The 72,089-nt window shown below is 31.7% G+C and overlaps 2 protein-coding genes and 1 pseudogene across 2 annotated transcripts; 1 reads left to right on the top strand and 2 right to left on the bottom strand.

Moving 5' to 3' along the window:
• Positions 1-38,498: 38,498 nt before the first annotated feature.
• LOC149514664 (uncharacterized) lies at positions 38,499-39,403 on the bottom strand. Its single transcript, XM_089744232.1, has 3 exons — positions 39,252-39,403; positions 38,970-39,138; positions 38,499-38,855 (listed from the first exon to the last, which is right to left on the bottom strand). Exons 1-3 carry the CDS (start codon positions 39,401-39,403, stop codon positions 38,499-38,501), a joined length of 678 nt encoding a protein of 225 aa, XP_089600358.1.
• A 272-nt stretch (positions 39,404-39,675) lies between these two features.
• On the bottom strand, positions 39,676-40,297 carry LOC149514665 (uncharacterized). Its single transcript, XM_089744233.1, has 2 exons — positions 40,161-40,297; positions 39,676-40,072 (listed from the first exon to the last, which is right to left on the bottom strand). Exons 1-2 carry the CDS (start codon positions 40,295-40,297, stop codon positions 39,676-39,678), a joined length of 534 nt encoding a protein of 177 aa, XP_089600359.1.
• A 15,649-nt stretch (positions 40,298-55,946) lies between these two features.
• Positions 55,947-59,994, top strand: LOC149514666 (uncharacterized; annotated as a pseudogene).
• Positions 59,995-72,089: the final 12,095 nt, after the last annotated feature.

Raw genomic sequence — 72,089 nt, forward strand, 5'->3', positions numbered from 1 at the left:
ATCGGGAAAAGGTACTTTCTCAAAGCTTTATGTCCGTAATCGAGCTCCGATCAAGGAATTCTGTGAAAGTGGGTGGTCAGAACGAAAGTCTAAAAAGGAATGGATAACTTTCCTACAAAAATTGACCAGTGCCAAAGTGAGATGGTTGGCCCCATGGATAAATCATGAACCTATGTTGTATCAGTGTGGGAATAATATAATGGTCCCACTTCTGGGTTTATAGGGAGTGACAAATTATGCACCACTCCTAGTGAGAAGGCAGTTTGGGGCAGAACAGTTCATTCCTATGATGCGTGGGCTTCATTAGTTAGATTTCTCTTACAGTGAGCTGAAAGCATTTCAGAGGATGAATAAGATGATTAAAGCATAGAAAAATCCTTGAAGAGTGAGTCCTGGACCGTTTACTGATAAAGTCACTCTAGGATATTTGGTTTGGAGAGAAAAACGAAGACAAGAAATGGTATTCACTTATGAAAGCTTTTAACCACCAATAAGAGGAAAGCTTGAAGAGACACCATCAGAATTAGAGCTTGCGACAAAAGAATTTGAGTTTGAAAAAGGTAAGTTAAAGCAAGAAATCCAGAAGCTTCGAGAAAAAAATGACTAGTGGAAAGATAAAGCTGAAAATCATAAAGCCGGAGTTCGTAAGATTGCTAGAGAACGTGATATAGCTGTTGAAAACTTAGTGGAGCTACATCAAGAACATAAAAGGTTATGTGTGAGAGAAGGGCCAAAGAGATAACCATTGTTGAGCTAACTGAAGAGAATACAAGATTGAAGCAAGAGTATGCTGAATTAGAAGAAGAAAGTACCTAAGTACAGACAGAGAATAACATGTTGAATAGCTATCTAAGTAGGTTAAGACAAAAGTTGAATGAATAAGAAGACCATATTGCTGCATTGGTTAAGGCGTATAGAGAGTTATCATACCAAGTCTGGTGTGGTAAAAGAGAGAACTTAGGAAGATAGAAATACATTGAGCACCTAATGACCTAAATTTGTAAAAGAGTATGCAAGGCAAGAGCGATGGTGGAAGAGGCAAAGGCATTGAAACAAGTGGTGACCCCAGTAAGAGAGCATGGATAGCATCTATTAAACTTCATCCAAGAAGCCAAGGCCCAGTATGAACAGATCAAGCAATTTTATGATTATAATTCTAGGATGATAAACTCAATGTAAATAAAAGTTTTTTGGAATAAATGAAATCTTTTAGTTAAATACCATCTTTAAGGTAAATGTTCTTCGCATACATGCATTCTCATTCATTGCATTCTCATTCATTGCATTCTCACTCATTACATTTAACAAAGTAACCATGAGATAGTCATGCAAATTTACTAATTCTAAGATATGGTACTCAAGGTTCAAGGATAGCTCCATCTAGCGAGAACCCTATCCATCGATACAACACAAGAGCTAGAGCCAGACAAATGGAGCAAGAAAACTCTCATAGATTTGAAAAGCTAGAAAAAACACAAGAAAAGATTGAAAAAGAGTTGAATAAGATTCTAGATGCTCTCAATAAGCTGAACAAGGGAAAAAAAGTAGAAGAAAATACAAGCCAACAAGTTTCCCTATTATAAGAAGTGGCTGACCCTTTGTATCCTCCAGGTTTTGGTCCACCTCAAGCCCAGTCTACACAAGAGGTTCCACCATAACACTTTGCATATCCTACATATCTTGGAATGCCATCAACCTCTAATCCAGGGCATTACCATAGCTATGTAAATCCTGTCTTTACTGAAAAGGCAGTAGAACCAGTTCCTGATCTAGATGACTTAAAAAATAAGGAGAAAGTAAAAGTGGCAGAGTTTTAGGAAGATACGAAGATTAGTATGCTGGAACAAAAATTACGGGCCATAGAAGGGATTGGATTTTATAGTTCTATTGATGCTGCTGGGCTATGCTTAGTCCCAGATGTAGTCATTCCACCAAAGTTCAAAGTACCAGAATTTGAGAAATATGATGGTACGAAATGCCCCAAAACTCATATCACCATGTATTGGCGGAAGATGGCAACCCATGCTCATAATGAAAAACTTTTAATGCATGTTTTTCAAGTTAACCTTACAGGCTCTGCTACCAGGTGGTATGTCCAGTTGGACAGAACCCGTATCCATTCTTGGAGCGATATGGCTCATGACTTTATCAGTCAATATCGACATATTATCGATTTGGTTCCTGATCGTTTGTCTTTACAGAACCTAGAGAAAAAGGCAAATGAGTCTTTTAAAGAATATGCCCAGAGATGGAGGGATGTAGCTTCTCAGGTACAACCTCCTTTGACTGAGAAAGATATTATAGTGCTATTTGTTAGCACTTTGAAACCTCTCTATTATAAAAAGATGTAGGGAATGCAACCAAAAATTTTGCTGATATGGTAATTTCGGGAGAAATTATTGAGAGTGCCATCAAGATTGGCAAGTTGGAAGAAAGTGAAGCATCTAGCAAAAGAGTTTTGAAGAAAAAAAAGACTGAAGCTTAGGCTGTGGGCTTTGATAGATAGCAATTTGAGGGTTATCAACCCTACTCACCACAAGGATACCTTTTATATTACCCTACTGTAAATAACACTCCTTACCTATACCAACCATTTGTACATGCACCTTATCCTCAAACATATCAACCTCTTCTTAGGCCTCAGAATACCACATATAGTCCTAACACTTAGCCTACCCCAAGACCTCAAACTCGGCCAGCTAACCTGATGGGTGGTTTGTGGGAGCAACGAACTACTTACGAAAAACCTGTATTTGACCCAATCCTAATGACTTATACAAAATTATATCGAGAGCTTTACAACAGTCATTTGATTGCTCCTAGTAAATTAGAGCCCTTCAAGCCACCTTACCCTAAGTGGTATGATCTTACAGCCCATTATGACTATCACTATAGGATTACTGGTCACTCCATCAAAAATTGCACTGCCTTGAAACACAAAGTGCAACAATTGATCAAGGATGGGATGATTAGCTTCGATACAGGAAGGGTGACTGCACCGAATATTAGTGGCAATCCCTTGCCTAATCATAATGTGAATGCTCTAAGTGAAGAACAGGAGTGCCATTTGAAGAAAAAAGTGGCAGATATTAAGACACCTCTTAGTTAGCTGTTTGATATTTTATGGAAAGCTAACATGATACGACTAGTGAGTCCATACAACTATCATGGAATATATATAGCCAGCACTAGTTATAAATACCATAGTGAGGCTATGGGTCACTCTATCGAAACTTATGAGTAGTTCCACCAAGAGGTGCAAAAGCTCTTGGATTCATACCAGATGGAGGTCTACAAAAAAAGAGAAGACTTAGAAGGTGTTGAAGTGTCAATGACTGATAAGCCTGCAAAACTGTTTCCAAAGCTGGTGACAATTCATTGTGGGAACAAGCCAAAGTCTATCATAATCAAACTCATTCCCAAGTCGATAACTTTTAAAGTTTCGACTCCCTTCTCATATAAGGATGATAAAGCTGTACCTTGGAGATATGGTTACGATACAGTAGTTTAGGGGTAAGAAAGGGATGTCTCTAAAGCTGATGCCTCCAATATAATTGGTGTAGGAGGCATTACCTGAAGTGAAAGGTGCTACACTCCAGGAATGTTAGAGAAGGCTAAAAGAGAGAAAGCCAATAAAAGAGAAGGATAAAATAACCCTGAAGTAGAACCTGAGGAAGATCACCCGAAACCGATGTCAAAAAAAGAGGCTTGTGAATTTCTAAAGCTAGTAAAAAATAGTGAGTATTCAGTTGTTGAACAGTTGAACAAAATGTCAGTACAAATCTCATTATTATCACTGTTATTAAATTTGGAGCCATACTGAAACACCTTGCTGAAAGTATTAAACTAGGCAAATGTGGCACATAATGTATCTGTTGAGTATGTGAACCACCTGGCTGGAAATCTAGTCATACCGAATTACATTTCATTCAGCGATGATGAAATTTCCTCAGAGGAAAGGAAAAATGCCAAGGCTTTGCATATCACAGTCAAGTACAAGAGCCATATCATAGCCAAAGTCTTTATTGATAACGGCTTTGCTATCAACGTCATGTCTATATCAACTTTGGCAAGGTTATCCATCGACTACTCTCATATGAAAGACAGTCAGATGATCATGAGAGTTTTCGATGGGACCAAAAGAGAAGTCTTGGAGGATATCGAGATGCCCTTGCAAATTGGGCCATACATTTTTAATGTAAAGTTTCAAGTGATGGATATCTCTCCATCCTATAGCTACTATTGGGAAGGCCATAGATTCACGTGGCAGGAGCTGTGCCTTCTACATTGCACCAAAAGATCAAGTTTAATGTAAAAGGTCAATTAGTAATGGTAGTTAGGGAGGAAAACATGCTAATGACCTAATCGTTGAATGTTTTGTATGTAAAGGCTACCGAAGAAGTAGTAGAATGCTTCTATCGATCTTTTGAGCTAGTTAATTTTATAGGTGAAGAACTGAAAAATTAACCTTTTTCCAGGATAGTAATGAGCCAAGTCATCAATAAGGGCTGGTATCCAGGATTAGGGCTGGGCAAGAACTTACAGGGAATAAAAGAACCCTCGACAATGATAGACAATAGTGAAAGGTTAGGCTTAGGCTATAAAGTAGCAGAATAAGAGATCAAAAGAAGGCCAGCAGGAAAAATAGCAAGATAATGGTTATCTCAAACTTGTATGAAACTTTCAGACCTGAAGGATTTATTACCCAGATACAGGAAAAGTGTGGAAAGAGCTTTTGCTCAGTTAACCATTAATGCTATTAAAGATGAAGTGGGGCTTAATCAAGAGGGGTAGGTCCACCTTTGTCATCTAGATTATGAGCTGAACAATTAGAGTGCCATTAAAATGCTTGTGACTTTTAAAACTAATACAATGTAATTGTAACATCCCAATAGCTATTACCCAAAGCATTAGGGTGATCTTTCTTATTTGGGCCATTTATCTTTTATTATTTTAATAAAGATTAGGAAGGATGTATTTTCTTTCATTTCTTTTTGTGTCTTCATTATTGTCATTTTTCCAAACACATCTTGCCAACATATCCCATTTCATTCAATTTCAAGTCTTTAAATGAACATGAAGATAATTATGATAACAATCAAGAGGTTAGTTTTGAGAATTCAATTAACACTGATGAACTTGACAATGAAGAGAATTCTGAGGAATATGTTATGCCTCCAGACCTAATGAGATTGATTGAAAGAAAATAAGCCAATTGAGCCTCATCAAGAGATAGTTGACTTAGTGAATTTGAGAGATGAAGAGAATAAGAAAGATGTCAGAATTGGCACTTCACTTTCATCAAGAAATAGACAATGTTTGGCAGATCTACTTCAAGAATTCATGGATGTATTTGCTTGGTTTTACCAGGATATACCAGGGCTGAGCACGGAGATAGTAGAGCATAGATTACCCCTAAAGCCAGAATGTAAGCCAGTCCAGCAAAAACTAAGAAGAATAAAGCCTGAAATGCTACTAAAGATCAAAGAAGAGGTGAAGAAATAGTTTGATGCAGGTTTTCTACAAGTGGCTAAATGTCTAGAGCGGGCAGCCAATATAGTACCAGTTCCTAAGAAAGATGAAAAAGTATGAATGTGTGTAGACTATCATGATTTGAATAAGGCTAGTCCAAAGGATAACTTTCCTTTGCTTTATATTGACACACTGGTAGATAACACAACTAGGCATTCAATTTTCTCCTTTATGGATGGGTTTTCAGGGTATAATCAGATAAAAATGGCTGCAGATGATATGGAAAAAACCACTTTTGTGACTATGTAGGGAACTTTTTGTTACAAAGTCATGCCTTTTAGGTTAAAAAATGCTAGGGTAACATATCAAAGGGCCATGGTAACACTCTTCCAAGATATGATACACAAAGAGGTTGAAGTGTATGTAGATGATATGATTGCAAAATCTTGTGAGAATGAAGATCATGTCACCAGCCTCAAAAAGTTATTTGAGAGATTGAGAAGGTTCCAGCTCAAGTTAAACCCAGCCAAGTGCACCTTTGAGGTAAAGTCAGGGAAGTTACTTGGCTTTGTGATTAGTGAAAGAAGAATTGAAGTCGATCCAGACAAGATACGGGCCATTCAGAATTTATCACCTCCGAGTACACCAAAAGAAGTTTGAGGTTTTCTTGGAAGATTGAACTACATTTCTCGATTTATCTCTCAGCTTACCTATAAATGTGATCCCTTATTTAAGCTTTTCTGTAAGAATAATTCTAGAAAATGGAATGAAGAATGTCAAGTGGCTTTTGATAAAATTAAGCAATACTTGTCAAACCCTCTAGTGTTAGTGCCACCTGTTTCAGGAAAACCTTTAATTTTATATGAAAGTGTGTGAAAATTCAATGGGATGTGTGCTGGGGTAGCAAGATGAGTCTAGCCAAAAAAAGAGAGCTATTTACTATCTGAGTAAAAAGTTCACAGAATATGAATCCAAGTATTCTTCATTAGAGAAAATATGTTGTGCATTAGCGTGGACTGCCAAAAGACTTAGATAGTATATGCTTTATCATACCACATGGCTCATAGCAAAACTGGATCCAATTAAATACATATTCGAGAAGTCTTCTTTGTTTGGAAGAATTGCTAGATGGCAAGTAATGCTCTCAAAATATGATATTATATATGTAAGCCAAAAGATAATAAAATGGGGCGCTATAGCGGAGTTCCTTGCAGATTGTGCTACTGAAGAATATGCACCAATGAGGTTGGAATTCCTTGATGAAGATCTAATGACTACTTCCCAACTGGAGAAGAGAGAGCATGGAGAAAAATGTTAGAGAATGTATTTTGATGGAGCTGCTAATGCCTTGGGACATGGAATTAGGGTAATTTTGATCTTTTCAGAAGAACAATACTGCCCTGTAACAGTAAGGTTAAATTTCAATTACACAAATAACATCACTGAATATGAGGCATGTGTCATGAGCTTACAAGCTGCTATAGATAGAAGAGTGAAAGCATTAAAAATGTTTGGGGACTTAGCTCTAGTTATATATCAGTTGAAAGGGGAATGGGAGATGAGAGATTCAAAACTCATTTCATATTATAAGTATATTTTAGAGTTGATAAAACAATTTGAAGATATCAAGTTTGACCATTTCCTCAAGAAAAAAATCTAATTGCCGAAGCATTGGCTATTCTGGCTGTAATGATTTGAATTAATGAAAATACTGACATTCAGCCCATCAGGCTAGATGTTAAGGATATGCTAGCTCATTGCTCCAATGTAGAAGAGGAAAAAGATGGGAAACCCTGGTATTATGATATCTTACAGTATATTAAGGATTAATAATACCTAGTTCAAGCAAAAAAAAATGATAAAAGGATCATCCGAAGATTGGCTGAGCTTTTTCTTAGATGGGGATGTTCTGTACAAAAGAGACCATGATTAGGTATTACTAAGATGTGTAAGTAAGGTTGAAGCGAGGAAAATTATTGAAGAGGTACATGATGGAATATGTAGGCCACATGCCAGTGGACATATGATGGCGAGACAGATCACGAGAGTAGGATATTACTGGTTGACAATGAAGAGTGATTGCATTGACTATGCTCATAAATGCCATAATGCCAAATATATGCTTATAAGATCCATGCTCCACCATCTGTTTTACATGTTATGGAACCACTTTAGCCATTCTCAATGTGGGATATAGATGTCATTGGTCTTATCACCCCAAACGCTTCTAATAGGCATAAATTTATTTTTGTGATGATAGATTACTTCACAAAATGGGTGGAGGTAGCATCATATGCAAGTTTAACACGATCTATGGTTTGCAAGTTCATAAAGAGAGAGATCACCTGTAGATATAGACTTTTAGAGAGAATTATTTCAAACAATGCCTAAAATCAAAGGTAAAATTACAATTCTCTAAAGTGTTTAATCCTTTTTTTTTAGATTATCTAAACTTCTATCCTTTTTTATAACATTAATTTTTCTAACATTAATTTTTGTTCTAGGATTTCTTTTCACATCAAGTTAAGATTATTGAAATTAATGTCTCATAGGGGTAGTTTTATAATAGTTGCTATCAATGCCCTAAAAGTTTGCAATTGATTGATGGAAAATTTTATTATCCAAATGCAAAACATGGAGAACAACGTCCAAAACTTTTGTGAGAACTATTTGTTTTATCTCATTTTATTTATCTAAAACTTTACACATATATGTATTTTTTAAAATACTATATGACTTTGTCTTCTTTTCTATATGCGTTTTTTTCTTAATTTCATTAGTTGCAAAATCTGCATGACGCTGAAAATAATACTGGTGGAATAGAATTGATAGTTTTTTTTTTGTCTAAAAACCAAACAACTTATTGGCAAAACTATTGGATAGATAGCTATAGAAGAACATTTTGATAAAAGGTTCTTCCTACCATTATAAAGAATCTCATCAATCAAGAAAAAATTTTCAAGATGACCCTTACCAAACAGGTGATGTAATATGGTGTTCCAACATTTGAAGTCAACAAAAGTTTTTCATCAGTAAACAAAGATCAACGTTTGTTTCATCAGTAAATCCTACCAAACGTTGATCAGCTTGATAGGATTTACTTTCATGCAAATCTCTCAATAGTTTGGTGAGATTTTATTATGAAATATTTATAAAATTTATTTTTGAGGAAATTCATTAAATCTCCCAATAGTTTGGTAGGACTTAATTTAAGAAGTAAATCCTCTAATAGTTTGGTAGGATCAAATACAAAACTTTATTAAAATATTTTTCTTTTGAAAATTGATTTATGAAATTCTCCATTAGTTTGGTAGATTCCATAAAATTTTAAATCCATGAAAAATTCTCCAATAGTTTGGTAAGATTCATGATTTTATTTGGAAAAGAGTTTTTTATTTTTATTTTATTGTTTTCTAAAAATAAAATATTAGAAGGAACTTTTACAAAATATTTAACAAATAATAAATTACTCAATAAAATAATAAAAAATCAGTAAATAAAATAAATGAAAGTAAATTGAAAATAAAATAAAAATACTTAAAATATAAAATAATAAAATTAAAATTAAATTTTAAAAAAGTAAACCTACGATTGGGTCGGGTCGATCCACAGGCGACGCGCGAATCCTACTCTGGTTCACACGGATCCTGGGTACTTAGAAACGTTGTCATTTTGGAGCCTTATAAAAGCCAAGTCCTCTTTTTTTTCTTCAGAAGCTCTCGGTCCCCTTTTCCTCTAGCCAAAAGATCTTCTAACTTCTCTATAGAAAAACGAAGAACATTCAACTAAAAATTGGAAAATCAATCGATTTTTGAAAAATTTCACTGGAATCTTACTAGAAAATTCAAAGTTCATCAAAAAACTCACTAGAAAATTCAAACATTCAACCTCAAAACCCAAAATTTTCCAAAAATTTTCAGAAAATCCCAAAATTTTCCAAAAATTTAAACTTCAATCCAAGAATTCAAAACGTTAATCTCGACACTCCAAACCAAAAACCAAGAATCCCAACACATTTTCAGTCAGCAGCGCCTCGAATCCAAAAACTTCAAAACTAAAATCCCAAAAACCTTACAACGCATAAACTTTTCTCAAAATTTTAACACAAAGTTTTTATTTTAAAAATCAACAATCCTGCTCCTCTGGTCCTCTACTCAATTTATAGCCATTCTCAGTAGAAATTTTATGGTTCAAATAGAATCAATTTAGGCTTGAATCCTAAGATTGGATTTTGTCTAAGCAGAACCAATCCAGGCTTAAATCTTGGGAATGGATTTTTGTCAAATGTAAATTAGTCCTAAGCATGGCAAGTTTGACTAATTTGAGTCATGGTTTCATGCAAAATTGAAATCCTGATTTCGGCAAATTTAATCCTTGATTCAATCACAAATTATGAAGAAAAAAGGAAAGGAAATAAAGTAGTAGTAGTAGTAGTAGTAGTAGTAGTAGTAGTAGTAATAATAATAATAATAATAATAATAATAACATAGTATAAGATAATATAATATAATACTAGTAATAATAAATAATAACAAATAATAATACAAAAATTAGTAATAATAATAAAAATCAACCTCAATTAACCCCAGACACAAATAGGTGTCTATATTTGCCTCTCATTGCACATCTCCACTAATTAGGAATGATGCAAAGACTTGGACATCCACTCTACTCTGGTCTAAAAACTAGAGTCAAATCAGTGAGCAGAAATGACTGGGACTAAACCGTGAATAAAAAAATGATCTGGACTATGCTGAGATCAAATGATTGAGATTGAATCACAAGTCTAGAAAAATGATCTGAATCGAGCTAAGATAAAAGATGAATGATCAAGATTGAATTGCAGGTCTGAAAAATAAAATGATCTGGACTAAGTCGAGATTGAAATGAGCGAACAAGATTGAATTGTAAGCCAAAAAAATAAAGTTTAAAATTGCAACTTGAAATCCAAAGATTCATAATTTGGAAATTTAAAGATTTGTAAGGTTCCATAACAGAAGTTGAAAGATCCTAATACTCTAAATTTTACCAAAAATTCACAAAGATTTTTAGATTCGCAAGATTCCAAGTTTTATGGAGGTTCTAGATTCGCAGAGGTTTCAGGTTCACAAAGACTTTTGATTTGCAAAAATGGAAGATTCACAAGATTCCAAGTTTTGCAAAAGTTTTAAATTCACAAAGGTTTCAGGTTCACAAAGACTTTTAGATTTGCAAGAATGGAAGATTCATAAGATTCTAATTTCACTGAAGTTCTAGATTCGCAAAGGTTTCATAACAAAATTGAAAGAGTCAGAAAGATAAAGTGACCAAGATCGAGTCGAGATGGAAGTTGAATAACTAAGATTGAACCATCGGTTAGAAAAATGATCTGGATCGAGCCGAGATTGAAAATGAGTGACCAAGATTAAACCACAAATCAAAAAGAAAAAGTGACCATGATCAAGTCAAGGTAGAATCTGAATGATCAGCATCAAACTGTGAGTCAAAAAACTGATCCGGATCAAGCCGAGATCGAAAATAAGTGACTAAGATTGAACTGCAGTCAAAAAGACAAAGCGACCAAGATGAGTCAAGGTCAAAGATGATTGATTAGGATCAAATCATGAGTCAAAAAGATTATCTATACCAAGCCAAGATAAAAAATGAGTGATAAGTGATAATGTAATGATGCAAATGCATGCTTGTCTAGGATGCAAATGCAATTATCGAGGATTTAAACATAATGTACGTAATGCAGATGTTACTAAATTAATGTCAAGAAATTTTAATTATGGCAACAAGGTTCTCAAGACTCCACCATTCCTTCTTAGCTTCTCAGTACTAACAATCTTAGCATAAATTTTGTCGACTGATCCATGTCACTCACTCCATCTAGTAACAACTCATAGGTCATGTCAACCAATCTATCACTGAATTTGTCACTCCTTGTTTGCCTTTCTAAATCATTTTTTTGGGCTTTTTTCACTTCTTTCATCTTGGATTTCTTTTAAAAGAATAGAAAAATCTTTTACGAATAATGTCATTCATTTATTTACCATCATTCTAATTCATGACAAATATGATACATTTCCTTGATTCATTCATGGGATATACATTGGGTAAAGAATAAGAGAAATGGGTCTTTATTATTGAAAAGAAATATGGTCAATAACAAATCAAAGGTGAACAAAGGCAAAATACTGTGACTATTCAAATGGGACATTAACATAAAAAATAATAGTTGTTCAGACAATTTCTAACTTCAACTCAGAATTCTTTTTTAAAAGCACATTCCATCAATATCCTTAATCTTTGTGCTAATCATCTTCATTCTTGGGACCTTCACATAAAGTTGTTTTTCTATGTTTTCATCTTTACTTAAACTGTCTTTTCAGGTTTTTAGTTTAAGTTTCCCTTTTTTCTCTTTTTTTTGTTTTCTTGTTTTTTTGTTTTTCATTTATCCTTTTTTTTTTTTTTGCATACCTCTTTATCATCTTTTCTTTTCATTCTCTTTCCCTATTATCTATCAATGACACCTTGATCAAAGTCCTAAACAATCCAATAGCAAATCTGCCTTAATTCAATTCATGATTCTCTAATTCGAGTATCACATTCGATCAAATAAACTTTTAAGGGATGTAATGTACGCTAGGGTGAGGGATTATGAAAGAAATGGACAAAACAAGCTCAAATTGTATTTGAAGGGTTATTAACCTAGGATCATTTTTTCATGTAGAGCACCTTGACATGTTGCCCCATCAATTTCTTCTTATTTTTCCTTTCTTTCTTTTTTTTTTTCCTTTTTTTTCATTATTTTTCAAGAAAAAAATTTAAGCATCACAGGGTTTTACCCCTGAAATCACTAATGATAAACATGGTTCTCAAACTTTGTCCCTAGTATGGGGGTGATCCTTGGTTAGGGTTCCTTAAAAGAAATTTTCAACAAGCTTGAATGGGGTAGCAAAGGATAATTTTACTCTTTTTTTATTTTTTATTTTTTTAATGAATAAAAGAAAGATGGCCATTTCTCAACTCGAACATGAATACTATCAATGAAGAATATTTAGTGATCAAGAGTAGACTTGTAAATGAATAGTAACAAAAAATCATGTGTTGCATCACTTTCGAAACTCTTCACTAGATTTATCTTCTTTTTATTTAGTAGTTCCAATGAATCAATCATCTACATCTATCAATCAAGTCCTCATGAATGATGTAGACACCCCAATCTATGAGGGGGTCTACATTTGATTTTTGTTAAAAAAATAAAAAATTGAAAAAAGCTGAAAAAATGGGAAAAAGGGTGGTTAAATTTGGGTAGGACTGGGTTAAGGAGTTTTAGTTGGATTAAGGCTTGGAGTTAAAACTCAAAAGGGATTGAAATCCCATCTAGTTTTAGGGCTCTCAAATTTCACCTATAAATATCCATAAATCAGAGGCAGAGGGTTACACACAAAAAAGACATAGAAAAATCACAAAAACACAAAAACATGAAACACAACAAAAGAGAGAAAGGAAAAAAAATTTTGGACTTTTTTGGAAAAAAAATTTTTTTCTGGAAAATTTCCTTATTTCGACAAAATTTTTTGGCGCTAGTTGAATTTTTTAGTGAGTTTTTCAATGTCAGTTGAATTTTCGGTAGGCTTCCCAAAATTTGATGAAGATTTTAGTGAACATTGAATTTTTTGGTAACTGTTCGGTGACCCAACCCAGATTCCAACGGTATTCCCTATAATCTAGTTGAAGTTCAATCAAAGTTCATCCGATTTTTAGAGAGAGAGGGAAGAAAAATTGGGAAAAGAGAGAGGGGGAAGGAGAAATCTTAGGGGAAAGGTTGAATTTGGGCTATTTATACTGTCATTGAAATGGCATTGTTTTGGAGCTTAATAAACCCCAGGATCTGCACATTTTGCCAATGGGTGATCTGACCTGATCGTGACCCGATCCATTGACTTGCGTCCCAGCCAAAATTAGATGCTGAGTCGAGCCCAACCACACCCCTAAGCTGTTCCTCCAAGCCATTATTTGTGCCTGGAGCCGAGCTGCACCGAATCCCCAACCGAGCTATTTTTTGGGTATTTTTTAATTTATTTTATTTACTATTTTATTTATGTGTTTTTTTTTCTTAGTATTTTTCCCTTTTATAAATAAATTTAGGAAAAAATAAAAAAATTAAATGATAATAAAAATTTTAGGAATAAATATTAATTATCCAATGATGAAATTTATAGAAATTTCAAATGGTAAATTTTTATAAAATTCCTAGGTGAGAATTTTATCTAAATTTGTCCCAAATGGTGGAATAATTTAGATAAAGTTTCAATAACAATAATTAATATTTATTTTCCAACAAAAAATATAATAAAAAAATAAAATTATAAAAAATATAAAACATAAAATTATAAAAATTTTTGAATTAAATACAAATTACTCAAGGATGAGACTCTTAGAAATTTGAAATGGTAAATTCCTAAGAAATCTTTAGGTGAGAAATTTTCTCTAAATTTGTCCCAAATGATGGAATAACCTAGATGAAATTTCAATACAAGTAATTGTATTCTTCTCCAAATAAAATTTTGGTTGAAAATATGTGATAATTACCCAAATATGAGATTCTTAGAAATTTTAAATGGTAAATTCCTAAGAAATCTCTAGGTGAGAAATTTTCTCTAAATTTATCCCAAATGGTGAAATAATTTAGATGAAATTTTAAAAAAAATCATTGTCATATTATTTTCTTTCCAAAATAAAAGAAAAAAAAAGAATTTTTGAACAAGCCCAAATGGTGAAAAATTTAGAAATTCTGAAAAAAGAAAATATTTCTATATTGACCAAAATGTGGAACATTTATAAATAAAAAATAAAAAAAAAAGAAATTCTAAATAAGCCCAAATGGTAGAAAACTTAGAAATTCAAAAAAGAGAAAATATTTCTAAATTGACCCAAATGGAGGAAAATTTAAAAATAAAAAAAAATTTCAAAAGAGAAAATATTTCTAATTTGGCCCAAATGGTGGAATAATTAGATATATTTTCAATAAAAAATTAAAAAAATAGTAAATAAACCTTTTTTCTGAGATAGAGCCTCTTCAAGGAAACAAATAGGATTCTTGAATACTCTTGAGGTGAGAAAATATTTTTTAAGAGTTCTACCAGATTGATAAAAGAATCTTATAAATTATTTCTAATATTTAATATAAAAATTTGAAAATTTAGGACCCTATGATAAATTTAAAATAATATGGTTCCATCTTTCAAATCGGTATGTGGGGGTGCTATAACCTTCATTACATGTAACTGAACTCCTGAACCTTATTTTGGTTTATAGACTTGAATCTAATTTTTTTAAGGACCTTTAGTCAAGCTTAATAGCTCCTTAAGAGAATAGATTCCTTAGGTGGCCAATCACACCTAGATAAAAAAGATTGGTGGTGACTCCATCCATTTATCAAGTTTAGCTATAGATTTACGGATCTATATGTTATGACAAATGATGTTTTCAAAATTAAATCCTAAATTATCATTATGACTGTCTGAACATTCATTAGTTAGAATAAAGGAATGGATATGGGAAAAGGGTATGAGAAGTTAAAAGTAAATAATTAAAATGTATCAAATCTATCACTTTTATTAAAATGATGAAAAATAAGATGAAATCCAAGAACATAAAAGAGATCCATATTCTTAAGAAATCCTAAGATGATAATTAGTTTCAATCAACCTCGCCAAAATCATGCCCCTAGGTGATTGGGCAATGGGCCTTTATGGATATTCAGCTTCCCTAATTCATTGAAGCTCATAGAGCTTACTCGAATCAAACTTTGCACCTTATGCTTGAAAGCAAGGCAGGTTTCTATAGAGTGACCCATATTCCCATGGTAGTCATATGTGGCATTAACATTGTACCATTTGGGATAGGGTGGCTTCAATGGTTCTAAAATGATTGAGGATACTAGGTCATTCTTAACCAATTTTGAAAATAGCTCAGTATAAGTTATAGGTATAAGATTAATGCAAACACTTTCTTGATTGCCCCTGGATCTTTCCAAACCACTCACTTGATTGTTAGGCCTTGAAACTGGTATAGTAACAGGATTGGGCCCATATGCAGGTGCTTGAAAAGTTGGTTGAGGAAAACTTCAAGCAATATTGTTCATAGTTAGGAAATAAGGTTGGTAAGGAACTTGTGCAACATTATTGACTATCAAGTAGTAAGCAGGATGAACATATGGTGGGTATGGAGCATAATTTCTGAATCGTTGCCCTCAAAACTCATCGCTTGGGCTTCAGCTTCTTTCTTCTTAGGCATCCCATAATTTTTGGCATTACTGGCCTTTCCTTCCTCAAGCTTACCACTCTTGATGGCATTTTCAATAGTCTCCTCTGAGATCACCATATTAGCAAAATTTTTTCTCATGTTCCCTATCATTTTCTCATAATAAGGTGACTTTAAAGTGCTCACAAACAAAACCATTGTTTTCTTTTTAATTAAGCATGGATGCACCTAAACAGCTATATCCTACCACCTCTGAGCATATTTTTTGAATGATTTTGTCACATTTTTTTCCATACTCTATAAAGAAAGGTGATTAGAAGCCATAACTATAATATGACAGTATTGATTGATGAAGGAACATGTCAAATCTTTCCATGATCGAATGTAAATCCTATCCAACTGAGCATACCACCTTATAACAGACCCAGTTAAGCTATTCTGGAACACATGGATAAGCACTTTCTTGTTGCTAGCATGCACTGCCATTTTACAATAATACATCGTAACGTGTGTAATAGGACACTTAGTACCATCATACTTCTTAAACTCTGGCACTTTGAATTTTGGAGGTATCATCACATCTAACACCAAACAAAGCCCCATAGCATCCATGGACATGTAGAAGTAAATGCCTTCTATAGCCCATAATCTTTCCTCAATCATGCTCATTGTTTGATCAATCTTAAAGTCTTTTAAGGACTTAGCCATCTATAACTTGACTTTTTCTTTCACCTCATCTAGATTGGGGATTAGATTGGCTCGACTATTTTTTCAGTGAAGATAGGATAGTGTAACTATGAACATTTACTTGACTAGGTGCATAGGGCATTCTCGGGTAGCTGTAACTTAGAAATGTGGTTTGTTATGGCTAAAAGCTTGAAGTGGCTTGGGTTTGATGTGGACCAAAACCTATAGGATATAATGACTCAATGGCTGCATGCGAGATATCTTCCTTCACCAATTTTCCTTTGTTTATCTTATCTAAAGCTTTAAAGATCTTGCTTAATTTCCCATCAATTACCTTTTAAGCCTTTTCCAACCTTTCAAAATGGTTCGCATTATCTTGCTCCATTTTTTTAGCTCTTGCTCGGGCATTATACAGATGTTGAGCTATTCTTGCACCTTAGTACCATAATCTAGAATAAGTGATCTTGACATGATTTGACATGATGAATAAATGGTCATGAATGAATATAATGCAATGCATGTATGTTTATGAATATGCACAAGAAGAAAAGAAATAAACAAGCCAAGAAAATTGGTTAGTCATTTTAATAAAGAATAAACACTATAGAATAAGCAAAATAATAGCATGATTCTAAATTTTGGTTTAACTCTAAAAGGTGGAAAGACATGGCTTTGCCTATGGTTAGGCTTTTAAAGTTAACTATATGTGGTTTGGATTACTTCTAAAAGGTTCTCAAATTGTTCCTTACATTATTGTCCATCATAAACTAGTAAGGCACCCTAATTCTCGCCCACCATAACCTACAAATAGAAAGGGTTCAATTTGAGTGAAAGTGTTTGTAGGCCTATATGGAGACATGAAATCTCACGAAAGCATAGGTATTTCACTCCCTCTTAAGGGATAGAGCTCGGATGGAGAACTTATGTCATGCACATGCAAATAAATGACAGATATATCAAATAAAAAAATGAATTGCTAAACAAAATATAAGCAAGGGAAAGAAAGAAATAGGAAAGAGAAAAAATAATCTCAAATTTATTAAGCAAGGCTTGGATAGTAAAAAATCATTTACTGGCCTGACTTTCATTTCCCCAGTGAAGTTATCAGATTGTCATAGCATATAAATCTATGGACATATCACTAGACATGGTTTTTTGGAGTCACCACCAATCTTTTTTGTTTAGGTGTGATTGGCCACCTGATTAATCTATCTTATTCAAAGAAGAGTTCCAAGATTTACTTAGGTATCTTTAAATAGTAAATTTTAGTTCACGAAACCAAATTTTAGATTTAAGAGTACAGTTATGTGTAAGAAAGGTTATAGTACCCTCACAACACCCATCAAAAGATGTTACTAGTTTGATTTCAAATTATCCAAGCCTTAAAAATGTTTATAATTTACCAAAATGTTTAATATTGAAAATTAATCTTAAAATTACTTCAATATTTTGGAAGCACTCTAAGATAATTCTCTCACCTCAAGAATATTCATGGAGACTAGTGTCCCACTCTGAAGAAGCTCTATCATTGGATTTATTAATATATTTTATTCAAGAAAATTAGAAAAGTCCTCCAATAGTTTGATAAAATTTACTTTGATATAGATTTCCCAATAATTTGGTGAGAATTTATTACGAAATACTTATAAAATTTATTTTTAAGAAAATTCATTAAATCTTCCAATAGTTTAATAAGACTTAATTTAAGAAGTAAATCCTTCAATAGTTTGGTAGGATCAAATACAAAACTTTATTAAAATATTTCTCTTTTGAAAATTCATTTATGAAATTCTCCAATAGTTTGGTAGATTCCATAAAATTTTAAATCCATGAAAAATCCTCTAATAGCTTGGTGAGATTCATGAATTTATTAAGAATAGAGTTTTTTATTTTTATTTTATTGTTTTACGAAATATTTAATAAATAATAAATTACTCAATAAAATAATAAAAAATTTGTAAACAAAATAATGGAAAAAAATAAAAATACTTAAAATATAAAATAATAAAAATAAAATCAAAAAGGGAAAGCTTGTGATCACATCAGGTCGATCCACAAGTAACGCATAAATCCTACTTGGGTTTATGTAGATCTTGGGTACTCAAAAATGGTGTCATTTTGGAACCTTATAAAAGCCAAGTCTTTCATTTTTTTTTTTCAGAAGCTCTCAATCCCCTATTTCTCTAGTCTGAAAATCCTCTGACTTCTCTCTAGAAAAACTAAAACATTCAATTGAAAATTGAAAAATCTATCAATTTTTGAAAATTTCACTGGAATCCTACTGGAAAATTCAAAGTCTGTCGAAAAACTCATCAAAAAATTCAAACATTCAACCCTAAAACCAAAAATTTTCCAAAAATTTTTAGAAAATCACAAAATTTTCCAAACATTTAAACTTCAATCCAAGAATCTGAAACCTCAATCTCGACACTTCATACCAAAAACCAAGAGTCCCAACACTTTTCAATCACCAATGCCTTGAATCCATAAACTTCAAAACTAAAATCCCATAAACCTTACAACCCAAAAACTTTTCTCAGAATTTTAATACAAAGTTTTTACTCCAAAAAAATCAATCGTCTTACTCCTTTGGTCCTTTGCTTAATTTATAGCCATTCTTAGTAAAAATTTTAGGATTCAACTAAAATCAATCCAAGCTTGAATATTGGGATTGGATTCTGTCTGAACAGAACCAATTCAGGCTTGAATCCTAGGATTAGATTCTGTCAAACGTAAATTAGACCTAAGCATGGCAAGTTTGACTAATTTGAGTCCTGGTTTCATACAAAATTGAAATCTTGATTTCAGTAAATTTAATCCCTTATTCAATCACAGATTATGAAGAAAATATGAAAGGAAATAAAGTAGTAGTAGTAGTAGTAGTAGTAATAATAATAATAATAATAATAATAATAATAATAATAATAATATAGTAGTAGTAACAATAATATAATAATAGTATAATATAATAATAATAATAACAATAACAACAATATAGTATAATATAATATAATATAATAGCAGTAATAATAAAATAATAACAATAATAATAACATAAAAAATAGTAATAATAATAAAAATCGATCCCAATTGACCCGGACATAGATGGATGTCTACACTATTTGTTAAAAACTTTATTGATTCTTTATTTGTTTTTCTAAACTTTGGATTAAAAGAAGTAGTTGACCTCTTTTTTCCTATAGATGTTGACAAACAAGCCATTGGTGATGAACTACCATTGAAAAAAAAAGCTAAAATCCATGTTTTTCATTTTAAGATTCTTTTTAAAATTTTTTTTTATCAATAATAGCAATATTTAATTAACTAAAAAGAATCTCTCATTAGTATATCTTTTTTTGCTATTATTTTTTTTGTTTAACAAGAACCTTTTTATTCTTGGAAATATTTTTAATTCAACCATCGTTCAATTGTCAATTTTTTATGTTTGCCGGATTAAAGAGAAAATAAATCGATAACCTTTGTAAGGTTAATAAACAAAATCACTTCTATCCAAATGTAATATCAGGTTGATTTTGACTTTTTGACAAACATTTTTTGTTCATCTATTATGAAGAAATCCAAACATACAATACCATCAATTTGTTTGGTATATCATCATAATGTTTGCTTATTTTCTTTTTTTGTTTTTTAGCTTTTAATAGCCCAACCATGCTTGACAAAATTGCATATATTTATTACTTATGAAGTGACCAAATATATTAAAGTGGCAGTTACTTTGGCACATTGGCTACCTAACATACTCTTCTCCATCAAAAGTCACACTCAACAAACATAAGGTTAAATACTATACTTAAAAGACAATAATCATGTACTTTTCTTTTTTGTTAAACTATATGTGCATGTAGATGAGTGATGATATCTCGAATGTTATAATGCTTATGTGATATATTATTTTCTTTATTGTTCTATCTATATATGATACCTCTTTTTTTTTTTTACTTTATTATTCATAAAAAAATTATCATTTTGAAAATTGTGTTACTTGTTTGTTAATCAAGTATTAGCCCATTTGTTTAAAATACATTTTCTTTTGTTTTTTCAGTATTTAACTCAATCCAATTAAACATTTGATTTCTCTTATAATAATTATGATTCAACTTTAGTTTTGTTCATTCTATTACTATTTTTTTTACAATATGATATACCATTATAAGCAATCATATCTTCTAAAAAAGATTTAAAATTTTGTAAAATACTCATAACTTATAACACAAGTCTTTTAACATTTTGTCAATTTTCATCTGTTTAAAACAATTCATTCTTTTATGAATTTTAATTTTTTTATTTGTTTTTTCCTCCTACATTATTCTAGTAATGATAATCATTTTTTTATTTTTACTAATAAAATTTGTCCATGTCTACTTTAAATTATTTCCATCTCATTTATTAATGATTTCTTTTATAAATTCCATTTGCGTAATCCTCTTTTACCCTAACATTCTATGTATTATTAACTAATTAAAATTAAACCTTTACAAAAATCCAATAACAATTCTTTTAATCCATAACGTATTTAACCAAAATATATATTAAAATGCAAATTTCTTTTATTCTTTTTATTTCAAATCTAAAATACAAAAAAAAATCCATATCACAATATACTAATAAAATAAGTTTAATGACAAAATTACTTTCACAATATACTATTACAAACACCATTTGTTCACCCATCTTATACCTTTAGAAACCTTATAATTTTCCTTTACTAAAACTCCAAAGCTGTCGTTCCATAAAACCCTACTTATATCAAATTAAAATCAAATGAAATCATCTCATAAAATCAAAACAACCTCAGCGCATCCAACAAAACAAGATAAATCACCAAAGGGAGCCCATCAGCACAAAAGTGTTAGCGTATGTGCCTTAGAGTCAATCGGTTGGCCAATAGACATACAACTAAGTTACACTAAATCACAAATATTTTAGTGATTAAAAGGTTTTCCTTTATCATTAGCATGAGGATAAAGAGTTATTAAGGTGCTACTTGGATTAAGCTTATGGAACACAATAACTTCACAAAAGAATTATAAATAGTTACAATTATGAGATTCATATGCATCAAAGCTTGTACCTTAAACTATTTTTGGTTAATCTATTGTTTAGATGGGGCATCAACAATGCTTAAAGACTGTTACATGTTAAGCCTTTTTATTTGTGAGGTTAGTAACTAATCTCATAAGTTAAAGTATGGAGATACTTGAAGATAACATGTGAGTGCTTATTATGGAACAGGTTTACTAAACATGGCTTGCTATGAGAACTCTATTTGGTATTTCACTTAAGTGTCATGGAAATGTTGTCATATGTTAATCATGTAAATAGTTCTCAAACTTGAAACAGTAGGTAATCTTGTATGTGAATCATTGTACTTTGATTTTATCTATATAAGTAAAGGCACATGATGCCTAAAATGGTGCTTTTGGATCTGGTATGAAGCATGCGAAGGTGGATGAATGGTCAAGAGAGGATCCATCATCCTAAGTGATATGAAAAGATATATATCATTTTTTTTTATCTTTAGTTAATTTATAATGTCTTTGACCAAAGCATGATGATGAATTTAGATTAAATATTTTCATGTTAAATTCATACATGTTGACTAAGAGCTTTAAAAACTAATATGGATGGTCTTATGAGTAAACACTACACCATTCTTATAGCCTTTTTAGATATATGCTGGAAGAATTGAATTATACTGATAGACTAAACACTAAAAGTTTAGGTCAAGACTATCTTGACTTTCAAATATTTAGGTGGTCATGATACATTGCTAAATGTCGCTCATAATCTATGATATACGCTGTCATTCATGATCCATTTGATATGATATTCATTGCCAACATATTGAAAGCCTAATGGGTCACACTCTAAAGTAACATTCCCAAATTAAATTAAAATTGATCAATTAAGTTAGACTTAATTAAAAGGAAACCAAAATCAAGAGGAGTTAAAACATAAGTTTACAAGGACTTAATTGAAAAGGATATAAATGTTATGTCTTTAAGTGTAAAGATGAAAAATTGAGGAGCATTATAAATACACCTTTTATAAACCTTGGCCAAACATGCTAGACATTGTGTAATTGAGAATTACAAGCTTGTCCATAAGAAAAATAACATTTGGCAATAGCAAAAGTTGTTGCAAAATACTACTTTATCGTTGGTAAAAATTTTTTACAACTTTTTGTCATTGCAAGGTTGTTACTATTGCCTTTGTTGATAAAGAGTTAATGCCACAAATTTTATTGTCATTTCAAAAAGAGTATACTACAATAACTTTTAGTTGTTGCTGTATAAATTATGTTTCCACATCAACAAAATGTCATTGTCTAAACTTTATTTCAACATCCATGAATTTTGATCGTAAAAAGAATTTTAGGTAACAAAAATATTTTGATTGCGAAAATTTTTACGTAACAATAATATTGGGACTATCAAATAATATTTTGCAACAAGAATTATTTGGTTGCATATCATATTTCAAAATGATTAAATGTCATTGTTAAAACTAGAATTTAGCAATCATATGTTTATATATATTAGGTTGCAAAAAACCTTTTATTAACAATATTATTTTAATTACATAATAATATTTTGTAAAAAAATTTTATTTGGTTGCAAATCACCTTTAGCATCAAAATATTTATTATTTATTTATGATAATTAATTTTAATAACTATTATAATAGTTAAAAAATCTTTTAGACAACTACTGTTGTAGTTGCCAAAATAAATTTCAAACATAAAAAGGTTAATATTTTTATTTATTATATTTAAGACATTCTAACATTTTATAATTTAAATGCAATAATTGGCCAAAAAAGTTTAATGCAATAAAATTTATATTAACATATTTTTGTCATCAATTATGATATATTTTTCTTAAAAAATACAACAATAATAATCTTTTGAATATAAAGTACTATATAAAAAATCAACAATTTTTGTGGAAAGGTGTAGACAATGTCTTCTTTCCAAACTAAAAAGAAAAAAAACCAAGTTTAACCTCTTAAAAGCTTCAAATTTTTGTTACATCTCATCAATTTCAGCTTTTGTAACAACCAACCTTTATTGGGATATCGCTTTAACTTTATTAGCTATTTTAACATATAATTTCAAATTTTGCTCATCAAGACAGAATTTCAAACTTTGAACATGAGGCCATGCCTTATATTATGAATCTATCACATCCAAAATATTTTTGCAATCACAAAAAAAAAAATCATAAGATTCTAGAACTACACATTAAGTATAGAACCAAATCAAGGGCTGCAAGATCAAGTTTTATCCATAAAAGAAATATACTGAAAACCAACACTTGAATGCCCCTCTTAAGGAAATATCACCATAGTAACCTTGCACTTGCACTCTTTCCAATTTATTAAGCCCTCTCTCTCAATCTTTTTGTCTTTCCTACTTTACTTCTCTAACATTATGTTGGTAAATATTGTAGTTTTCTTATTTGCTCTATTTCCTTCTTTGTCAATCCATTTATATATATTTTTTAAAACCTTTTTTCTTAACTTAAAACCCCAAAACCAATATCCAAGATTTTGCAATAGTGCTAAATCAAGGTTAAAGACCTAAAAACATGCTAGAATCCATGTCAATAGTCGTAAAGGCTATGACTAGCTTTATCAAGAAAAGTCTTGCAAGCAGAACACCATTATAGAGAACAAACCTCCATTTAGGATTTTAGGTCCTAGAACAGATTAATCTTAGAAGGTAGAGGTAGAGGCAAATGCCCAAAAGAATGATTATCATCTCAAGGCACTACATTACTTCAACCATTAACAAGAAATAGCCTTAACCACAACATATTATATAGGGAAAAATGAAAATTATTGCATTAAGAGTTGATACAAATAACAGATAATCGATAAACTCAAAAAGCTAAATTAGAGCAGAATCTAACCAAGCTTAGTCCCACCAAGACATACCAAGGGATGTAGGGAAAATGTTACAATGACCCCATTCAAAAGCCATCTTAAAGTAATTGTAAAAATGTAGCAAGAACTAGACAATTATGGTTACCAAGTTAACCTCAATCAACTTTTTATGGGTAAGGGTTTCCATGTGACCAATGAAAAGATAAAAAAAACCAAACATTATAGCCATCACACAAAATTCATAGTTATACAGGTACCTTTAATGAAAAATCAATAAATGGAACTTTCTATCTGTAATAGATTCATACAGTATGGATTGCATAGCATGCTGATAAGTAAGATTTGAAATATATTAATATATATTATTACAAACAAATTAATATTTGTTGTATTTACTTAAAATAATCTCTTATGAGTTCTAGATTTATAACAAATTGTATATTTTAATTTTCATTGATATACATGTGATTTAAATAAATTTTATAATCTCTTTTTATTATACATGCCATTTAGAATAAAATGCTTTGTTTTTAATTTAATTAATATAATATCTTGTCATGTGATTTAGAATCAACATAATACAAATCATTTATATATTTTGTTTGCTATTGTTACATTATAATAATATCTTATCATGTGATATAAAACAAACTAAACAATTTATTAGTTAGCCTCTTATCGTGTGATTTAAAATAAAAAACATAAAATAAATCATTGATATATGCATCTTAACATAGAAATTTGTATGTTATATTATAATAATCTTTTATCATCTAATATGAAATAAATTATACAATATCTTGTCATTATACATGGTATTTATATTATTATTGTTTTTAATTTCAAATGTTTAATCTCTTATGACATATTCGTGATTTAGATTAATTTGATCAATGGTTTTAATGTTGAATGATGAAATGGATATTGACCTTTTCAATTTTTTTTAAATCAATAAAAGCATTTTTTTAATTTATTATAAAGAGTTATAGAGAACAAACCACACACACACACACACATATTAAGATATATACATTATACTAAAATAGCATGTATGTTAAATTGTCAATGTGTAGGTTAATAATTGCATCTAATGAACCTAAGTTCTTTATTAATTTTATTACTATACTTTATGTTTAGAATTTAAAAATCTTTTAACTTTTAAGAATAATTAACTATTTTAATTTTGTAATTAATTTTATTATTATGTTTCTTTAAATGTAGACTTGGTAAACTAAAACACAACACGGTGACACAACACGAATACAATATATAAAAAAGACACCAAATGACACAGTTTAAAATTTTAGCTATAACTTAAATGTGTATAATAAAACCAAAAAAATGTATTTCATGTTTTAATATCGGCACGAATACATAATTTTTAATATTTTATATGACACGAATACATAAATTGTCAGGTTTAATTTAAATGTGATAATTAAGCTCTTAAGTATACTATGTTTTAAGATATAAAAAAACTTTTTATAATAAGTCATTTTGAATTCAAAGATTGGTTTACTTAGTAAAGCTTTTAGCAATAAGGTGACTTGCCAAGATTCAAACCTTCCCACAAACATAAAATTAATTTATTAAATATTAATTTATTTTATACATTAAAATTGAATTAGGCAACAATTCTAAAAAGTTGTTAAAAAATTTATATGATTTTACAATAATTTTTTTGTTATAAATATGATAAAATGTTCTAAACGCTTTATTTGCCATTGTACAAAAAATGAATTACCCAACGATTCTAAAAAATGATTGCAAATTTTATACGCTTTTCTAGCTAATTTTTTATCATTATAAATATGATAAAATATTTTAATAATTCTTTATCACTGGATAAAACATTAAAAAATAGCAATGAAGAATTGTCACAAATATAACAATATTTGGCAACAATTTTTGCCATTACGAATACAATAGGAATCATAAGAATAAAAGTTATTGTTATATAAAATTTTAAAAAATTTTAATAATGTAGTGAATATGAAAAGTCATTGCAAATTTTATACGATTATTTTTTTATTGTTAAAAGTATAATAAAATATTTGTAAAATTTTTTTTTATAGTTGTATAAAATATAAAAAAAAAATTAATTAAGCAATAACACTAACAAGTTGTTGCAAATGTAAATAAGATTTGGCAACAAATTTTTTGTCATTAAGAATACAATAGGAATTTGACAAACAATAAAAGTTATTGTTGTATAAAATATTTTTAAGAAATTCAATTAAGCAAGTATTATGAAAAGTCATTGTCAATTTTATACAATTTTACAATGACTATTTTTTTGCCACACTACAAGAAAATGGAAGATTAATGGTAGTTTGGTAACGGCATTTCACTTACAAATGCCGCTAGCTTCCGTGGTTTTATAAAACTTAAGGCGTTTATTATCAAAACGTCACTAAATATTCAAATGGTGGCATTGTTACTTATAAATGCCACCCAAGACTTGATATTAACAGCATTTATCAACTAAAATGCCTTAAATAATCCTATCTTAAAAATTTGAGTGAATACTAAAGGCATTTTTGGTAGAAAATAGCTTGAATAATTCCATTAAAAAAATTGATAGGGAATTACTGAAGGCATTTTTAGCAGATAACGCCTTCTATAATCCCCTAATAAAAAAAATGTATGTGATTATTGAAGGCTTTTTCTATAAGAAACGCCTTTAATAATTCCACCAAAAAATTGCACAGGCTTATTAAAGGCATTTTTGGTCAAAAATGCCTTCAATAAATATCATATCAAATTTTAGGATTGTACGGATGATAATCATAAGGTGGCAAATTCGATCCCTCCCTTCAGCCATTTTTTAGTTTTTGTAGAGGTTATTCGTAATTGATTATTCTAGGCATTTTCTGGGCAAAAATGCCTTCACTAATTGCTTTAAAATATTTTAGAAAGAATATTGAAGGCATTTTTGGTAGAGAAACAACTTTAATAATCCAGATGATAAATATTGAACCGATTCTTGAAGGCGTTTTTGATTGAACTTGCCTTCAATAATCCAATCAATAAATTTTTTATTTGGATTATTAAAGGTGGTTTTTGTCAAAAATGCCTTCAATAATCCATACACAAAAGTTTGAATGGATTCTTGAAGGCATTTTTAACTCAAAACGCCTTTAATATTGAAGCTGATAATTTTGAATGGTCAGATTATTAAAGGCAGTTTTTTTCAAAAATGCATTCAATAACATTTTGTTGAGGATTATTCAAGGCGTTTTTGACTAGAGAAGGCAAAAAAACCCGAAATCGACAGGTTTCGATCTGACCCAATCTCTTAGGGTCGATTTTTTTTAAAAGATTAGGTATCAGATCGGGTGGCATAAAAAAAATTCGGGGTCAGGTTTTAGGCAAACCTAACCCTACCCGACTTGATATATATAAAAATTATTTTTAATTATTTATTTAATTTTATATTAATTTTTATATATATTTATATATATTTAATTTTATATTTATATATTAAAAATAATATTTTATTAATTTCAGGTCGGGTCGGGTCAGATACAATTTTATACAATGTCGGGTCGAGTTGGGTTTGAGTATAAAAATAATAAAAAAAAATTATCGGGTCGGGGTTGGGTTCGAATTTTGTGTATTTAAAGTCGGGTCATGCTCGGGGCGAGCAAAAATTCATCCCAACCCGACCCATTGCCATCACTATTTTTGACAGAAAAACGCCCTTAATAATCCATACAAAAAATATGGAACAGATTATTGAAGACATTTTTAGCGAAAAGCACCTTCAATAATCCATTCAATTAATTTTTGTTGGTATTATTGAAAGCGATTTTTTTAAAACGCCTTTAATAATCCACACAAAAAAGTTGGAATAAATTCTTAAAGGTGTTTTTTGCCCAAAACGCCTTTAATATTCCACACAATAAATTTTTAGGTAGGATTATTGAACGTGGTTTTGGTAAAAGATGCCTTCAATAACATTTTGTTAGGAATGATTGAAATTAAAGGAGTTTTCTTGCTAAAAATGCCTTCATTAATCCCATCAGAAAAACATTTTTAATATTGTATATGTCAAGTCAATTATAGGTTTATGCCCGAAAAACATTTGAAGTCAGTTGTATTTTTATGCCCAGAAAACATTTGGTTTATATATGTGATACTACGAATTACATTTTGGAATTTACATAATGAACATTTTTGTATTTCAATAAATTAACCACACATCCGATTTTAAAACTGATAACGTTGCCATGTTAATATATTTTTCTGAAATAATCATACTCAATAATATATTAAGTACACATAGTGTATTCATATTAAGTATACCAATAATATTAAACCAATATCTCAATCTACAAACTTAAATTTTCCATTCAGCATGGCATGTTAAAAACATTATAACAATGATAATATCGTTCCATTCATTACATAGTAATATCATTCTTTACATTCAGCCAACAATGTCTAACCTCAAGGTTTATCAACATTGATAAATGATAATACATACTCACACCATTTTTTACGAACTTCATCTAGTTCCTCTATCATGAAGCTTTCTTTACCCTCTCACTAAAAAAAAATCAAAAGTAAATATTAATAAACGAGAACATAATTTAGCTTTTTATTTTTTTAAAGATATAACGAGTTTATAAAATTTATACTAACCTTGAATGGTGTGGTCATAAAATCATATAAAACTATCTCCCGCATAAAATGAAGGACATAATATCCATATTCAGTATTATCGAGTTGACGAGGTACCTAAAAATTAAATTGAGTGGGTTTAGGAAATATTTATCTATACAAACTTAGCATAAAAGAATAAATTTTACATTTATCGGTAATGATGCCCATTTTGGTTTCTTTTTCTTCTTATCAAATGTAGATATTACCTTAAATTGAAAAGAAAAAAATTACTTAATACATAAATAAAATTACTTATGAAGAAACAAAAGATATATAATATAATAAAGTGTAATACCTCTTTATAAAAGTTTGAACATCAGAGTTAGGCATCACTGTTGGATTAACTAAATTAAAGAAGTATGGCATTAAGGATTTGGTGTCAATCACAATAAGCGCCTAATGACGACTGCAAAATAATAACAATGATATACTCAGATTACGTATCATATCAGATTTAGGTAAGGTTAGAATAATTAAAGTTGGAATATAACTTATTGCACATTATATGAGAGCAAATAATAATCAATCGATCTTTTCATGCATTCAATACATGATTAGCATGATAAGCGACTGTGCCACTCTGCCTACTAATGAAGTTGGGGTCAACAAATCTAAATCTGTTGGTCAACTGTCTCCCTTTGAGCTTTGTAAGTAGGAAGCTGCACAATAACAATCAATAATGCTAGTTAGTTTTACACCATAATATAGATTAATACATATTAAATATGCATATTATTTGTATTTGTAAGCTAACCTCATATAAGCAACAATCCAGTTCACAAAATTCTTTTACCTCTTCCACACCAATGAAAGAAAATGATGGTTTATCAAATAACCCTTCTTCAAACTCAATGGTTACGAAGTTTCCTCTAGATAAATGCTTCAGCGAATAATTAGATAACTCATCCATGGTAGCCTAAGCAAGGGTCATACTCTGAGTCCCAACATCTTGCTACAATATTTAATGAAATATAAGTATTAAAACCAAATCAATAAATATAATAAACAAATTAATATTAAACTTATAAACAAAATCATACTTCATGGGTGGTAATGGATGATGGGTTCGCTGCCTGACTTTCAACAGAAGCTTGTCCTACATGGACAATGCTATCAGACTACTGGCATGCTATGCTGCATTGCTACCAACATGGCCTCCAAATTAGTGAGTTTTTACTGTTGCTCATTAAAGCATTTCTAATGGTCATCAATTTATTGATGTTGTTGCTTAATGATTGCTTTATATTGTGCATTTCTCATTCATAGGATTTTGGGTTGATTACTAAAAAACTTTGATGGCAAGACAAATTTACCAACCCCACAAACTCGACCAGACCTTTTTTCAATGACAAATGCTAAAGAAAATGGATCTTCATCATATTAGGTTGCCAGTTCACCAGATTTGACTTTGGCACCATAATCATCCCGAAAAACAATAATAATATGGGCTGTAACAATAAATCTATACAAGCTAGTGTCATAATGTATAGATCCGTGGACCTACCACTAGACTTGGAATGAAAAGGGAGTCGCCACCAATCTTTTTTAGTTAGGTGTGATTGGTCACTTGATTGAAGCTGATATACAAAACAGAGGTTACATTCGAAAGTCGATTGCGCATGGGGAAGGTTGTAGCACCCTCAAAATGCCTATCCAAGGGATGGTACCAGTTTGATTTCAAATTATCCAAGCCTTGATCATTATCATTTTTTTTTTTGCTTTACCAAATAACTTATGAATTTTATTAGAATAGTAAAACTTTTCAAAAATTTTTGTTTATTATTTATTATTTTGAAAACATTATTTTCAAAAAAAAATTTTATTTTTTTTAAATATATTTTTCAAGAAGGATATCAGTGGCAAAAGTAATCTTTTTGTTGTTCTTTTTGATTCGTTTGTTTTGTTTTTTTTAAAACAAAAAAAAAATAAGAAATGGGTTAGAAATAAAATAAAATAAAATAAAAATGGAAAAAGAAAAACCTATGATCGGGTCGAGTTAAGATGTGGATCAAAGTATGGGTCTTTGGGTCGACGTGTGAATCCTAGCTTACCAAAACGATGTCATTCCAAGTAGCTATATAAGTCAATTCTAACACCTTTGCTTCAAAATCCCCTCTGCTTTTTCTCTTTCTAGACTAAGAAGCTATGCCTTCTCTCTAGAAAATCTATGCTAAAAACTTTAATAGGGATAAAAAAATCCACTGATTTCTGAAAAAGTTATCAAAAAATTCAATCAAAAATTGGAAAACCACTGGTTTTTGAAAAGTTGGCCAGAATATGATCAAAAAATTCAATCAGTCACCGAAAACTTCATTGAAAATTCGTACTTAGTTGAAAAATTAAACCCAACCCAGAAAAATCCAAAAAAATTCAAAAAACAATTCCAAAAAAATTCCCATATGGTTCTAAGCCTTCCCCAAACCTTCTAAAACCCTGAATTCACCCCAAAAACCTTAATTCACTCCCATAACCCACAAATTAAACCAAGACTTCAAGATCAAATCCTAGAATGCTTTTTACCTGAGAATTTCACAAACTTCCCCAACAATTTTCTTCCTATTTTCTGTGTATCTCCCCCTGTTCTTGCTTTGTAGAATAGGTCTAATTTATAGGCAGCCTAGGATCAATTCGAGAAATGGACAGAATCAATCCCAAGCTTGATTCCTGGAATTGTATTCTGTTCAGACGAGATTTTAGGTGCAAAATTTTAGCAATATTAATTTGATTCTGTGCTGACCAAAAACTATTGCAAACTTGATCTTCATTCATGTGCAGATTGAATAGAAAAAGAAACAAAAAAATAAAAATAACAACAACAACAACAACAACAACAACAATAATAATAATAATCTAATTGAACCAAAAAGGGCTGTAATGTGTCACGCACTAGGCGGGCGTGCCAGGCACATCAATGCACTAGCACGTGAGCTAGAGGTTGAGGCTCGCACACCCGATGCGCTGGCGGGTATTTGCTCACAAGGCCTAGGAGCCAAGGCCAGAACGCCCGCACAGCTTGCAGGCCAGCCCGTGAGGCCAAGGCCTAGCCTGCACGATGCCCGCACCACATCCAGAGGGGCCTAAGGGGAAAGATACGCAAGTTTTTCTAGAAGCCTACAGGATCTGTGGGAGCCTCCTGACAGATTTGGTTGACCTTAAAATTCAGGAGTTAGAATCCTGATTGATTGTAATCTTTGTAATTCTTTGATTTTAGCCTTGATTCTAGGGATATTGCCATTAAGTGTAGCTAGAGCCTCAACTACAAATAGAGGGTTGCTCCACCCTCATTTGTACACCATCATACACTTTTGTTTCAATGAATACAAAGCATATTCCAGTAAGCTATCTTGTTTTCTTGTTTCTCTCAAACTTATGCATTCAGCCCTTCCCATTGTTCTAGTGCTTGCACGCTGGTGTTTTAGGTTGACTTAGGCTACAAGGAGGTGATTTCAAGCCTGAGGCCACACGGATTCTGAATCTAAGGTCAGAGCCCATGACAGTTGGTATTAGAGCAAGTTCGGTTCTACATGTTTGTGTTGTTCAGGTTAGATCACAATCGGGGAGATGGCATCCCATAGTGACATTGCTAGCTAACAATCAGAGGCTCAGGAACAGGGGCATGGAAGAGGCAAGATGGCCAACTTGAGAGACATCTAGTCTACCATGGATGGTAGGCTAGCCAGGGTGGAGGTGAGCATAAGCGACATGCAAAAAAAGCTTGAGAATGTAGAGACTTATGTTGAAGTGCTAAACTCCATGAAAAGCTCAGTGGTGAGTTGCAAGCTGCTCTCAATAAAGGCATGGACGTGATCACCCAAAAGAATGAGACCTTGGAGGCTATGGTGGAGGCCATGAGCAAGAGGATAGAGGAGCTCACCAACGAGCTCATTGCTTGCAAGACTGCCATTGGGAATGGCATGTTTGTTGGAATGTCTAAGTCTAGGATGGATGTCCCAAGCCTAAAGAGTTTAAAGGAACTAAGCAGCCAAGGAAGTAAACAACTACCTATGGGGTATGGAGCAGTATTTTCAGGCTATGGGCATGCATGATGAGGCAATAAAGGTAAGCACTGCTACTATGTATCTCATTGATGTAGCCTTATTGTGGTGGAGGCACAGGTGTGAAGATGTTAGGCGTGGAAACGCCAAGATTAGAACTTGGGCAGAGTTCCAAAATGACTTCAGGGAGTAATTTTACCCAGAGTATGCCGATGATGAGGCACGGGCAAAGTTACGCAGGTTGAGCCAACAAGGGGACATAAGGGAGTATGTCTAAAAATTCTCTGAATTAATGCTACAGATCTCAGATCTAGGCAAGAAGGATGCCTTATTTGCTTTCATGGATGGGCTGAAGTCGTGGGTGAAGCATGAGCTACAACGGAGGGGAGTTCATGACTTGGCTAAAGCCATGACTACTATTGAGTCTTTAATAGAGTTTAAGCCTCTAAACAAGTTTGAGTCTTCTAGGCCCAAGGGTAAGGGCAAGGACGAAAGGGACCAAAAGAAGTAGTCCAAAGGGAAGGACCATTACCGAAAGTCTAAGGATGGAGATCGAGATCGTTCAACCAAGGATGGCGAGAGGAAGCCACCGGCAGGCAAGTGGAAATCAAAGGGGGATCGAGAGCCACTAGCATGCTACCTTTGTGAAGGGAGCCACATAATGCGTAATTACCCACAAAAGGGTAAGCTAGCTGCTGTAGACAAGGAGTTTGACGAGGAGCCAGAGTCAAGGGCAGCAAAGCTTGGGTCTTTGGTGCTTAATGCTATCTAGAATAAGGGAAGCCACAAGCTAAAGGGCTTAATGTTTGTGGATCTAATGGTTACAAGTCAGAAGCTGAGCTCACTGGTGGAAACAAGTACCTTACATCTTTTTATTTCAGGTGATGAAGCCCAGAAGCTCAGACTAAAGGTGCAGAAAGGGATTGGTACCATTAAAACGATGAACTCCAAGGAGGTTCCAACCATTAAAGTAGCGCAGGGAGTGGAGTTATGACTTGGAGATTGGAAAGGTAAGGAAACCATAGAGGTAATACCCCTTAATGACTATAAGTTTATGATTGGTTGGATTTTCTTGTTCGGATTAACACCCTCCTTGTGCCTTTTGCTAATTGCATTTGCATCTTGGATGCACGGTGCCAATGCCTAGTACCATTGAGGAGAGGGTATTGAGTTGGATTAAGGGTGGTATCAGCCATCCAATTTGCCAAATTGGTAAGCAGAGAAAAAGACACCTTCTTGGTAGCCCTGAAGTATAAGGAGCCAAGGGAAAAAGAAATTGTGTCACCCTTGGAGGTGCTAAAGGTGTTGAAGACCTTTAATGATGTGATGCCCATAAAGCTGCCTAGCCAGCTACCACCTAAAAGGAAGGTGGATCACAAGATCTAGTTGGTGTCCGAGGCCAAGCCACCAGTTAGAACCCCTTACCGAAAGTCCTTATCAAAGTTGAAAGGACATCTAATAGTATTCGAGAGTAAAAAGCTAAACGAGACTGAGCCTAAATACACAGTCCAGAAGAAAGAGATGACTGCAATGGTGCACTGTTTGTTCACTTGATGCCATTACCTATTCAGGTCGAGGTTTGTGGTTAGGACAAACAATGTGGCAACCAGCTACTTCCAAACATAGAAGAAGCTATCCCCCAAACAGGTGAGATGGTAAGATTTTCTTCCGAAATTTGATTTCCAAAGGGAGTACGAGCCAGGGTAGGTAAACCTAGTGGCAGACTCCTTGAGCAGGAAGGCTAACCTTGCTGCCATTAGCCAACCAAAGAGGTCACTAGTGCCGTACATCAAGGAGGGACTTGCGCATGGTCCTACAGGCAAGGTTCTTATGGAGTATGCCCAGTAAGGTAAGACTAGGCGATTTTGGGTGCAGGATGGTTTGTTGTACACCAGGGGTAGTAGATTATTTGTGCCATAGCATGGGAAGCTCCGCAAGGAAGTTTTGCAAGAGTGCCATGATTCAAGGTGGGCTGGACACCCAGGAGTGAGTCACACCTTGGCGTTACTAGAAGACCGGTACTAGTAGCTACATATAAGGGACAATGTGGAGGCCTATATGAAGACTTGTCTTGTGTGCCAACAGGACAAAGTGGAGCTCAAGAAACCAGGTTGTCTCTTGGAGCCATTGCCAGTGCCAGAGCAACCATGGGAGAGTGTTTCTCTAGACTTCATAGTCAGTCTACCAAGGTAGAGGGGTTTGGAAGCATCATGGTAATGGTGGACAAGTTTTCCAAGTATGGAATCTTTATTCTAGCAACCAAGGAGTGCCTAGCCAAAAAGGTAGCTCGATTGTTCTTGAAGAACATGGTTAAGTACTGGGAGTACCGAGGACCATTGTTAGTGATAGGGATAGGCATTTCACGGGTAGGTTCTGGATTGAGTTATTAAAGCTGTTGAGGTCAGACTTAAACTTTTCCACCACATGCATCCATAAATCAATGGGCAGATTGAGCGTGTGAATGGACTATTAGAGGTCTACCTCAAGCACTATGTAAGTGCCACACAAAAGAACTGGCCAAAGCTGCTAGATGTTGCACATCCTACAACTTACAAAGGAGTGAGGCATGAACCAGAGCCCATTTGAGGTTATGACAGGGCAACAACCACTAACACCCAGTTCAATTGCTACATGTTATAAAGGGCCTAATTCGGCAACATACAAGTTTACCAAGGCATGGCAGGAGTGAACTGACTTGGCCAGAGTCTATCTACACAAGGCGACAAAGAGGTCGAAGAAGTGGGTAGACCAGAATAGGTGGGATGTGCAGTTCCAAGTTGGAACTTGGTGTTGGTGAAACTGCATCCCATTGTGTGCCACAGAGGGCTACACAAAGGCCTAGTCTAGAGGTATGAGAGACCTTTTTGAGTAGTCAAGAGGGTAGGCAAGGCTACCTACAAGCTAGATATGCCACCCAAGCTGAAAGTACACTCGGTGTTCTATTTAAGCATGCTCAAGCCATTCTATGAGGATGAGGGAGATCCAGGATAGGCAGAGTCAAAACGTGCACCATTGGGAGCAAGGGTCTCATATGAGAAAGAGGTCCACAGCATCATAGTTGATCAAGAGGTGAGACAAAAAAACTACTAACCAAGACAAGAGTACTTGGTGCGTTAGAAGGGACTTTCAGACAGTGAGGCGAGCTAGGAACCAGTAGAGGACTTATCATAATTTTGAGACCAAATAAGGTAGTACCATGCAAAAGACGTAACGAGGGCATCATGCAATCAGGTGGGGGAGAATGTCATGCACTGGGCGGGCATGCCAGGCACATCAGGTGCACCAACACGCAAGCCAGAGGTTGAAGCCCGCACACCAGGTGCGCGAGCGGGTATTTACGTGCAAGGCCTAGGAGACAAGGCAAAAATGCCCGCACAGCTTGCAGGTCAGCCCATGAGGCCAAGGCTTGGCCTATAGAATGCCCGCACCATATCCAAAGGGGTCTACAGGGAGAGATACACAAGTTCTTCCAGAAGCCTGTAGGATCAGTAGGAGCCTGTTGGCAGATTTGGTTGACCCTAGAATTCAGGAGTTAGAATCTTGATTGATTGTAATCATTGTAATTTATTGATTTTAGCCTTGATTCTAGGGATATTGCAATTAAGTGTAGCTAGAGCCTCAACTATAAATAGAGGGCTACTCCACCCTCATTTGTACACCATTATACACTTCTATTTCAGTGAATATAAAGCATATTCTAGCAAGCTATCTTGTTTTCTTATTTCTTTCAAACTTGCACATTCAATCCTTCCCATTGTTCTAGTCCCCGCACGCTGGTGTTTTAGGCTGACTTAGGCTACAAAGAGGTGATTCCAAGCCTAAGGCCCTAAGGTCGCACGGATTTTGAGTTTAAGGTCGGAGCCCTTGACAAATGGGCCTAGTTCATCTTGACCAAAATTGGCCCAATTAGGCTCGAACCAAAATGGGCCTAATTAGGCCTAGATAAAAATGGGTGTCTACAGCTACCCTTATTTGCACATCTTTGTTAGACAATGGTGTTACAAAGACCTAGACACCCACTCTGATCACAAGTTTGAAAAACTAACCTAGATTGAGCCAAGGTTGGATGGTCGGGATTAAACCACAAGTCAAACAAAATGACTAAGATCGAGTCGAGGTCAAAAATGAATGATCGAGATGGAACCACTAATCATAAGAAATGATCTGGACTAAGCCAAGACTAAGTGACTAGGATGAAACCACAAGTTGAAATAAAATGACCAGGACTGAGTCAAAGTCATGAATAAATGATTGGGACGAAACCACAAGTCAAAACAAAGTGACCAAGATCGAGACAAGGTCAAGAATAAATGATCGGGATAGAACCACAAGTCATAAGAAATGATCTGGACTGAGCTAAGATCAAGTGAGTGAGATAATGCAAATGTATGCCTTATCTAGGATGCAAATGAATCATTGATTGTGGTACTAGGGCTTTTGTATCCTCATTTCTGTACACCTTTAGCAAAAAAATCATTGGATATTATCTTGCATGTTCACCTTCACCGTGCATTTTAGCGAAGAAATTCCCCTTCATATTTGACAAAGAAGCTATTTTCCATTAATTTGAAGGTGCATTTTGACAAAGAAACCATCTTTCATTAACTTAGAAGTATGCAAAGAAACCATTTTTCATCATCCTGGAGGCATTTTTGACAGAGGAATTTTTGTGTCTGCCTATTTGTTTATCCTAAAGAGAGCCATGGAAGTCAATTTCCTCTTCCTTTTTTTTTTTTATAGAGGCATTCATCCTTTGTTCTTATCTTCTTCAATTCTTCAAGGTAACACACAACTTCTTATGATTTTGTTCAATTATTAATCATTATTACAATTTCAAAGTGTGGGATGCAAATCATGCATTTCTTCTATTCATGGTAAGATATAAAGAGGAAGGACAATGTATAGGACTAAGAGAATGGCTTTCATTTATTTGGATAATAAATTACAAATGATGGTATAAAGGTAAAAATGAGGGTATTTAGGAGTAACTATTTGGGATAACAATGTCTTAAGACAAATGATTAGATAATTCTGACAATAAACCTTGGATCTCCTTTGAAAACTCAATCAAAACTCGATGCCCTAACACTTCAAGGCTCTTCAAAATTTACTATCCTTGATATGACAATTCTAGTTGCCTCTCAGAGTTTCGACCCTTCCTTTGCTTCTAAATTGCCCTTTCAAGTTTTTGACTTGAACTGCCCCCTCTTTTTTTTAGTTCAAACTGCCCTTTTGGGTTTTCGATTTGACCTTTCTTTTTTTTTCAAGCAAAGTACTTCTTTATCGTATCAGAATTGACAGGACTAGGAAGTTCATCTCTATTCATTTCTAACAAGATCAAAGCTCCTCTCGAAAAACCTTTTTTCACCATATAAGGCCCTTCTCAATTCGGGGTCCATTTTCCTCTATCATCATGTTAACTTGGAAAAATCCTTTTCAACACCAACTCTCCTCTCGAAATTGTCGAGATCTGACTTTTTTATCATGAGCTTTCATCATTCTTTTTTGGTATAACTAGCCATCGCACAAAGCCGTCAATCTCTTTTCCTTAATAAAGTTCAATTGCTCATAACATTCTGAAATCCATTCAATTTCCTCTAATTCTACTTCTCTTAGGACCCTTAAAGATGGGATTTCTACTTCCATTGATAGTACAGCTTCTTTCCTATAAACCAAAGAGAAGGGAGTTGCCCTAGTAGAAGTGCGTACAGAAGTTTGATACGTATGTAGAGCAAAAGGTAATTTCTCGTGACAATCTTTGTATGTTTCAATCATTTTCTCCAGAATTCTTTTGATGTTTTTATTTGCAGATTCCACTGGCCCATTCATTTTTGGGCAATATGGGGTTGGATTATGATGTTTAATCTTGAACTGAACACATATTTCTTGCATCATCTTGCTATTCAGATTTTTTTCATTGTTAGATATAATTCTTTCTAAAAGCTCATATCTATAAATTATTTCTCTTTTGATGAACTTATAAACCACTGATCTAGTCATTGCTGTGAAAGAGGTAGCCTCAAACCATTTGGTGAAGTAGTCAATCATCACAAAAATGAATCTATTCCCATTTAAAGCTTTTGGTGTGATGAGGCCAATGACATCTATGCCCCACATAGAAAATGTCCAAGGTGGTGCTATGACATGCAAAGCACTAGTGGAGCATGAATCTTGTCAACATAAATTTGGCAGTTATGGTACTTTTGAGCATAATCGATGCAATCTTTTTCCATTGTCAACCAATATTATCCAGTTCGTATAACCTACCTTTCCATCATATGTCCATTTGGATGTGCTCCGCATACATCACTATGTACCTCCTCAATAATTCTTTTGGCTTTAGATGCACTTACACAATGTAGTAACACTTGGTCTTTACCTCTTTTGTACAGAATTTCCCCATCTAAATAAAATCCCATGGCTAATCTTTTTAAGATTCTTTTATCATTTTCTATGGCTAGATTTGGGTATTGCTGGTTTTTTAAATATCGCATAATACCATGATACCAGGGATGGCTATCTTCCTCTTTCTTCAAGTTTACACAATGTACTGGTATGTCTTTGATCTCTAATTTGATAGATTAAACCTCTGCAGTGTCACCAATCTGTACCATTATGGTCAGGGTAGCCAAGGTATATCTGCAATCTGATTTTCTTCTTGAGACAAGTGTTCAAACTGAACTATTTTGAATTACTTGCAAAGCTCTACGATGTATTTATGATAAGGGATAAGTTTAGAATCCCTTGTTTCCCATTCGTCTTTCAATTGATAAATGACTAGAGCTAAATCCCCAAACACCTTCAATGTTTTAATTTTCCTATCCAGGGTAGTATGCAACCCCATAACACAAGCTTCATATTCAATGACATTATTGGTATAGTTGAAATTCAATCTTGCTATAATAGGATAGTAGTGTTTCATTAGAGATATTAAAACTGCTCCAATCTCGTACCCCACGACATTAGCGACCCCATTGAAATACATCTGCCATGTTTCTTCTTCATCGTTATCTTTTTTTGGTTTTGAGATAGCCATTAATTCCTCATTTGAGAAATCAAGCTTTACAGGCTCATAATCATTAGTGGCCCTGTTTGCCAAGAATTCAGCAATAGCACTACCTTTGATTATTTTTTGACTTACATATACTATGTCATATTCAGAAAAGCATCACTTGCCATCTTGTGATTCTTCCTGATAGTGAAGGCTTCTCGAAGATATATTTGATGGGATCCAGTTTAGCTATGAACAAAGTTGTATGGTATAGCATGTATTGCTTGAGCCCTTTAGCCGTCCAAGCCAAAGCACAACACATTTTCTCCAGTGATGAATACTTGGACTCATACTCTTTGAATTTTTTGCTCAAATAATAAATGACATTTCTTAAATAATAAATGACATTTTCTTTCTTATTGGATTCATCTTGTTGGCCCAGCATATATCCCATCAAGCTTTTATGTACTACGAGGTATAGAATCAATGGTTTTTCAAGAATAGGGGGTACTAATATTAAAAGGTTCAATAAGTACTGCTTGATCTTATCGAAAGCTTCTTGACATTGTTCATTTCACTCCCCTAGATTATTCTTTTGAAAGAGTTTGAAAATGGGGTTACATTTAAGAGTGAGTTGAGAAATGAACCGAGATATATAATTCAATCTACCCAAGAAGCCTCAAACCTCTTTTTGAGTACTTGGTGGTGATAAATTTTAAATAGCCTAGATTTTATCCGATCCACTTTTATCCCTTTTTGGTTGACTATAAATCCTAGCAACTTCTTTGATTTGGCTCTGAATGTACATTTAGCTAGATTCAACTTGAGTTGGAACCTTCTCAACCTTTTAAATAACTTTCTGAGGTTGACTACATGATTCTTTCCTTTTTGAGACTTGGTAATCATGTCATCCACATACACTTCAATCTCTTTATGCATCATATTATGGAAGAGTGTCACCATAGCCTTTTGATAAGTTACCCCAGCATTCATTAGCTCAAAGGGCATAACTTTGTAGTAGAAGGTTTCTCACATGGTGATAAAAATAGTTTTTTCCATGTTATCTAGAGCCATTTTTATCTGGTTGTAGCCAAAGAATCCATCCATAAAAGAGAATACCGAATGTTAGGTCGTATTATCCACCAAAGTATCAATGTGAGGTAAAGAAAAATTATCCTTAGGGCTAGCTTTATTCAAATCTCTATACTCTACACATATCCGCACCTTGCCATCTTTTTTAGGAATAGGTACGATATTAGCCACCCATTCAGGATATTTAGCCACTTGCAAGAAACCTACATCAAATTGCTTTTTAACTTCCTTTTTGATTTTCAACAACATCTCCGATTTTATTCTTCTAAGCTTTTGCTGCACTAATTTACATTTTGGCTTCAATGGTAACATATGCTCTACCATTTTAGTGCTGAGCCTAGGCATATCTTGGTAGGACCAAGCAAATACATCCATGAATTCCTAGAACAAATCTTCTAACTACTGTTGGTCAGCAACTGAAAGTGAAGTGCCAATCTTAACTTCTCTCTTATTTTTGACATCCCTCAAATTGATCAATTTGACCACTTCTTGATGAGCCTTAATAGATTTGTCTTCCTGTTCAATTAGCCTTATTAAATCTGGAGACAAAGTATATTCCTTAGAGTCTTTTTCAGTATCAAGTTCATCAATATTAATTGAATTTTCAAAGTTAAACCCCAAATCATTATCATGATTACCTTTGCATTCATTTGGAAACCTAAAAGTTAATAGAATAGGAAATATTGGCAAGAAATTTTGATGGTGAAATGAATGAAATGGAAAAAATGAACAAAATGCATGCTCTTATTTTTATTGAAATAATGAAAAATAAAAAGCTAAAACATAAGATTTCATCCTCATGCTTTTGGGCATCAGCGATCAAGAGATGTGATTACATTGAAGGAAAATAAAAAATAATAGGCATTTGGATGACCCTTCAATTTTGCACTTTATATCCTGATGGGCAAGGGTAAACCATGGCTTCTTTTTTTTGGCTTCCATCATCTACCATATGAATGGATAGTTTGGCAAAAGCATCATCCCACTATAGTTCTTTTTTGTGTCCTCTTCAGCTTTTGGAATCATGTATCCTTCAATAGTGAAAGTTTTATTTAAATGGGGAACAATTTTTGATTCATTCCTTATCCTACTGCTAAGGCTTGGTACTTCCTCCATCCCATAACCCAATCCTACTTTGTCGCTATTGTCCTTAAGCTTTGGGAATTATCTCATCCTTTGAAGGTTTTGCCCAGACCAAACCCAATACTCCAACCTTTGTTAACCATCTGATTAACCATAATTTGATTGAATTTGAGCCCTTCACCTACTACATTAACAGGCTCAAAGGATCTGTATGATCATTCCAATGATTTTTCTACTATTTTTACAAATAAGGCATTTATGGGTTGGGTTACTAGCAAATCTTCCTCCTCGACCATAACCATCAATTGCCTTTCTACATTGAATTTAATTTTTTGGTGTAATGAGAAAGGGATGACACTTAACTTATGGATCCATGGTCTTTCTAATAGACAGTTGTATGATGGAGAGATATCCATAACTTGAAATTTTATGTTGAAAACACATGCACCAATCTATATGAGTAGCTCAATATCTCCTAATACTTCTTGCCTAATCCCATCAAATGCTTGGACTACCATTTGACTGTCTTGGATATGAGACATATCAAAGGGTAACTTTGCCAAAGTGGACATGGGCATAACATTAATGGCTAACCCATTATCAATAAGAACCTTGGCTACTATATAGCCTTTACATTTAATAGTAATATACAATGCCTTGGTGCTTCTTCTATCTTCTGATGGAATCTCATAATCACTGAAGAAGATATGGTATGGCATCACTAAATTACCTGCTAGATGATTCACATCCTCTATGGAGACATTATGGGCCATATAAGCTTAATTCAATACCTTTAACAAGGCATTGCGATGCGATTCAAAATTTGAATGAAAGGATAATAGAGAAATTTTGGCTGGCATCTTATTCAATACTCACTGTGCTTGACTAATTTTAAAAACTCATAGGCTTTTTTTTTAGGTACTGATGTTGATGTATCCTTCCTTGAAATCTCTAGTTTAATTTTTTTCTCCTTTTTTTTCCAATTTATTCAAAGTCTCTAAAATGTACCACCTCCCACTTCTAGTTATGCCTCCTATTCCTGTTATATAGGCAGTTTTAGCTTTTAGCACATCCTTTTGCTGCCCTTGAATTGTTACCCTACGTTCATAATTCCAAAGTGCTCATTTGTTATCTTTGTAAGGAAATGTGTGGGTAACTTTGAGGGCTACTGATTTGGGAACAAATTTTTTCCCAGCTAATTATGGCTTCTCTTTACAGTGTATAGTGATAGGTTTTGGCACCCACTTGTCCGTCACAGCCACTTCAATGTCTCCTGAGCTCTCAGCACTTCATACAACTTTATTTGGTAGGAGTCCATCCATTTTTTAACTTTACCATGAAATTGTTTGCAAACAACAATTGAGTGACCTAATACCCTGCCATGATATTTACATGTCTGACTTGGGATGTGTTCTCCCACATAAGTGAATGGAACCACTGGTTGTATCATTTTGACTTTACATAAGGCTTCATATAGCTGGTTAAGTGGCATCTTAAGCTCTTCTACCCTCATTTTCACTATTTTTCACCTGTGTCAAAAGCATTGACTGTATGACTGGACAAAGAATTTCCATTGACATTAGGTGTAAAACTTTCACTAGTATCGAAGCTTATCAGCCTTTCTTTAATTAAACTCTGTACCTTATGTTTGAAAGGAATATAGTTCTTAGTAAAATGTCCAGCCACCTTGAAATGGTAGTTGCAATGGGCATTAGAATCATACCATTTAAGGTACAGAGGTTCAAGCTATTTTGCAAGGACAGAGGCTACCAAATGGTTTTTATAGAGCTTTTGATATAGCTCCATGTAGCTTATGGGTATAGGGTCAAAGGTTGTCTTTTCTCTAGTTTTGGTATTATTTGTAGTGTTGGCTAAGTGAGCAAAAGGTCTTGAAAAATATGGATAAAAGGGTCGAGTAGTTGATTGTTGTAGAGATATAAAAGTATGATTCACTGTATGGTGGGATGTAGGGTAGGTAAGTCGAGTGTAGCTTCTAAATTACTGTTCTTCAAGACTCACAGCTTAAGTCTCATTTTTTTTCTTCTTAGGTACTCTTTTAGAGGACTCATCTCCTTCAAGCTTACCATTCTTGATGGCATTTTTGATGATCTCTCTCAAAATCACGATGTTAGAAAAATTTTTAATCGTATTTATAATCATCCTCTCATAATAAGGTGACTTTAATGTGCTCACAAATAGCACAGTGGTTTTTTTTTTTTGTTAAAGCTGGTTGTACCTGAGTAGCCATATCCCGCCATCTTTGAGCCTATTGCTTAAAGGACTCAGATGCCTTCTTTTCCATGGCTTGTAGGGAAAGATGATTATGAGCCATGTTAATGATGTGCTGGTGCGGGTTAATAAAGATCTGGTCAAATTTTTCCATGTCTTGATGCGAGTCTCATCAAATTAGACATACCATCTTGTTGCAAATCCAGTCAAACTGTCTTGAAACACATGTATAATCAATTTTTTATTATTGGTATATGCCACCATTTTACGATGGTACATGGTGATATGCATGATAGGACATTTGGTACTATCATACTTTTCAAACTCTGGTACTTTAAATTTTGGTGGCATCATTACATCTGGTACTAGGCAAAGTCCCACTGCATCATGGATCCATAGAAATTTATTCCCTTTATAACCCTTAGTTTTTATTCAAGCTTGTTCATAGCCTGATCAATTTAGAATTTTCCAAGGGCATAGCTACTTGTGGCTTTTCCTTTTTCTTTACCTCTTTTACAGTAGGGAGTTAGATGGGCTCAGCTGCTTTTTTGGCAAAGAGAGGATTATCATAGCTTTGGACATTCTCATAACCTGGTGCATAAGTCATTCTTGGGTAATTGTATTTTGGATAAGTTGCCTGTTAAGGTTGGAATGGTGGTGTGATTTGATTTTATATTGGGCCAAAGTTTGGAGGATACGTCAAATTGGTAGCTTCTTGTGAAGTATCTTCTTCCACTAATTTTCCCCTATTTATCTTCTTTAGGGCCTTCAAAATTTGGCTAAGCTTTCCCTTTAATGCTTCCTGGGCTTCTTTTATCCTTTCAAAGCGACTTGTATTGTTCTATTCCATCTTTCTAGCTCGAGCCCAAGTATTGTATTGATGAAAAGCTATTATTGCACCTTAGTACCATAATTAAAGATTTAATGACAATGTTATGATAATGAATGCATGAATGAATGTGATGCAAATGAAAGAAAACAAAAAGTTAAAAAAAATATTTACCTCTTGAAAAAGATCTAACAAAGAGAAACTTTCATTTATTCCACAGAAGTCTATTTTACATCAAACCTAATATTGTTCCTCTATAGAAATGCCTAACTTACTCATACTAGTCCTTAGCTTCCTCAATTAAGTTCAATAATTTCTATCTATGCTCCCCTGCTGGTGTGATCAAAGCTCTCAAAGTCTCAGCCTTTTTTGCCATCTTGCCTATTTGAATCACGATCTTGCCTATATGAGCAGTGAGATGCTCTATGTATTTTTGTCTCCCTAACCCTTCTTTTTTATTGCACCACACTGGATAAGATAATTCCCTGTGCTTTTCTGTAAGGATCCTGACATTATTTTTCTATTCCTTCAACTTCAATGTCAAAGTCAGAATGTGGTCTGAAAGCTATTGGTTTTCCTGCTCAATCTCTATGAAAGTATTTTCTATGTGGTCACATTCTTTTTTTAGCTCTTCATTTTCATGAGCCAACTCTATATTGTTTATTTCTTTGGCTTGTACCTATATGCGTAACCTTTTATGCTCATGTTGTAACTCTTTCAACTCTTTTAGGGCATCATCCCATTCTCTAACAACTTTTTGGGCCTTGCTGTATTCTTTGGAAATTCTATGGGCTTGGACTTCTAGGTTTTTTACTTTGTTTTACCATTGGTCCTTTTCTTCCTACAGCTTTAAGACCTCTTGTCTTAGTTTCTCATTCTCCATCTCATGTTCTAATTTCGAAAGCTTTTTATCAAACTTTTGACCCATGGGTAAGTGATGACCTTAAGGCCCAAGTGCAATCTCTTGATCAAACCAAATACCTTTGAGTAACTTAATCAGTGAATGGCCCTAGGCTTGCTCTCTTAGGCTTCTTCCAGGCTTTAATTATGTTATCAATCTTTTGAAAGGTTTTAGGCTCCCCATATGAGTAGTTGAACTAGCCAAGCTTGCAAGTCATAGGAATAAATTGTTCAGCTGAATACTATCTCCTTACCATTAATGGGGCATAACTTGTTGACCCCCATAGGACTAGAAGCAACATCCCTGTCTCATCTCCACATTGGTATAGCATAGGTTCTCTACCCATCTATGGAGCTAAACATCTGACTTGACTAGTTGTGAGCCCCTGTAGCAAACATTTCCACTCTTTTTGAGTTTTTGCCTCTGGCTAAGTGCTCTGACAGAATTCTCTAATCAGACTCCAAGTATAGAAATAAAGTTTGGTAAAGGTACTTTTTTTACATTCAAAATGGCTTTTTATCCATATATATAAAAGGGCATGCAACCCATGAAGTGTGCTTTGTCCATCTACCTATAAAAACTTAGAGATCTGATAGTTTCTGCAAAGATAACTGGTGAAGGGTTATAGCCTCTTTCAATCTGTTCAAATAGATCCACCACTTCCAACCCATATATGGCTAGAGCGAATGTATTCATTCCTTGGTCATCATCGGATGCTTGTTAATGAAATTTCAGAAAACCCCTTACAAAATACCTTTGTGATCACCTTTCTCTCGAATGTATGAATCTATAGTCTCATTTCCCACCCCTAGCATCTGACTCAGCTTCTTATGACTCCCTGATTTATGTTTCTTCATGTATATTAGGCCAAGATACAATAGATGCATACCCATCAGAGTTGAGTACTCCTTAATGGTTGGTACTAGATCAACCTCATTAAAGATGAAACATCGGTAGAAAGAATCCCAAAACTGTACCATCACCCTGATAAGTGAGTAGTCAACTTCTACTGACAAGAGATAGGCTATATGTCCAAACTTCTCACAAAAAGCCTCCTACTTTGAAGCGATCATACCATTTCATATGTCTAATAAGCTTTTTAAGTTATTGTGCTTGAAGAGTAGGTGGACTTCTCCTAATAGTGTAGGGACATTACCAGATAGTAAAGAATCTCTTTCTTCTAGCTGCCTCTTATCTAATTCAATCTTCACCTATGTGGGAGAATCATAATTAAACAACATAGATGAGGTGCAAAGTTGACGTGCTATGGAATCCATGAGGGTTTTTTGTTGAAACAACTTTGGGGCAAAATGCTATGCAATCTGTAAATATGTTCATGAATGTGTGCAAAAAGAAATAAAAGAAGACAAAGAAATTAGTTAGTAATTTCAATGAAATATAGGGAAAATATAACAATTAAGATAACAACATGACTTAGAATTTTGGATTACCTACAGAGGGTGGGAAAATAAGGCTCTATCTATGGTTGGGCTTTTAAAGTCGACTATATGTGGTTTGGGCCATTTCTAAAAGGCTTCCAAATTGTTCCCTACATCATGGTCCTTTACAAACTAGTAAGGCACTTTAATCCTCACCCATTATAGGTTTCAAGCGAAAAGGGTTCAATATGAGTGGGAGTATTTTATAGGCCCATGTGGAGACATGATATGTCATGAAGGCATAGGTACTTCACTCCCTCCTAAAGGTAGAGCCCGAGTGGAGGGCTTATGTTATGCACATGCAAATGAATGACAGATATAATAAGCAAATATTCAGGCAAATATAAATAATAAATAATAAGGCAAAGAAATAAGCAATAATAAAAGCAGATATAAGCAATGAAAAGAGGTAATTTCAAATTTGTTAGACAAGTTTTGGATAATAAGAAATATTTTACTGGCTTGACTTTCTAATATTTCCCTAGTGGAGTTGCCAAGTTGTCATAACATATAAATCCGTAGACCTATCGCTAAACTTGGAATGGAAGAGAGTCACCTCCAATCTTTTTTGGTTAGGTGTGATTGGCCAACTGATTGAAGCTGATCTGCAAAACAGAAGTTAGATTTGGAAGTCGATTGCGCATAAGGAAGGTTGTAGCACCCCCAAAATGCCCATCCAAAGGATGGTACCAATTTCATTCTGAATTATCCAAGCCTTGATCATCATCATTTTTTTTTTTTGCTTTACCAAATAACTTATGAATTTTATTATAACAGTAAAACTTTTCAAAAATTTTTGTTTATTTATTTATTATTTTGAAAACATTATTTTCAAATTTTTTTTTAAAAAATATATTTTTCAAGAAGGATATCAATGGCAGAAGTAATCTTTCTGTTTTTCTTTTTAATTCATTTGTTTTGTTTTTTTTTTAAATAATAATAATAACAAAATAAGAAATGGGTTAGAAATAAAATAAAATAAAATAAAATTAAAAAATAAAATAAAAATGGAAAAGAAAAACCTACAATTGGGTCGAGTCAGGATGTGGGTCAGCGTGCAGGTCTTCGGGTCGACACGCAGATCCCGACTTACCAAAACAGTGTCATTCTAGGTAGCTATATAAGCCAATTCTAATGTCTTTGCTTCAGAATTCCCTCTACCTTCTCTCTTTCTAGACCAAGAAGCCCTGCCTTTTTTCTAGAAATCTTCGTTGAAAACTTCAACTGGGATAAAAAAATCCACCAGTTTCTAGAAAGTTGTCAAAAAATTCATCAAAATTTGGAAAACCACCAGTTTCTGAGAAGTTGGCTGAAATGTGATCAAAAAATTTAATCGATCGTCGAAAACTTCATTGAAAAATTCATACTTCATTGGAAAGTTCAACCAAACCCAGAAAAATCCAAAACAATTCAAGAAAATATTCTAGAAAAATCCAAAAAAATTCCTAAATGGTTCTAAACCTTCCCTAAACCTTGTAAGGCCTTGAATTCACCCCAAAAACCTTAATTCACTCATAGAACCCATAAACTAACACCAAGACTTCAAGATCAAATCCTAGAACCTTTTTTGCCCAAGAATTTCCCAAAACTTCCCTAACAATTTTCTTTCTATTTTTTGTGTATCTTTTCTTATTCTTGCTCTATAGAATATGTCCAATTTATAGGCAACCTAGGATCAATTCGAGAAACGAGCAGAATCAATCCCAGGCTTGATTCCTGGGATTGTATTCTACCTATACGAGATTTTAGGTGTAAAATTTTAGCAATATTAATTTCATTCTGTGCTGACCCAAAAATATTGAAATCCTGATCTCTATTCATGTGCAGATTGAATAGAAAAGGAACAAAAAAAATAAAAAACAAAAAATAAATATAATAATAATAATCTAATTGGACCAGATTAGGCTGTAATGGGCCTAATTGGGCTCAAAATAGGCCTAATTAGGCTCGGACAAAAATGGGTGTCTACAACTGGTATACAGTCATCATACAACCACAATGCCAATCAAACATGTTATTAAAAAAATAGTTATACATACAATCTTTTTTACCATTTTTTTGGTTACTTCATCTGTAAAGGATCCATCCTTCCGTAGATGTCCTTGTTTCCAGATATCCTATTTGGAAACTTCAATGCTAGAGTTTGCTGATTCCTATTAAATTACCAAAATATAAGAATCAGAATGTATGAAATAAATGTTCATAAATGATTTTTCTTTAATGAGTATAAAACAAGTGTGTGAATACGTACAAGCTCATACTTCACATTTGAATATCCATTTCCTACTATCCGATGGTGATATTGTTGTTTGACCCAAATGTTTCATTAGTTTTCTTTGATTGTCTACAAGAAAAAGAAATTATGTCAATCACCTATGAAGATCAAATGATATATTGCATAAAAAATTATAAACAAATTTTTTTGTAATGGGTTTGTGTATTGAGAAATCTTCTAAAAATTGATATTGAACAAAATTTGTCCAATCTTCAACACTTATTACATCTATTTATGACACAGGTGGAACAACCAATACATCACCTTAATCAGCTAGCAGTAAAATATATTGGGTTGTCAATCTACTTTTAAAGTCTCTGAATGCTTTCATAGCAAATTGCAACACAATCTTTTTATAGTCAATTGGGATGTCAAACCGTTCCTAAATAATTTAACACAATTAGTATGAACACATTGAATTTCAATTAAATGATCATTTAACAAATTTTACAAAATAGTTGAATAAACATACTACAACCGACTGGCATATATGATCCTTTAGATCATTAGGAACTTGTCGCCAATTGGTGTACGTCATTGAAATCCTACTACGAATGATAGCTCCAATATGAGTAGTCAACTTGGCAACTCTTTTAGACACAGGCTGCCTAATTTGATTGAAGTCAATATGAATTTTTATGTCACTCACTTTAATTTGTTTATTTGAGCTCCTTCTTTTTCTTTTTTGGCCTACAAGTATGTCTTATGCATGTTCACTAAAAGGAGAATGATGTTGTTTGGAGTGCATAATACCTATGATTTTGATCATAATTATATGAATTACACTAAATAACCATCTAAATTTAACACTGTATGTAATTAAATACAACCAATACCATACTATGTATAGAAATACCATTCAGCAAACCAATCAGCAATGTGTTTAGATACACTCTTTAGTAAACCATTCAGAAACACCATTCAGCATACGATTCAGCATACCAATATCATGCAATACCATTCAACAAAACAATATCACACAACAAGGCTCAGCAAACCACAATATTTAAAGAAAACTGCACATAACTAGCATACATACAATGAAAGGTGCTTGAACGACTATGCCTATGGTGAAAATAATAAATATATATATGCATATGTAAATGGTAAGGAATAAAAAAAAATAGCTCTATCGAATAATATAAATAATACAATAAATAAAGCAAAAAAAAAAAGACATCGATAAATAGAGAGGTGTGTACCATTGATTTGTTAAAGGTCAGTGGTGATGATAGGGATAAAGAAACCAGAAGTCTCATAGAAATGTGCTTATGGGTTTGGTTGGTTGATTAATGCAGCTTTTAATCATTTTGCATACTAACAGTTTGTGATTTCAATGTTTAAGACAGGGGAATGAATATAGAAATTATTATTAAAGACATTTTTCTAGGAAAAACACCTTCAATAATCCTTTTAAAATTTTATTTGGAGATTATTTAAGGTGTTTTTTACTAAAGACGCCTTTAGTAATCCAAAAAATAATTTTCAAAAGAAATTATTAAAGGCGTGTTTTGAGAAAAAACGCCTTCGATAATTCTGAACAAAAATTATTGAAGGCATTTTTAGTAGAAAATCGCCTTCACTAATATTCTCGTGATAAGAATGGAGGGAATTATTGAAGGTGTATTATGCAAAAAATACCTTTAATAAATTTCTTGAAAAAATTATAAAAAATTCCTAAAGGCATTTTTTTTGAAAAAACGCCTTAAAAAATCCCCTCAACATTATTGAAGACGTTTCATACAAAAAGATGCCTTTAATAATCTCAAAATTTTAGTAGTGGAATATTGAAGATGTTTTTTACTAGAAGACGCCTTTAATAATCCTAACTATTTTTAAACGGGAATTATTAAAGGCATTTGTTCTCAAAAGATGCCTTTAATAATTATGTAGAAAATTTTAAAGGAACTATTGGAGGTATATTTTTAGAATAAACACCTTCACTAATCGTCTTAAAATTTGAGCACTAGTATATTAAAGGCATTTTTCACTAGAAGATACCTTTAATAATCTAAAAAATTTTTAAAATGAAATTATTGAAGGGTTTTTTTCTCAAAAAACGCTTTCAATAATTACTTACATAAATTAAATGGAATTAGTGAAGGCAGTTTTCTAGAATAAACGCCTTCACTAACCATCTTAAAATTTGAGTAGTGGAATATTGAAGGTATTTTTCATTAGAAGATGCCTTTAATAATCCCAAAAAGTTTTAAAAGGAAATTATTAAAGGCGTTTATTCTATAAAAAAATACCTTTAATAATTACGTACATAAATTAAATGGAATTAGTGAAGGCATTTTTTTGGAATAAATGCCTTCACTAACCATCTTAAAATTTGAATACCGATATATTAAAGGTGTTTTTGACTAGAAGACGCCTTTAATAATCCTAAAAAATTTTAAAGAAAATTATTGAAGGTGTCTGTTCTAGAAAAACGTCTTCAATAATTATATACAAAATTTGAAAGGAATTATTAAAGGTATTTTTTTGGATTAAACGTCCTCATTAACTATCTTAAAATTTGAGTACTAATATATTGAAGGTGTTTTTCATTGAAAGATGCATTTAATAATCTCAAAAATTTTTAAAGAAAATTATTAAAGGCGTTTGTTCTCAAAAAATGCCTTCAATAATTATTTACAAAATTTAAAAAGAATTATTAAAGGCATTCTTTTTTGATTAAGTGCCTTCACTAACCATATTAAAATTTGAGTACTGGTATATTAAAGGCATTTTTCACTGGAAGACGCCTTTAATAATCTCAAAATTTTTAAAGGAAATTATTAAAGGCATTTGTTCTAAAAAAATGCTTTCAATAATTATGTACAAAATTTAAAAAGAATTATTGAAGGAGTTTTTCTAGAATAAACGCCTTCACTAACTGCCTTAAAATTTGAGTACTAGTATATTAAAGGCATTTTTCACTGGAAGATGCCTTTAATAATCTCAAAAATTTTTAAAGGAAATTATTAAAGGTGTTTGTTCTAAAAAAATGCCTTCAATAATTATGTACAAAATTTAAAAGGAATTATTAAAGGTGTTTTTCTAGAATAAAACACCTTCACTAACTATCTTAAAATTTGAGTTTGGGTTTATTGAAGGAAATTATTGAAGGCATTTTTAGTAGAAAACCCCCTCCACTGATATTCACAGATAAAAATGAGGGAATTATTGAAGGCGTATTACGCAAAAAATGCCTTCAATAAATATGCCATAAAAATTAGATGAAATTAGTGAAGACTTTTTTAAGGTGTAAACGCCTTTAATAATTTGAAACAATTCTACTATGACTCTGTTGAAGGTGCCTATAATATATTCAAAAAATATTTAGGAGGAAATTATTGAAGGCGTTTCTCTTAGTAAACACTTTCAATTATCCGGTCTAATAAAATTATCCCCAAACTTAATGCATCCAATCACCAACTTCAAGCTTCATCTTCATTATTTTACTATTTCTCTTTCCAGACAAACTACAATTTACTTTCCCTTTTCTTTAGCTTTTAGTATTCGAGTATTATCTTTTAGATATTTTGACTATTCATTAGTTATTTACTTTAGCTTACACTTCATTCGACTATTCCTTCAACTTTTGCAAGTTGTGATTTTTTTTTTGGTTTAAATAATTTTCTCCAACACCCACTTTACTTAAATACCCATTTGTAACCCATCATCCACTTCCCTTTCCCTTTCATTTTTTTCTTTTGTTAGTTTCCTTTGTACCTATTTTACCTTATTTCAACCCCAACTACAAATTCTCTTAGGTACTGTCTACGTTAGCAACAAAGTTTTAACTTTCATAATATCAGGTAGCTAATAAAATACTTCACAATAAGGAGTTCTTATTTTCTGTAAGTACTGGTCTTGTTATTATCTTTTGTTTAAGATATAGTAAACTTAAGTATTTTACATGTTCATTTTCATATAAATTATTTATATACATTTGGTCTAATAATATAGCAAGTACTAAATGGATAAGAGTTGGATAAAAAAGTCAAGATTAAGTCAAGAGTACAAAGATGGAGTGGAAAATTTTCTTAATTTTGCATTTGAGAATACAAGTGAAGATAATATGATATTATGCCCATGTGTGAAGTGTGCTAATATTGATTGGCAAATACGTCAAGTTGTTTTTGAACATTTAATTTGTATTGGATTTATCTCGGGATATGTTAATTGATATTTTCATAAAGAGTCTGTATCGTTAAGGTCTTTCACTAGAGTTCTTTCAACTTCAAGGGCTTTCTAACACCAACATGATCCTTTTATAGCAGATGACATTAAAGGCATATTGCGAGATGCTTTTAAAATTCATAACTAACATTTATGTAATCCTTCTCCCCAAAATGATGGATTTAATTAGTCCAATGTTGAAATGAATGAATTTGGTAATCCTGGGATAGGTACACGTGACCAACAACCTAGAGAAGAAGCATCAAAGTTTTATAGGTTGCTTGAGGATATGAATGAAGAACTTTATGAGGGATCGAAGCATTCAAGGTTATCTTTCTGTGTTCATCTTTTTCACTTAAAATACTTATATGGATGGATGGGAAACACTCTGACTTTATTATTAGAGTTTATGAAAAAAATGTTTCTTTTTACAAAAATCTTTGAATCTTGTATGGAATCAAAGAAGATGATCAAGGATTTAGGTCTCGGATATGAAAAAATTCATAGTTGTCCCAATGATTGCATGTTGTATTGGGATGATAGAAAAAATCAAGAATCTTGTCATTTGTGTGTTATTTCTCATTGGGTGGATAAAAACCTCGATGAAAGGTTGAATGAAGATAGGGATGAGGTCTGTGTAAAAAAAAAACATGTAAAGGTTTTATGTTATTTTTCATTAATATGAAGACTTTAACAACTCTTTATGTCTTTCAAAACTACAGATTCAAGAGGTGGCATCATGAGAAACGGACAAATAATGGATCATTGAAGCATCCTATAGATTCTTTGGCATGGAAATCATTTCATTCTAGGTTTCCAAACTTTGCATCTAATCCTCGAAATGTTATGCTTGGACTAGCATCTGATGGATTCAACCCGTTCAAAATGATGAGTACTTTTTATAGTGCTTGGCCAATTGTATTGATTCTTTACAATTTGCCACCATGGATTGCTATGAAGCAACAATCATTTATATTGTCTATGATAATTCTTAGGGAAAAAGGTCTGGGTAATGATATAGACATCTACTTAAAACCTCTTATTAAAGAGTTAAGGCAATTATAAGAAGGAGTTGAGACCTATGATGCATAAAAAAAAGAGAACTTCAATATATGTACTGCTTTATTATGGACTATCAATGATTTTTTTGTTTATGCGAATTTATCTAGTTGGAATACAAAAGATCGTTATGCTTGTCCATGTTGTGCTGCACAAACATGTTTGAAGTGGTTACCTAATGGTAAGAAGTTCTGTTATATGGGACATCATCAATGGTTAGATTATAATCATCAATTTAGATTCCAAAAACATCTATTTGATGGAACTAAAGAGTTGAGAATATCGCCTTTACCCATTAGTGGGTCAATATCTTGTCAAAGTTAAAAGATAACAATTTTACTTATAAAAAAATGACTCCATCAAGGAAAAAAGTGAGGGACATCTTTGCAGGATTCTAGCCTTATATTATGAAAGTTAGTGACACTGATATTGAAGTTGGTGATCTTGATGTTCAAAAGTAATAAAGAAGATGATGAAAAAGATGACCGCAATGAGTTTGAGTTTTGGAAAAAAAGAAGTATTTTTTTGTTATCTTATTGGGAATATAATTTATTACACCATAACCTTGATTTGATGCACATAAAGAAGAATGTTTGCAAAAATTTTATCGAGACAATTCTCAATGTGAATAGAAGATCAAAAGATGACTTAAAGAGTCTGCTTAACCTAGTTTATATGTGGATTCGCCCTTCCCTTTATCCGAAGTTGCTTCCTAATGGAAAATATCGATTGCCTGCTACTTGTTTTAGGATTTCTAAAGCTAAGAAAGATGTGTTTTGCAAGGTTTTGAAAAATGTCAAAGTTTCAAATGGCTATGCATCAAATATATCGAGATGTGTAAATTTGAAGGAGCAAAAAATTTTTTCATTAAAGTAACATGATTATCACATTTTGATGCAAGACTTACTTTCAATTGCTTTACATTCATCAATGTCAAAGCAAGTCACTTCTATGGTAATTGAATTGAGTAACATATTTAAATCTCTATGTGGGAAATGTATGAATGTGGAAAAGTTTGACAAACTTCAAGATCGAGCCGCGATTACTTTATGCCATTTAGAAAAGATTTTCCCTCCAAACATCTTCAATATTATGATGCATTTCGTTATCCACCTTTCATATGAAACAAAAGTCAATGGGCTGGTTTATTATTGATGGATGTATCCTATTGAAAGGTATTATTGTTTAATAGATTGATTAGGTTTTTATTGATGATCATGCCACTCTAGTTAAAAAGATATATGACTAATGTTTTATGCGATAGGTTTTAGGGGAAGTTAAAGTCTTATTGTCGCAACAAATACTATCCGAAAGGTTCTATTGTTGAAGGGTATTTAATAGAAAAGTGTATGACATTTTGTTCTCATTATTTAGAAGATGTTGAAATGAGATTTAATAAACCATTGAGAAATGTTGATATGGAGCATATTGACTCTGCCTATAGTTATCTTTTTCAAAGGCTTAGACAACCAATAGGCAAAGCTGAAATGGTAGAGTTAGATGATAAATCTTGGGCACAAGCACATCTATATGTTCTTTTTCATCATGACTTTATTGAATCATTTCGCACGTAAGTTTTTTAGCAAGGAAATTATTCATTACATTAAGCATAATTTATTATATTTTTTTCTATTGTTAATACTTTATCATGATGCTTTGTAGTGAGTATAGAAATAATTTGAGAGCTCCTACACATTATCGATAATCAAACCCTCGAGAGCTTGATAAGTTATTCATAAAAAACTTTCATGAATGAATAGGAGCAACTGTAAGTAATGCCATACTTCCCATTACGAGAAATCTAGATAGATGCTTACAGTATAACTAACATTAATAACATATATATATTTATTCCACTTTTATAGGTTTGGAGTGGAAAGCTTGTTAGTGAAGAAGTGAAGTGTCTTTCACAAGGTCCAAACAGGATTATGAAATGATACAAAGGTTTCATCATTAACGGATTTAGATTTCACGCTAAATCCTATAAGAGATTTAGAAGTACACAAAATTCAAGAGTTGTTGTTACTTCATCAACTACTAGCTATGCCAATGCTAGGGATACAAACCCTTTAGATGGAAATGTTGACTATTATGGCGTGATTAATGACATCATTGAGTTGAATTATTATGGCAAGTGGAAAGTTGTCTTATTTTGGTGTAATTGGGTTGATGTGAATAATGCGAAGGGTATTAAGAAAGATCAGTATGGATTTATACTTGTGAATTTTTCTTGATTAATTCACATGGACAACAACTCATTGATGAACCTTATGTTTTTTCATCTCAAGTCAAATAAGTTTTTTATTCTCAAGATGCCAAAGAATTGGGTTGGTTTATTGTTCTTCAAAACACACCTAGAGACTTATTTGATATTGGGTTAGATATAAGAGATGATGTTGAATATGGAACTGAATGTTATCCTTTTGCTAAATAAAACTTGGATGAAAATATCTCTAGTACCTATGCTTAATGGGTCTGCAAAGATGTTAATGAAGACATTTATGAACCATGATGGATCATCTATATTTTGTAATTCGAGTGTTTAAGACACTATGTAGTAAATGATTGTATGTAATTAATGTCACTTCACTATTGTATATTTATTGTATTGTAAATCATACATTATCTTTTGATTTAATTAAATTGATATGTTTTTTATATATTGTAGGTTATGATTTCTTAACTTCTCAATGTCTTTATATATGTTCTAAACTAATATATTTTATATATTCACTTTTATGATGTAGGTAAGCTACAATACGAAGGAATAGATTAAAAGGAATACATATCAAATATATTAGTTCAAAACCATTTGCAGTGCTTGTTGATATTGGTGATGGATTGAATCCTTTGGAGGGGAATGAACGTACTGTCGGATCTAACTTAATCATTTATAACCTTTCAACTGATATTGGATCTGGTAATATGGGAGGTCCAAGTTTATATAGTATCTCGTCAATTGATTATGCTTTAAATTTGAATGTAGGTATCAGATACCCCATATTTAGAATTCGATTATAATGATAAAAATATTACCATTTTACAAATTTTTTTTATTATTTTACAAATTTTTTTTTATTTTTTGCAGTTGATAACAATGGTCAATGAAGGACCAGAGGCTAGACAACTTTGAAGGAATTGTTTGCACTACTTCTGAATTAGCGTATTGTAGTGTCTGCAAACTCTAATAGGCAACCAATTGATGAAAAGGCTCAACTATTGGTTGGATTTCTAGGCATGCTTGCCCGTAATGGAATGAAATTGCCTATTCATCATGAAACATGGCATAAAGTTCTAGTAGAAGTTAAGGCTGATGCTTTAAACTTTATTGAGGTATTAGGATAATTAATTACATATAAAAAAATTAATTATTTTAAATTTGGTTTATTAATAAAAACTTTTCTTTTTGTATTATTACAGTCAAGATTTATACTTGAAATACCAACTTCATTTGTGCTTAAGTCATTGGGAAAGAAATGGAAAGATTATAAGCATAATTTGAAGAATAAGTATTTCGATCAAAATACTACTGTAAAGGCGACGATAAAAAATCTACCTTATAATGTGATTAGGTGGTAATATGAACAATTAGTTAGATTTTGGTTCTCAAGAAAAAGAAAGGTACTAATTTATAACTTTGTATAGTAGAATGAAATAATGAAAGTGTTTAATGGTTTAAGTTAGTAATATTTATATTTTTACTACATATGTAATTATTTTCTATGACAGGAAAGAGAATAGATTGGGATTGGTAGCAGAAAGCAATAGAAATATAGCCACACAAGTGGATAAAATTTTTTTGCAAGAAAGCAAAAAAAAATAGTAAGTTTATGATTTTAAACTTATTCCAATGAATAAAATTTTTCTGCTATTAAAAGGTAAATATGCAAATTAACAGTTATTGTTTTGTTTTAATAGTTTTAATAGTTTCAATACATGATATTAAACTTATCGAAAGTTTTGAACTTAGTTGACACGAATGATATGTATGAAAAAGTTATTGTTTATGTCTATTTAGGTAAAAATACAAATTTGTTGTTATTATTCTATTTAAATAGTTTGGATAGCTTCAATACTTGATATTAAACTTGTCCGTTTGATTAAACTTGGTTTCTATGGTTGATATGGGTGAAAAAGTTATCGTTTATGTCTATTTTGGACTATTTTTACCTTTAAAAGACAAAATTACAAATTAAACTTTTGGAAGCCTTTCAATAGTTTGAATGGCTTAAATCCATGATATTAAACTTGTCCAACCATGATCGATATGTGTGAAAGGCCAAAATGCTTTTATTGTTTGCATTTGTTTAAGACTATTGTGTTCTAAAAGGGCCAAAATATAAATACATGATATTAAAATTATTCAAAAATTTTTAACTTGATTAACAAGCATGATATGCATGAATAAGTTACGGTTGATATGTATCATATCAAATAACATATTTTTTGGTATAAGAGAATGAGATGGGTAGTAAAATTGGACGTGTGAAACTTTTTTGCTTAACACACACAAAAAAGATGAATTTTACATAAATGTTGAAACACAAAAAATTATGGTAATTTGTAACATCTATTTTAACAGAAAGTAAATATTTACTCTTTTTAACATATTATCAACTAATCATTAAACTTGATAGTTGTATATACTAATTTACAGGAGAAAGTGAAAAAGAAAATGACTGCTGAGATTGAAGTAGCATCTGATGGTTTTCTCGACATGCAAGAATTGGAAAATTGGATATTCCTAGAAGTTGCTAGAAAAGAAAGGCATGGATGGATCCAAGGCCTTGGATTAAGTCCAACACTATCACTTACTATGGATGTAGCTCTTAGCAAGTCAATCTTCATGAGACATTTCGATATTGAGAGAGGAGTTGCAAACTATGCAACAACAGTTCTAGTAATTAGAAGCAGAAAGAGAATAGAAGTGTGCAAAAATTGAGGAAGAATGTGCTAGAATGGAGCAAGAATGTGCAAAATTTCAGTAGTTGCATGATCGATTTGATCATTTTATGAATTTTGTGCAACAACAATTTCCAAGAATTGATCTCGGTGGTCCACCAACTCAGGTATTATATTTAATAAATATTTATATTTTTTAATATAAAAAAAGCTTACAATGAAGTGTTAAAATTTGTATGCTATTATTCAGTAGGTTCTTGAGCATGCTAGTGACCAAGGTGGAAACATTCCTTCATCAATTGACAGCCTTCAAAATCTATACAGTCATCAATTTCATACATTTTAATTTTTATTTTATTAATATATTAAAAAATCTGAATGTTATTATATTAATTATTAAACTTTGTGTTAATTAGATGTGTATTTGAATGTGAATTATGTTTATGTTAATTTCAGTTTAAGAATTTAAGCTCATTTATGAAAATAATAAATATTAACAGAAATTTTTTATTTTAAAAAAATACATTTCTTAACTTCGTGGCATTTGCGTTCAAGAATATCACTAAATAAATAACTTAGTGGCGTTTGTACCATAAAATGCCACTAAAGTTACCGATGATCTTATTAGAAAACACGTTAAATTAGTGGTGTTTTTTGATATAAATGCCACTAAGGTAACGATGTTTTTTTGATAAAAATACCACTAAATTAGTGGCATCTTAAAGATAAAAATGCTACTAAAATAGCGGCATTTTCTAGATACAAATACCACTAATATGAGGTGTTTTCCATATACAAACACCCCTATATTAATGGTGTTTTTTAGATTCAAACGATACTAATATACTGGCATTTTTCAGATACAAATGCCGCTAATATAGCGGCATTTTCCAAACAAAAACACCCCTATATTAGCAACATTTTCTAGATTTAAATGCTGCTAATATAACGGCATTTTCCAAATACAAACGCTACTAATATAGCGACGTTTTCTATAAAATGCTACTATTTTTTATGACGCATGTATAGCCAGCACTCTGACTGGCATTTTTTGCAAATGCTGCAAATCTTTTAGTGGCGTTTATAAATGCCACTAAATATTAAAAAAAATACCACTAAAAAGCTAAACCCCTGTAGTGCCATAACAAAACTGATAAAATATTCATAACTTTTTTTTGTTGTATAAAACATTAAAAAAATAATTAGTAACGACAATAAAAATCATTGCAAATATAACAAGATTTGGCAACAACTTTTTTGTTGTTACAAATATAATAAGAATTTGCAATGATAAAAGTTATCATCATATAAACTGTTATAAAAAGTCAATTAAGCAACAATTATAAGAAGTCGTTGTAAATTTAACAAGATTTCGCAATGATATCTTCAATTGTTACAAGTTGGGGTTGCTAGAAGTCTATTTTCTAGTAGTGCTTGTGAGATAAGAGAACTTTGACTAAACTAGGGTTTTTCTTAAGGTTAGGGTCGAATTCTTTCTCATTAAGAAAAGTGCTTCCTTCCTCCTCTTCCTTGATACTTTGAGGCCTATAACCAAGATAGAATCAATTTTTTACTAAAACACTTGCTAAGATGAGTTTAGAATCCCTTTTTTAGAAGGTTTCGATAATAGTTACTATGTGAATCATAATTAAAGACCGATAGCTTGAGTGGCTAAAGCCTTGACCTATTTCGATTTCAAAGGCACACAAAGTCTGTTATTAATTCTTTATTACAATATCTTGAATTTTGGTATGATTTTAAACAGATGATTGCTTTAAATTTATAAATTACATGTATAAACAAAAGTATAATCTTATGATTGTCTCGATTTTGAATATTTATTTATTTTACTATGTTTTTCTTTATACGTGTGATTTATGCTTAATGATAATTATTATTCACAATGCCAAGACAAACTGCAAAAAGAAATCAGAGGACTGAATGATATCCCTAAAATTTTTAAAGTTATGCTATGCTCCGCTATAGTTGAAAACTCAATGGTAACAAATAACAAACCACTACTTAATATTTTTTAAGTATTCTAATCTTATTTGTTTCCTAGTTTAAACATTCAATCTTAAATATATCAATACTACCTTATATTAAAAGGATCCCTTGAGGATCCTAATGATGACACATGTAATGTTTTTTTAAAAGGTTTTGCTATGGAAGTTTCACGATGGCTTTTGTGTTTAAAGAACAAAAACGAGGCAAATAGACACGTGTATTAAACTACTTTTTTTTTTTATTGCCAAGAGTATTAGACCTGTGTTTTTTGAAGGTTTTTTTAGGTTTGTTTTCTTTTGGATTAATTCTAGTTTGAAAGAGTCGAATGCTGCTACAAAACAAAGTCATTGCTATGTTTTTTTTTTCTTTTGTTTTTGGTTTTTTTTAATGTATTTTTGGGTCAATTTCTTAGGTTGTTTTTGTTCTTTAATTGAATGTGGGTTTTGTTTTTTGTTTTTTTCTTTTTTTAGGAAGATTTTGGAGTTATAAACTTTAATTTTGTTTAATGGTGATGAATTGTTGAATGGGATTTGGAATTTTTTGATTTTTTGTTTTAGGTTTTTTGTTATTGAATTTTTTTTTTAATTTAGTAATTAACAAAGTCCAAAATAAATTTTGAAAATAGAAGAGAAATTGTTTCAAGGTTTGCATGTTAGTGTTATTTTAATTTAGGGGTTATCTCGATTAGCGGTTGTATGTGTTTTGTTGTAAGGTTTGTATGGTGGTTTTTTTTCTCCTAAATATTTGTCTAAGATATTTGTTATATGTTGTATGGATGACGGTCTGTTGGGTTTTTTTGTAGATTGGTTTTTTATTTTTGTTTAATTATGTTTTTTTATGCAGGTATTGTTAAATTGTTGTTCTAAATTTAGTTGCAGGTTAGTAGGTGTTTTGTTTTTTGTGATTATTTTTGTGTATGTTTAAGTTGAGTGGTTTTTTTTTATTGTATGATTTTGATATGTCCTGCTTTGTTTTCATTTAAAACCAATGTCAAAAACTTCAAAAAAGTAGGATATTCTTTGTAACTGTAAAACCATTTGCCTTATTACTCATGAAATCACTTTTGCCCTAGCACCATTTTTTTTTAATTTTTTCTAATTGTTTATAAATAATATTCAATGTTGAAGACTTATTGGTCAAATAAAAAAGAAAAAAAAAAGAGATCAATATCCAGGACTTAAAATTTAATTGGTTAAGATATAACAGCTTGGCATTTTGTTAATTCTTGAGAAAATCCATTGTTGACTATATATGGAAATGAAGCGCACCAGTCCAATGATTTTCTTCATTGTTTAATTAAAATGGTAGCAAATGCAAAATAATTTGTTTATTCTAGACAACCTGTTTATTATAGAATAAACAAATTCTTGAAAAACATTAATTGTTAACTATATGGCCTTTAGGAAGAACAGAACGAGGCTTATATTGGAGATTTGTTGAAAAGAGAAATAAAGTAGAAATATTGGGCATGAAGAAGAGAAATAAAGGCAAAGAAGTGTTTGGGTCGACGCTTTTTTCTTTTTCTTTTAGGTAAAAGTTTTTGTCTCTTTTAATTGTTCAATTGAATGTGCATTTTTCTTGTTTTATTCGGATGGTTTTCATTTTGCAAGGTTCAATTTGGTTTTATGGAGCTCAATTGTTGACTAGGGTTTAGGTTTTTATTTTTCAATTTTTTTGTCACTTATTGAAGAATATTTTCTCAATGTTATATATATTTTTTATTTGTTTAAATTGTTTCTTCTGAGGTTTGCATATTTTTTAATTCTCACTTAAAGTGATGTAAAGATGTACTATTTGGGATTAATTGCATGGATGGAGATTGAAATGGAATTTCTTTGAGGATTGGTTTCTATGTTTTATTTTATTAGTTTTTTTTTTTGGACATATATTGTTCAGTGCTATTTTATGATTGAGTTCAAGGTGAGTGGATGATTTTTTTTTAATTGTCTTTTTTATATGTTTAAGTTGAATGGAATTTTTTTCGTTAATGTAATGTGGTGATAGTTGTTTGAGGTGTTTTCATTTTTAACTTGAAAGTTAGTTTGGTTTGAGCTTTGTGTATATATTGGTTGAAGGTATAGTTTGTAGGAATCAAAAGCTTAGATCTTTCATGCCAGTCCTTTCGATTGGTAGCCATTTTTAAATGAAGTGTTCGGGTCCATGCTTTTTTCTTTCTCTTTCAGTTTTTCTTTTTCTTTTAGGTAAAAGTTTTTGTCTCTTTTGATTATTCAATTGAATGTGGATTTTTTTTGTTTTATTCGGATGGTTTTTGTTTTGCAAGGTTCAATTTGGTTTTATGGAGCTCAATTGTTGACTAGGGTTTAGGTTTTTATTTTTCAATTTTTTTGTTTCTTATTGAAGAATATTTTTTCAATGTTATATATATATTTTATTTGTTCAAATTGTTTCTTCTAGGGTTTGCATATTTTTCAATTCTCATTTAAAGTGATGTACAGATAGTACTATTTTGGATTATATTGCATGGATGGTGATTGAAAAGGGATTTCTTTGTGGATTGGTTTCTATGTTTTATTTTATTGGTTTTTTTTGCAACATGGATTATTCGATGTTATTTTATGATTGAGTTCAAGGTGAGTGGATGATTTTTTTTAATTGTCTTTTTTATATGTTTAAGTTGAATGGAATTTTTTTTTTGTTACATGTGATGTGGTGATAGTTGTTTGAGGTGTTTTCATTTTTAACTTGAAAGTTAGTTCAGTTTGAGCTTTGTGTATATATTGGTTGAAGGTATAGTTTGTAGGAATCAAAGGCTTAGATCTTTCATGCCAGTCCTTTCGATTAGTAGCCATTTTTAAATGAAGGTTAATTCTTTCACTTTGTCACTCTTGGATTTAGGTTTTTTTTCCTAGGAATTTTTTTTTTTTGCTTTTTATTTAGGATTGGGCTGCATAGAGGTGATTGAGAGGGGATTTCTTTGTAGATTGGTTTTTATTTTTTATTTGATTGTTTTTTTTTTTGGATATGAATTGTTCAGTGCTGTTTGTGATTGAGTTTAACGTGAAGGGATGGTTTTTTTATTGTCTTTTTATGTTTTTAAAATGGAATTTTATTTCGTTACATGTAAGTGGTGATAGTTGATTGAATTGTTTTTATTTTTTACTTCAATGTTAGTGCAGTTTGAGTTTTGTGTATATATTTGTTAAAGGTATAGTTTGTAGGAATCAAAAGCTTGGACCTTTCACACAATTCCTTACGATATGTAACTGACTATTAAATCAAGGTTACTTCTTTTACCTATCACTCTTGGATCTTAGTTTTTTTTTTCTTGGGAATTTTTTCTGCTTTTTAATTACCTATGTTGGATTAATTTGTTTTTTATGGTCTTTGCTTGATCATATACTTGACCCAAAGTTTTTTAGTTTGCTATGTGTTCCAACGCTAAAACACAACAACTCCCATCACACCATTGTGTTTTAGATAGTGCTTCAACACTGGAATTAGTTGTTTATGACAAAGTCACTCAATGATTGTTGTTCTATTTACTAAATGAGCTTAAAATACTATCACCTTTAGTTGGCACACATTTTTTAGTATCAAGAATTCCAACCTCAAGTCTACCAGGGTCATGGTTTGATTTTTTTTCCCTTTTGATTCAAAGTGCTATGCATTTGTCAAAAGATGTATTTTAAGAGATTCTTAAGTTTTGGATTTCAAAAGTTGATTGCGATTCAAGTTTTACTAAAGTCTTGAGGAGAAAGTTTGACCATAAGAAAGCTAGGAAGAAAAGGAGTAGCAATGTAAGTATAGATTAAGTTATTGTAGGTAAAAGTATCGTAAAAGACAAAAACAAAAGATCAATTACTCTGCTAAATTTGAATTTTAGAAAATATTCTAATGTTTAACCTACTTGCAAGAATGTTGAGCTAATTTTCTTGATTAGTTTGGATAAGAAATGATTTTCTAAAGTCTTTCGCATCCATTGTTTAGCATCAAACAAAAGTTTATATATTTTTCTAGCCAGCTAACCTTCCTACAACCAACATTGGCATTCTAAATGCATTTTTTCCATTTTTGTTCTTTCCATATTTTAGTATATTTTAGATTCTAATTTTTTTTTCCTAAGTCTTGCCTTCAACTAGTTAACAAAGGAGATCCATTTTATTTTACTTGTGGTTAATGTTTTATCCATACTTTGCAGCCTTCATTATCCACTATGGTCTTTTTATGTCTTTTTGATTTGATTTTGGATGTTATACTCCTTTCACTCTTTGATATGTTTCCATAACTTCATCCATTTCTCATATATAATTGTCTTCATATGTAGGGATATTTTAGGTCTCGGGAATGATGTCCAACCAAGGATTTAGTGACTTTGATTGAATGAGGCATATAATCCCAATCCCATGGCTTCTTCAAACCTTATGTCAAATGTTTCTAGGACAAGATTAGATAGCTGGAATAGTCTTCTTCAAGAGGAAACTATTTTTTAAAATTTCATTTTAGCACTACCATGTGATATTTGTCTAATATTGTGAAATGACTAGTATACCTTTGCACATTATTCATATTACAATAACCCATAAAACAATGGGACATTTCAAATGCATCAATGTTTTTACTCTATATACCCCACTTTTTTTTCAAAGTTTTTTATAAGTAAAATTACTAAAATATCTATCTCACAAATTTTATAACTTTTGAAAATTCATTTCGGAAAGTCATAACACATCTCGAAAATTTATTTTCAAAAAGTTATAATGCTTCTCAAAAATTCATTTCTTAAAGTGTTGGAATCAAAATTTTATAAAAATTAAAAAAAAGGGAATTTTGTTAAAATTATTTGTAAATAAGTATAATGAAAAGAAAGTTATTATAAAAAAAATCATAAATTTTAAAATTAATAAAAAAATATTTTTACTATTTTAATTTTAGAGAAAGAATAATATCTTATGTGATCCTAATTAAATTAAAAATAAAATAATAAATATAACTTTTTATAAATTTAAAATTTATTATTTTTTAATAAATATTTTTATGCATCGATTATTAAAATTTTATAATAGTTTTAATTAAACTAAATTTTTAAAAGAAATCTCTCCATCCACTTATCACGATTAATATATCTAATTAACATATTAGATTTTGATAAAATTATATAATATTTAGCAATATTGCTTATATTGTTACTTTATTCATAAATGTGCAATGTTGATTAAGAAAATTTTTAATTTCGATTTAGTGCTAATTTTTCCAACATCCTTCCTATCGGTTGTCAAATTTGTATGAGACTGAACACATGTGACTAGTGATTTTGTAGCATTTTGATAAAATTGTATCATATTCAGAAGTATTACCTATATAGTTTTAAAGAATTCCAGTTTTTATATGTAGTATTACTTAATCAACATTCGTAACATTAGAAAATATAATAATTAATTAAAACCTTAAAAAATTTTATTTTTTCTGTAAAATTAAAATAGTAAAAATAATTTTTTTATTAAATTTGAAATTTATGATTTTTTTATGACACTAATTTATAAATAATTTGAACAAATTTTTTTGTAATTTTTCATAAATTTTTTTTTTTTTACTTTTGAAAATGTATTTTCGAAAAATATTACAAAAAACAATTTCAGTAATAAATGAAATAGAACCAAGAAGGCATAATAAAAACACCAAAAAATATAGCCTTTAATTCAATCCATTAACCCTTTCAAGAGAAGCTTTTGTTTTGTCACCTAAACAAAATTAAATTTCTAAAATCAAGCTCCAAAATATCTATATACAACAAACACATGAAAACTGAACCTAAATACAATTAAAATCCCAACTTTGAACCTGCCAACCCCATAAAAACCCTTCTTTTTTACACCAAATTTCAAAAAGCTCTAAACTTTTAAGAAGTTTTTCTTTTTAATCGTCAAAACAGACAGTAACGAATCAAAAACAAAGTTTAAAGCTTTCATGGGCAACAATACATCAAACCGAAACCAAACTTTTGAACCTCAAAATCCTTTGTGACCCTTTCTTTTCCTTACAATATCTATTGAAAACTTTTTAAATTTTGAAGTAAAATTTCCATTATAACTTGAAACCATAAAAAAAAAAAAAACTAAGTTTTTGACGAACCAAAACAAAATGTAAAGTGGTGGAAATGAAGGCCGTGAAGAGAAGATTAACATAGTATTAGCTCACGATGATCAAATGGCAAAAAATGGCAGAAATGAGGGTAGGAAGCTACATGCTTGACTCTTAGATCTAAGATAAGTGGGAGATTTTTTGGGAAAAATTAATTTGACATTAGTGTAAAGAAGACCAATAGGTTTGATGGGTGGAATTGGGGTGATTTCCAGCACCAGCGAGGGGCGTTGACAATGGAGAATGGTTGTGGTAACGGTGGCCATTGCCAAAATTTTGAATCTGGATGCTGATTGTCTTGTTTTTTTTTAGAGTTTTTTAGAGAGAAAATGTGACATTTAGAAAGAAAAGTGAAACGAAAAAAAAAATTTATATTGAAGCAAAAAAAAAAAAAGATTTGTACGTTGTCTCGTATCCAGATTCGAAACTCACAAGATCGAATTGGACTTCTCTTTGGGTCAAACTTAATTTAGTGATAAATTGTTATCTATTTGTTTATATATATATATATATATAACAAAAAATTTTATAATCTTTAAGTTAAATTAATATATTATTTAACAAAAAATTTTATAATTTTTTTAATTAAATTGATAAATAAAATCAATCCTCGCGAAGCCAGCATAAACACTATTTTATTATTTAAAAGGTTCTTTGTTATTGCAATTATTTTGTTTTACATATTATTATTTATCGCTTTGGTGATTTAAATTTTCCTTATTGTGCTATTCATGAGTATTTTTACATCCTTATTTACATGTTTCCCAATTGTGTTTTTTGTTAAATTATTTTATTATCCCCTTATGTGTTAATAACATCACTTTTAAATGTTCAATTACTCTCGTTACAATTTCATATCATTGTCTATCTACGCAAATATATGATAAAGTATACATTTTTTCTTTTTTATACAAATTGTGAATTTAATCAGAATTAAAATCCACCTATGTATAATGGCATGCTTTACTATTCTCTCATGATTAACATATTTCTTGACTTGCAGATTAACAAATAATCTTACAGTTTAGATCTCTATTGCAGAATCTATAATTCAAGCTTAGCAAACATTTTTACAATCCTAAAGCTCTGATACCATTTACAAGGGGGTGCGAAAATGATCTATGTATAAAGGTTTTTTAAAAACTAAACTTAAGAATTTACAAGTAGAGGATGATGGATTAGAGAGAGAAAGGTTAGAGAGATGAAAGAAAAAAAAAGTGGGATGCCAAACGAATGCCTAAAACTAATTATAGCAAAAGTTTAACTATGTACAATTTTCGCTAAGTGTACAGTAGAAATTTGATCTACAGTGACCTACTATAGTGATTCGATGGTAGGTCTCTGTCTTTTTCTGCTACAGTGACGTTTTATCTGTCTGCTATAGTGACTGCTACAGTTGACTGCTATAGTTTTTCCTGTCTACTAGTCTTGGGAGTAGAGAGAACTTGTTATTTTGTGTCAGTAGTTGGTTCTGGCTTATTTTTGTTTGGAATATACATAGTAATTATCCTTCCATAATATTGTTTATATTATGAAATTCTTCATCCAGTGCATTAAGAGACTGGGGTGATGGAGGGGATCCAGAATGTGATTTGTTCCACATTTGCCATTTTTCTTGATATTGATATAGTAATTCAGTTGGGTGATCTAGATCTTCCATTTTAGATAATTTTTCTAGTAGTTGAATTGCTTCTGGTTCATTTTGTTTATCTAGATCTTCATGGTGTTCAAAAAATCTGAGAACAAAAATACGTTTGCCATCTGTCCAACAAGCTATTTTAGGATAGTCTGGCTTTGTAGCTAAATGGAGAAAGAATTTTGCTTTTTCCATTAGGTCAATTCTTGTTTTGAAATGGTAACTATTTGGGTTTGAGTATTTAGAGATGGTTTTGTTTAAATCATCTGGGAAATCAATATGGTCAGTTGGTGGATCTAGTATAGTAAAAGGTTGAAGGAAATGTCCATCGGATATTCTATCAAATTCCCATATATGATATGGTTGGTAAAATCTTTCTCTTTGAAAGGTATCTAAAAGATTGTATATATAAAATGGATGTAATAAAAATGTTTTGACCATTTTATACACCCGTGAAAATGATGCTTTATAAAAGCTAGGAAATCTTTTAAAAGATGAAAAGAAAAATTTTGTACAATAATTTGTCCGACTAAACCAAATGCAATGTTTTTTACATCAAATGTTCATGATCAAGTCAAAATTTAATTTTCAGTATAAATTCACCGAGTGCAATATTATACATATAAGTAGAAGTATAATATTCAAAAAAATTTTCTATCAACAGTTTTTTCTATTAACTGTAAAATAGAAGAGTCAATTTGCTAGAATAATTCTTTAGTTAAGATTACCTCAGCTTTTTCAAAAAGAAAAATTCTCTTAAGCTTGTTTAGCGTAGAGGAATTATAACTTTCATTTTCAAAATACTCACACAGATTCAAGAAATTGTTTATCTTTTAAATATTGTACTGATTTTCTTCCAAAGCAAAGAAATCAATATCTTGCTATATTAGCAGATTTGATGATAGGAGGCTTTGGAAAGCTATTTCTTTCAAATTCTGAAATTCTTTAGCCTGGTTGACTAAGAATTCAGCTAATTTGGTCATCTCTTTACGAAAGCTGGATTTGTTTTTTGAGAGATGGGATTTCCAAACATTGTTTAACAAATTGTAGACTTATGGTTCAAGTCCATGGTTGTAAAAATCTTTGATCTCTGGGTTAGAGATTTTTGTTTTTTCAAGCAGTTGTTCTGCTGAAGAAATGATCTGATAATAGCTCATGGGTGTCCATTCGTTTGGGTCTTGATCAAATTGAGAGAATTCTAGTTAAATCTTCACGAAAGGAGGTTTGTAAAATGGTTGTTGGTAGAGATATAATCCTTGGTTAAGATTATTGTAAAAACTAAATCCTGGGTTAGGATTTGTAGAGAAGACAGGGGTTTTTGGAGAAGAAGGGTGAGAAAAAAAAGATGAAGAGGATTTTTTACCTGTCTTCTTCTTAATGGTTCTCCATCCGTCTGTGTCTTGGAGAGGTTGTTTTTCTCGTTCCATATGGTCGGCTCAGATAGTATACAAGGAGGATTTTATCTTCGTTGATGAACTCTACCTAAAAATGATAAGAATAAAGAAAATTGTACCACCTAATTCTTCTTGGGTTATCAGAAAGTTTTCTATTAGAGAGAAAGTTTTTTGCTGCCAGGTTATCTGTTCTAATAACAAAGATCTCATGGGCTAAATAGATGTAAAATCGTTGTACACCATTTTTTATGGCTAATAATTCTTTTTCAAAGATAATGTAATTTATTTCATTTGGTTTGAATTTATCGAAATTGTAGCCACAAATTAATTCATCTTTTTTATGAAGATTTTTAGCTTTTAAGCACATCCCCAATGTTCATTACTGGCATCTGTCTCTAAAATCAATAAATCACCTTCTTTAGGTAGGTAGACCTTAGGGATATACTGTAGTTTTGACTTAATTTGTTGAATTATGTTAGAATCGACTGATGTCCAGAAAAAATCATTATCCTTATGCAATTTACGCAAAAGATGACTTTCTCGTTTAGAAAGGTTTTTGAAAAATTGCCTACCATAATTGAGTATTCCTAACAGCTGTTGTAACTATTTGGCATTTTTCAGTTTTTCTGAAAACTCTTTGATCTTGGATATGATATGATCCTACAATATTAATCCATTAGCAGATAGATTTAATCCAAAAAATTCAATTTCAATTTTTTCAAGTTCTACCTTTTTAAGACTCAAAATGATATCATGTAAAATAAATTCTTGAGCAATAATATTCAAGTGTTTCCTGTGCTCATCTAAAGTATTAGAAAAGACCAAAATATCATCAATATAAACACAACAAAATTGTTTATGTTTGCTAAAAATATTATCCATCCAATGCTGAAAGATTTGAGGGGCGTTGCATAGATCGAAAGGCATAACAGTCCATTGGTAATGGCCTGTTGGTGCACTAAAAGCAATTAAAGGTTTGGATAAATTTGTAAGCATTAT

This window comes from Durio zibethinus, chromosome 15 (genome assembly GCF_047325235.1).
Source record: "Durio zibethinus cultivar Kanyao isolate XHJ-2024 chromosome 15, ASM4732523v1, whole genome shotgun sequence".
Taxonomy (NCBI): domain Eukaryota; kingdom Viridiplantae; phylum Streptophyta; class Magnoliopsida; order Malvales; family Malvaceae; genus Durio; species Durio zibethinus.

Coding starts and splice junctions, on each gene's coding strand:
- LOC149514664 (XM_089744232.1), bottom strand. CDS start 39,403: ATGGGATTTTATTTAGATGGGGAAATTCTGTACAAAAGAGGTAAAGAC. Junction 39,139..39,251: donor AATGGACATATGATGGAAAG/GTAGGTTATACG, acceptor ATGCTCCACTAG/TGCTTTGCATGTCATAGCAC. Junction 38,856..38,969: donor CAGCAATGACTAGATCAGTG/GTTTATAAGTTC, acceptor ATATGTGTTCAG/TTCAAGATTAAACATCATAA.
- LOC149514665 (XM_089744233.1), bottom strand. CDS start 40,297: ATGTGTTGTGCTTTGGCTTGGACGGCTAAAGGGCTCAAGCAATACATG. Junction 40,073..40,160: donor TCAGGAAGAATCACAAGATG/GCAAGTGATGCT, acceptor CTTGGCAAACAG/GGCCACTAATGATTATGAGC.